General features: G+C 40.5%; 2 protein-coding genes across 2 annotated transcripts; both read left to right on the top strand.

The window, feature by feature from the left end:
* The first annotated feature begins 31949 nt into the window (after positions 1-31949).
* Positions 31950-38231, top strand: LOC114264176 (uncharacterized). The gene is made up of 5 exons (XM_082885418.1): positions 31950-32091; positions 34518-35497; positions 35981-36783; positions 36883-37078; positions 37464-38231. The coding sequence occupies exons 1-5, from the start codon at positions 31950-31952 to the stop codon at positions 38229-38231; spliced, it is 2889 nt and encodes a 962-aa protein (XP_082741544.1).
* Positions 38232-52505: 14274 nt separating this feature from the next.
* On the top strand, positions 52506-54546 carry LOC145797976 (uncharacterized). Its single transcript, XM_082885419.1, has 5 exons — positions 52506-52560; positions 52664-52914; positions 53014-53241; positions 53341-53433; positions 54421-54546. The coding sequence occupies exons 1-5, from the start codon at positions 52506-52508 to the stop codon at positions 54544-54546; spliced, it is 753 nt and encodes a 250-aa protein (XP_082741545.1).
* The last annotated feature ends 17543 nt before the right edge of the window (positions 54547-72089 follow it).

The following is a 72089-nucleotide window of genomic DNA, read 5'->3' on the forward strand; positions in this document are numbered from 1 at the left end:
CAAGAATGAAGCTTAAAAATCACCTACAAACATAATCACAACCCATGTGGACATGAACTAGATCTTTACTTCATAACCCATAAACAAAACTTGATTTTTACATACATAGCTATGTTCATATCTTGTTGTTCAAGTATATCAAGGAGGAATGAAATGTAATTTCCCTTACAAGGTTCAAAATAACACATTAACAACACGAAGAAACACTTATTCAATTCTTTGGGTGCCATACCCACACATACACAACCTTAATTTGTTTGAACATCCAAGAAATTCTTCATTCCTTAATAAGAGAGGAGTTAATGAAAGTAAATCACCCATACCTTGAGCTTCAATTTCTCTCCAAACCCTTCTAATTTTGCCCCAACTCACCTCCTTGTTGCTTTCCCCTTTTCTTCCTTCTTCTCTTATTTTCTTACCCTCTCCAGGAGATAGCCACGAAAATGAATCCCAAATCAAGTGTTTAAAGGCAAATTCATAGATACATATAAAGGTGAATCGGACGAAATCCAATCGTTTAATCATTCCAGAAATAAAATTTCGCAAACATGCTTAATATTACTTAGAAATTATGCTGATCATAGATATATAATCAATTTCAGATAATTAAGCCGTTAAGGCCTCCAATTTCTGATTCAAATGTGTTACTAGTGACAGATAATGTTCTTGTGAAACAGATAGACACCCTAAAACATGGAGTTCGTTTACTTAATCTTAATTTCTCATCAGATTTCACAGCAAGCATTTAAAAGCACAAAATAAGGACGGAAAATATATCAGAAAACATGTGCGAGGGTCCGGTTATTACAAAACCGTTCAGGAATAGCAGATGGCAAACACGGTGTCCTAGACGCACCAATACAAAGAAACACATAAGTGTAACCAAAACAAGATATCATGAGTTCGAGTCAAGTTCTCTAACTCCCCAGCAGAGTCGCCAAAAACTGTAGACGTCCCCGAACGTCCCGGGAGGGAATTCCGTTTTGTTCATTTGGGCTTACTACAGTTCAGGACTCAATGTCACGGTTCTGTATCTAATCTCGCAGAGTGCAATGTAAGGCCGATGAATCATCAAAGAGTCCAAATCCGACAAATCATTTTTGAAAAACTGATTTTTAGAAAGAAGTGCCAAACATGGACTGCTTTTCCAGATACAGAGTCGCCACCTAAATATTTATTTTGGGGGAATTTAGGAAACCCTGACTCGTTGCCTAAGGCCACGTGTCCGTCATCACCAAAGTTGCCTTGGCTCGGGAACTTGGGTACAATTAGGGAAGGTCATGCAATGAGCACCCCCGCTCGCCCGATCAAAGATCGACCACCGCTAAACATGATATCTAGTTTTTGAAAATACATGTGCTCTTATTCTGGTTATTTACCCTAGAATTACTATGTGATGCGCACAACAAAACAAGTATAGACTAGATTGCCTAAGTTGGAACAAAGCATCGCATATCCGTTTGTTTTTAAAAATGGATTGAAGTTTGCTACTCGCAAGTAGGCAAAAACACGGGTTTTGACGAATTATTCCAACTCAAGCAACCTAACCTTCACCCATAAGCATTCAGGCAGTTATATCACGTAAGCACATTGCCTCATGGTAAGCATGCTATCATGGCATTCACTCACACACATGCGAGGATGCTAAAGCATAAATACTTACCGAGTACTCCAAACCAAAACAGAAACTAGTTAGTAATCAATGCATGATCCTAGTTCATGTTAAGATGGCTAATGCAACACATGCAAAATGCAACTAAGATAGGCTCGACTATTCTAAACATGGCATATAAAATGCAACAGATAACATGTATTCAACTTGGAATTGAAATACAATGCAGTTAGCATGATGCGCCGAGCCCGGTGCATGCAATACAGATAAATGATGCAAACATGTGAGCATAAGGATGCTAATTTAAACGTACCCTAAAACTAACCATCATAAGCTGGTAAAATAAAAGGGAGAAAGACGTGGGGTTGGAAGACATTCACACACGCACGCACACTTATTACAACATTGCCCTCCTTGGAGGGTCCGAATAAATAATACAGAATCGAAGTAACTAATTATTACACAATACTAGCTAATTAACAAATTAACTAAACTAGCATGTAAACTAAATGAAAGTGGGCTGCCTCAGCTCTGTTTTGGATGACAATGGATGCATGCATGCTCGAGTCGCCTTGCCGAGAAATCCATCGCAATGCCCCGACTCGCCTTTGTTTGCAATTGAACTCAGAAATTTGCAAAAAGCTCCAGAAGGCTGAAACCCCACCCTGGGAAGCTGTGGGAAGGCTGCCAACCAGCCCTTGGCCTTGGAGACCACCTGCCGACCACCTTTTGTGGTGGAGACCAAAAGAGGTGGTCGGCCTGCCAGAAAAGCTGGTCGGCCTGCCAGAAAAGCTGGTCGGCCGACCAGTTTCTGCCTCATGTTCTTGGTTTTCTGCAACACAAAGCAAGAGAGAGGCATAGCAAGGTATTTTCAACAAATGTGTGCATGACCACTCTCCTCATCATTGCACAAGCTCTAGGGAGTGTAGTCCTCGATCCTCGTGCCATCAATTACGCATCTCGATGCATGATGGCCGAGGAGTCGGATTGCATGACTTGATGTAAAATGAATGCACAAATGAACATAATAAGGCCTAAACTCCATCATGGATAATCCGGAGTGTCGGCGACCGAGAATCGAGGCACATTTCGTCACTTGGAGTATGAAACGTCCCTCGTTTCCCGTGTTTGGACTAAACCCTATTCCAAACACAATGCAATATACATGGAATGGCATGGCATGCGAACACAATGCAACAACTAGCATGCAATCCTAAATGAAATGCAAATAAGACATGCAAACATGCAAGGAAAGACATGCAAAGGTACAACTAGCATACACAATGCTATGAACTACAAATGGCATACTCAATACACATGACGCTATATAGCATACACATCGCACATATGACGATGGACATACATAAAGGCATAATCAAGGCATACACAATGCGACGATCAAGCATGCAACAACATGGACACGGCATACATAATGCAAGATGGACTTAAACTAAAATGAATGGGCCTCAGCCACACCCAAATCAGTGGCCAAACATGATGAAATTAAAGGCAGGAACACTCATGCAAGCATGCCCGATGCAAGGGACCGAACCTAAGGCATCAAATGCCACTCTACCAAATCATGGCAAGGGGTGAAATATGGTGTGAAATCATACATTTTCCAGCTCTGAAATGACATGCAAGATGGCCCCGAATCATGCAAACACTTCATACAATGCATGCTAGATGGCCCGAATACCGAAACTAGTGAAGCGCATTACACTAGAGGTACACAAAACAATGCTCAAATGACCTAACCAGCCCTGAACAGTCCCTATGCAGGTCCTAAACAGTGGGAAAATGGTCTAAAATGATGGCTCAAAATGCAAAGAAATGGGGCTCATGCAATGGTCCAAAAACGAGGCATACAAGCACGACTCTCAAACGCATTTAAAGAGTAGAAAACATGGGAATATGGCATACATGTAAGCTCTGAAATATGATGCACAATGGCCCCAAAACATGGAAATACCTCAACATAAGCATGTCCAGAACTCAAAGCTAGGCAAGGGTATTGAACTACAACCATGCATAGCAAGCATCATTCGACTATGAGGCATAAAAATAGAGCTAAGGTAGTCCAAAACATGCATAAAATCAGTTTAGGGCATGGCCAAAAAGTGCTAGGATCAAAGGCCAAAATAGCATGCAACACAAGCTAGTGAAGAGGGTTTACACTACAAGTATATGAAGAATTCAAGAGGCCACCAAACCAGAAAAAGTCAGAGGTATGACATGCCAAATAAAGCCCCAAAACCCATTGAAACATGGTCTATGCATGCAAGAATGATAGGCTCCTTTGATAGGCTATAAAGAGGGTTGTTCTATACATGCAAGATGGACAGCCAAAATGAAAAAATGGGCTCTAGACAGAGCCTATACAGGTCCTAAAACCCACCAAAAATGGCCTGAAACATGGCTTGGAAGCATGAAAATAAGGGCTCCTTTATTAGGCCAAATATGTTAGTAAACAAGACAAGGGGTGAGAGGGTCACCCCTTTCTGATTTTGGTGCTCAAAATAGCATGCTATCCACTGAAAATCCACTAGATTTTAGTGGCTAAAACGCCAAACAATGGCCAACACAAATGCTCAACGGCATGGCTCAAAATAAGATGAAATGAAGCATGCAAGGGGGTAGATGACCCCCAACAGAAAAATGGTCTCAAACAAACATGTTAAGGACCTCTAAACAAGACTTTTTTTAGTTTATGACAAAGCCCAAATATGCTTGCAAATATAAATAAAAGATGAAGCAAAACAATGCTTAAAAAGAGGGAAAAAAGTATTACCCTTGTAGCCAAGAACTCCAGCAGCTTCTGGACCAAAAAAGTAACTCCTTAGCCTCTGAAAAACAAGCTCCAAGAACCTTAGAGTGATGGTGGAGGGGTTAGGCTAGGAGGTGGTATGTAAAGGTGCAAGAACAAGGGACTTTGGAGCTTGAAATAGAGAGATAGAGAGGGGTGTATATATATGCCTTAACCAAATTTTCTGAACCTTTGCTAATGAGGGAGAGGCCCTCATTTATAGCCAAAAGGGTTCAAAGCTTCTCCAAGAAGCTTAAAACCAAGGTTAAACATCCTCCATACACGTGTATGGAGGATGCAATCTGTGGCTTCCAACTGGCACAGCTGGCACCAACTTAGTGAGACAGAAAAGGAGAAAGCTGGCCGACCAGTTCAGGTGGTCGGCCGACCACACCCCCTGGTCGGCCGACCAGGGTCAAAAGGGTCAGGTGGTCGGTGGCCTCCTAGGGTGGTCTCCACATGAAATGCAAGCAATTGGTATGGTGGGAGACCAGTAATTGTGGCCCAAAAGTGAGGGAGACCACTTACCTGTCAAGAAAATCGGCCGACCGGGGAAAAGTGGTCTCCAAGGAGAAAAGGTGGTCTCCCACCCTAGTACCACCTTCCAAACAATGAAAATAGGGTCCATGCCAAAAATGAACCAAGACGGATGCAAAACGTGGGTTCGGGGGCCAAAACGCGCGGCCGGAGGCCCCGAAAACTGAGTGTTAAGCATCGAAAGTGGCGTGCAACCACGAAGGTGGTCTCCCGGGCCACAGTGTCCCTCTAGAGAGAGGAAACAAGGTGTGTGCCAAAAACTGGAGCAAACGGAGAAAGTTAAGTAGTCCCGAACCGAGGCACACGGCCGACGGCTCCGAAAATCGAAAACTGGTCTCCAAACGGGAACAGTGGTCTACGACCACGAAAAGTAGCCTACGGCCACTGAGAGATGGTCTACGAGACCTCTCCCTCCCTTCGGGAAGAGAAAATAGGGCCTAGTTCGCAAATCGAGGCAAAGCATAAAAGAGTCCCGAAGTCCGGAGGCAAGGCTCTCAGCCGAGTCTCCGTAACCTTAGAACGAGCACAACATGCGCAATCACCGAGCGCTCAATCGATGACGTCTGAGTCTTAAGGTTGGTCAAAAATGGGGTGTCTGTAGATAGGCTCGACTATTCTAAAATGGCATATGAGATGCTACAGATAACATGTATTCAACTTGAAATTGAAATAGAATGCAATTAGTATGATGTGCCAAGCCCGGTGCATGCAAGACAGATAAATGGATGCAAACATGCGAGCATAAGTATGCTAATTGAAACATGCCCTAAACTAACCATCATAAGCTGGTAAATAAAAGGGAGAAAGACGTGGGGTTGGAAGACATGCATCACACACACACACACACACACATACACTTATTACAACATTGCCCTCCTCGGAGGGTCCGAATGAATAGTACAGAATAAACTAGCTAATCTAAGCTAATTAAACTAATTATTACACAACATTAATTAATTAACAAATTAACTAAGTAAATAAGGAAACTAGCATGCAAATTAAACAAAATGGACTGCCTTAGTTTTGTTCCGAATGATAAAGGATGCATGTATGCTCGAGTTGCCTTGTCGGGAAATCCATCGCGATGCCCCAGCTCGCCTTTGTTTGCAATCGAATTCAGAAACTTGCACAAAGCTCCAAGGAGATGAAACTCCACCCAAGGAAGTTGTGGGAAGGCTGCCGACCAAGCTATGGACAGGGAGACCACCTGCTGACCACCCTTGGTGGTGAAGACCAGAAAAGGTGGTCGGCTTGCCAGAAAACTTGGTCGGCCGACCAGTTCATTCTCCTGGGTTCTGTTTTTTCTGCAACAAAGGCAAGAGAGAGAGAATGCAAAGTATTTTCAACATATGTGTACTTGACCACTCTTCCCATCATTGCATAAGCTCTAGGGAGTGTAGTTCTCGATCCTCGGGCCACCAATCAGGCATTATGGCCGAGGAGTCGAATTGCACGACTCAATGGGACATGAATGCACATATAAGCAACTAAAACCAACAACTCCATCATGGGTGATCAAGAGTGTCGGCGACCGGGAATTGAGGCATATTTCATCACTTGGAGTATGAAACGTGCCTTGTTTCCCGTGTTTGGACTAACTCCTATTCCAAACACAATGCAACAAGTAGAATGGCATGGCATGTACCAATGTAACTCTAGTATGCAATCCTAAATGTAATGCGACTAAGTGATGCAAACATACAAAGGATGACATGCAAGCATGCAACTAGCATACACAATGCTATGAACTAATCAATGGCATACCCAATGCACATGGATTATATGGCATACATACACAATGCACTAACATATGCAATGTTATGAACGAGGCATACGCAATGCAATGATCAAACTTGCGATAACATGGACAATATGGCATACACAATGCAAGATGGACTTAAAAAAGGATGGATGAACCTTAGCTACACCCAAATCAGTGGCCAAACATGATGAAAACAAGGCAATGACACACACACAAGCATGCACAATGCGAGGGATCAATGGCTAAGGAACAAAGTGCAACTCTACCAAAGCATGACAAGGATGAAACATGGCATACAATGACATATGTTCCAGCTCTGAAATGACATACAAGATGGTCTCGAATCATGCAAATAACTCACCCGATGCATGTTGGATGGCACAATTACCAAAACTAGTGAGGTGCATTACACTAGAGGTATGCAAAGCGATGCCCAAATGACCAAACCAGCCCCAAAAAGTCCCTATGTAGGCCAAAACAGTAGCAAATATGGACTAAATGATGGCTCGCAAAGCATGGAAATGAAGCTGATGCAATGGTCCAAAAATGAGGTATTCATGCATAACTCTCAAACACAATTAAAGAGTGGAAAATATGGGAATATGACACAAGTATAAGCTCTGAAATAACATGTTCAGTGATGCTAAAACATGAAAATAACTCAAGTTAAGCATGCAATAGGCTTCAAAACTCGAAGCTAGGCAAGGGTATTACACTACAAGCATGTATGGCAAGCATCATTCGACCATGCGACCTCAAAACAGAGCTAAGGCAGTCCAAATCATGAATAAAATCTGTTTAGAACATGGCCAAAATATGCTAGAATCAAGGGCCAAAACAACATGCAATGTGAGCTAGTGAACATGGATTACACTACAAGCATATGAAGCATTTAAGAGGCCACTGAACCAGCAAAAGTCAGAGACATGACATGCCAAATAAAGCCCAAAAACCCACTAAAACATGATCAATGTATACAAGAATGACATGCTCCTTTGATAGGCTATAAGAGGGGTTATTCAACACATGCAAGAGACACACCCAAGGCGACAAAACCAACTCTGGACAGAGCCTAGGCAGGTCTTAAGAGTCACTGAAAAGGGCCTGAAACAAGGCTTGGAGGTGTGCAAATGAAGGCTCCTTTGTAAGGCCAAAAATGCTAGTAAACAAGACAACAAGAGAGAGGGTCGCCCCTCTCTGATTTTGGCCCTCAAAAACACATACCAACCACTAAAAATTGGCTGGATTTTAGTGGCTAAAGGGCCAAGCAAAGGTCAACACAAAGGCCTTAAGGCATGACTCAAAACAAGGAAACATGAAGCATGCAAGGGGGTAGATGACCCCCAAAAACAAAATGACCTCAAACAAACATCAAAAGGAGCTCAAAAAAAGACTTTTTTTAGTTGACAACAAAGCTCAAATATGTATGCAAATAAGGCTAAGAGATGGATCAAAATAAAGCTTAAAGGGGGAAAAATTGTGTTACCCTTGTAGCTCAGCAAAACTAGCAACTTCTCCAGCCCAAAACCAACTCTTTGAGACCTCTCAAGACCCTCCAAGAAGCTTAGAACAATGGTGGAGGTGTGTGGCTATGAGGTGTGGTGTAAAGGTGCAAGAACAAGACCCTTTTGAACCCAAAATATAGAGATATAGATAGAGATATGTCTTGGAACCTTAGACCAATTTCAGAACCTTTACAAATGAAAGAGAGGGCCTCTCTTATAGAGATACAAGGCCTTATCTTCTCAAAGAAGCTAAAAACCAAGGCCAAAGATCCTCCATACACATGTATGGAGGATGTAATCTGTGCCTTCCAGCTGGCACAGCTGGCAACAACTCACAGAGAGAGAACTGGAGGGAGTAGGCCGACCAGTTCAGGTGGTCGGCCAGCTAGTTCAAAAGGGTCAACTCAAAAAAAAGTGGTCAGCAGCCCCATTTGGTGGTCTCCTAACTGAATGCAAGCTAGTGGTGTGGTGGGAGACCAGCAATTGTGGCCCAAAAATGAGGAAGACTAGTTACGTGACAAGAAAACCGGCCGGCGGGGGAAAAGTGGTCTCCAAGGAGAAAAGGTGATCTCCCACCCTTATACCACCTTCCAAACAATGAAAACAAGGTTCATGCCAAAAATGAACCAAGACGGATGCAAAACGAGGGTTCGGGGGTCAAAACGTGCAGCCGGGTGCCCCGAAAATAGGCTGTTAAGCATCGAAAGTGGCGTGCGACCACAAAGGTGGTCTCCCGGGCCATAGTGTCCCTCTAGAGGGAGGAAACAAGGTGTGAGCCAAAAACCGTGCCAAACGGAGAAAGTTAAGCGATCCCGAACCGAGGCGCACGACCGACGGCTCCGAAAACTAGAAACTAGTCTCCAAACGGGAAAAGTGGCCTACGACCACAAAAAGTAGCCTACGGCCACTAAGAAATGGTTTACGTGACCTCTCTGTAGACACCTCATTTTTGACCAACCTTAAGACTCAGACGTCACCATTTGAGCGCTCGGTGATATTGCATATAGTGCTCGTTCAGAGGTTTTAAAGACTCGGCTGCGAGCCTTGCCTCCGGACTTCCGGACTCTTTTGTGCTTTGCCTCGGTTTGTGAACCAGGCTCTGTTTTCTCTATTTTCTCTTCCCAAAGGGAGGGAGAGGTCTCGTAGATCATCTCTCAGTGGCCGTAGGCTACGTTTCGTGGTCGTAGGCCATTTTGCCCGTTTGGAGTTTGGTTTCCGGTTTTTCGGAGCCGTTGGCCGTGTGCCTCGGTTCGGGACCGCTTAACCACCTCCGTTTGCTCCGGTTTTTGGAATACATCTTATTTTCTCCCTTTTGAGGGACATTGTGGCTCGAGGGACCAACTTCGTGGTCAAACACCACTTTCGGTGCCTAACAGTCAGTTTTCGGGGCCTCGGGCTGCGCGTTTCGGCCCCCGAACCTTCATTTTGCATCGGTTTGAGTTCATTTTTGGCAGGGACCTCTGTTTCATTGTTAGGAAGGTTGTAGAAGGGTGGGAGGCCAGCAATTGTTCTGACAACCAGTTTTATTCCTCCATCACCCTCCGCCGCCCGTTTTTCTCACTTGAAAGCCAATGTTGACCACCCTAAGGCCACTTTTTCTTGCCCCAAACCACATATTTGTGTTGTACACACCTGGGAGGCCACCAATATCACATGGCCGGCCAGTAATTGTGTGTGACCCTTTTGAGCCCCTCCTAAAAGTGGGCTTTTCTTTCTCCTGGTTTACTTTTTCCAGTTTTTGACCACATGGTTGTGTTGTGCACACATAGGAGGCCACTAATCTGGGGTGGCCGGCCACTAATACATCTTGATCCTTTTGACCTTTGGCCGACCGGCCATGGGGAAGGCCGACCGGCCACTTGCAACTCCAATAACAGGCCGGCCATGATCCCCTCCTCTGGTACATTACAAATATGTATTTTGTTTCCCCCCAGATTGTGTATCTGGAGGGCTGCACTTTTGGGGGAAAACTTGAATTCATTTCCCCCCTTTTTTCCCCCTCTTTTTCCCACACTTTTGCCTATATATCAGGTCCTCCAGCTGCATTTCAAGGGGTTAGAAAGTTTGGCTTAAGGCTCTTGCATTATATCTCTCTCTTTATCTCTATTCCAAGCTCTAAAAATCCCAAACCCTACACCATTTCTACACCACCACCTAGCACCACACCACCACCATCCTTTCCAACACTTGGAGCTGGTTTTCCAGAGCTTAGGAGCACCTTTCCTCAAGCCAAGAGCTGCTGGAGCTTGGTCTACAAGGGTGAGTTTTCATTCTCCCTCTTTTGTGCTTTATTTTGCTCAATATATTAGCTCCTCTTGCTTGCATATTTGGGCTCCGACCCTAACTGAAAATAGAATTATTTTGAGATCCTTTTCATGTTTGTTTAAGGGCCTCTCCCTATTTGAGGCTTCCTTTTTACACTTGCTTCTTTACCTCTCTTGTACGCCTATTTCTTGCATAGTATTTTAGGCCTATTTTTTAACTGTTTTGAGTTTGGTTATGAACTGAAAAGTGGCTTATTTTGAGCCCTTATTCAACATTGTTGAAGGTCTCTTCCCTGTTTGAGGCTTCCTTTTGTCACTTGCCTCTTTATCCCTCTTTTGGCCTCATTTTTGCATGTTTTGTTAGCCCCTCTTGCTTGTATTTTTAGGCTCTGGTCCAAACTGTAAATAGCCTTATTTTGGCCCCCTCTTCATGTTTGATCAAGGGTCTTTTGCTTTTTGAGGCTCTCTTTTTACACTTTGTGTTTAAACCTTCTTTTAGGCCTATTTCTTGCATAGTATTTTAAGCTTACTTGTGCATTGTTTTTGGCTCCGCCATAAACTGTAAAATACCTTGTTTTGGGCCCCTATTCAACTTTTTTGAAGGGCTCTTGGCCATTTAGGTCCAGCAGCTGCTACTTGCTTAATTACCTCTCTTACAGGGCTATTTTTGCATGCTAGCTTAGTCCTATTTGTGTCCATTGTTTGGCCTTGCTTAAAACTTTAAATATGCTTGTTTTTGGACTGTATTGATTCTTTCTTCACACTTCATGTTCAAATAATGCATGCTTTGCATAGCCATAGGTCATTCCATGTACGTAATTTCATGTTTCGGGTCTCATTCCATGTATCGGGTGCCCTGTTTCCATGTTTCGGGGCTGTTTTGCATCATATTTTGGTACTGAAATTTCCATGTTTGCATATCATGTTTCATACCTTGCCATGCTTTGTTAGAGTGGCATTTGTGCCTTAGGATCGATCCTCGGTTTGCGTGCATGCGTGCACGCATCTCGAGTGTCTCATTTTCATCTAATGGCTACTTATGTGAGTGTGGCTGAGGTCCACTCGTGTTGGTGTAAGTCCATTGTGCATTGTGTATGCCATTTCATTTCATAGCATTGTGTATGCTAGGTTGTATGTTAGCGCATTGTGTATGCCATGTTACCTCGCGCATCGTGTATGCCATTTCATAGCATTGTGCATGCTAGGTTGTATATTAGTTGCATTCATGCATGTCATGCATATTGCATTGTGCTTGGGATAGGGGTTAGCCCGAGCATGGGAGACGAGGGACGTTTCGTATTTCGAGTGACGGAACGTGTCTTAATTCCCAGTCATCAACACTCCGGATTATCCATGATGGAGTTTAGGTTTTGTTGTGTTTATATGTGCATTCATTTCATATTGAGTCGTGCAATTCGACTCCTCGGCCATCATGCATCGATATGCGTGATTGGTGGCACGAGGATCGAGGACTACACTCCCTGAAGGGTAGTCGTGCATACATATGTGAAAATACTTTGCCATGCCCCTTTCTTGCTCTCTGTTACAGCAAATCAAGAGTCAGCAGCCTTTTGGAGCTTGGCACGCATCCCAAGAACAATTGCAAATAGAGGCTAATTGGGGCATCGCAATGAATTTCTGCGCAAGGCAACCCGGACATGCATCATTCATCATCCGAAGCAGCGTCGAGACAGTCCCTAGCTTGCATGCTAGTTTACAGCTTACCTAGTTTAATTTGTTAATTAATTAAGATTTTGTAATTATTTGGACTGTAATATTTATTTGGGACTGTATATTATTTATTCGGACCCTCTGCGCGAAGGCAATGTTGTAATAAGAGTGTGTGTGTGTGATGTATGTCTTCCAACCCCACGTCTTTCTCCCTTTTATTTACCTGCTTATGATGGTTAGATTAGGGCATGTTTCAATTAGCATACAGTATGATAGCATGTTTGCATTCATTCATCTGTTTTGCATGCACCGGGCTCGGCGCATCATACTAACTGCATTGTATTTTCAATTCCAAGTTGAATACATGTTAGCTGTAGCATTTCATATGCCATGTTTAGAATAGTCGAGCCTGCTATAGTTGCATTTTTGCATGTGTTGCATTAGACATTTCTGTATAAATTAGGATCATGCATGGATTTCTAATTAGCTTCTGTTTTGGCTTGGAGTAGTCGGTAAGTTTTATGCTTTAGCATCCTTGCATGCGTGTGAGTGAATGCCATGAATAGCATGCTTACCATGAGGCTATACGCTTATGTGATATAACTGCCTGAATGCCTGTGGGTGAAGGTTGGGTTATTTGAATTGGAACAATTCATCAAATGTGTGTTTTAAGCCCACTAGATAGTGGCAAAATCATGTTTTTCTAAGCCCACCCGAGGGTGGCAAATCCACGTCTTAGCCTACTTGCGGGTAGCACCATCAAACCATTTTCAAACAAACAAACATGAAATGTTTTGTTCCAATTCAGGCGATCCAGTCTATACTTGTATGCTGTGCGCATCACATGGTAAATCTAGGCTAATAACCGGAATAAGAACGCATAATGTTTTCAAAAATAAATATCATGGTTAGTAGAGGCCGATCTTTGATTGGGCGAGCGGGGGTGCTCACGAAGTGACCTTTCCCAATCGTACCCAAGTTCCCGAGCTGAGGCAACTTTGGTGATGACGGACACGTGGCCTTAGGCAACGAGTCAGGGTTTCCTAAATTCTCCCAAAATAAAATATTTAGGTGGCGACTCTGTATCTGGCAAAGCAGTCCATGTTTGGCACTTCTTTCAAAAATCTGTTTTCTCAAAATGATTTGCCGGATTTGGACTCTTTGGTTCAGATTAAGAACCGTGACAATTTGAGAGTCCTGAGCTGTAGTGAGCCCAATACGAACAGAACGGGACTCATCCCTCCCGGGGCGTTCGCGGACCTGTCTACACTCTTCCTCCCTTCAGGAAGAGAAAACAAGACCTAGTTTGCAAACCGAGGCAAAACATAAAATGTCTCGAGGCTCGGAGGCAAGGCTCTCAACCGAAATTCTGAAACCTCAGAACGAGCACAACATGCGCAATCACCGAGCGCTCAATCGATAATGTCTGAGTCTTAAGGTCGGTCAAAAATGGGGTGTCTACAGTTGCCCCTCTTTGACAGAACTCGAAAGTCATATGTGACGGGAGTGAATGTCAAAGCCAGAGACGACCCATTTTGACAAACAGGCGGGATAAGCAAGAGATATGCCCGCAGGCAGGGGCAAAATGCAAAACAATATGCACAAAGCCGAACATAACTTATGATCATGCAAAGCGAGCTGTAATGAAGTAAATATTCACAATAAATGCAACTGTTTTAAGCAAGAATGCCATGCAAATCAAACTACATTTCATGCCATAAGAATCATGCAAAGAAAGCTGTAATGAAGCAAATATTCACAATAAATGCGACAGTTTTAAGCAAGAAGGCAAATCAAACTACAGTTCATGCAGTTATGATGTAGGAGAATTATACAACTCTCGTTACGTCTCATATGGAGAATACAATTCCGTCCGGTTCGTCTGGTCGCACCAGCTTCAAATGAACTGTACATACAATATCGTGCCTGCAAAAGAGAGAAACTCAGCAGGTACAATATTGTTAGAAATATGCATAGCAATGCAAGTGAAAAGTGCGTAATGACGCAAGTCGAGGGATGCATGACAATGCAACCTAAGTGTGACGCATAATAATGCGAAGGGGATGCATAACAACGCAGATAAAGTGTGCATGACAATGCAGGTGGGAGGGGAGAAACATAGGGACATATCCCAGTGTTTCGAGAAGAAGGAGAAACATAGGGACATATCCCAGTGTTTCGGAAAAAGGAGAAACATAGGGACACATCTCAGTGTTTCGGAAAAGAGGAGAAACATAGGGACATATCCCATTGTTTTGGAATAAAGGAGAAACATAGGGACATATCCCAGTGTTTTGGAATAAAGGAGAAACATAGGGACATATCCCAGTGTTTCAGAATGGCTCAAGCATTGGAACTTGTTCCAAATGCTCTTAACCGAAAAAGGAGAAACATAGGGACGTATCCCAGTGTTTCAAAAAGAAGGAGAAACATAGGGACGTATCCCGGTGTTTCGGAATGGCTCAAGCATTGGAACGTATTCCAAATGCTCTTAACTGAAAAGGGAGAAACATAGGGATGTATCCCGGTGTTTCGAAAAGAAGGAAAAACATAGGGACGTATCCCGGTGTTTCAAAAAGAAGGAAAATCATAGGGACGTATCCCGATGTTTCAGAATGGCTCAAGCATTGGAACGTATTCCAGATGCTTTTAACCGAAAAGGGAGAAACATAGGGACGTATCCCGGTGTTTCGAAAAGAAGGAAAAACATAGGGACGTATCCCGGTGTTTCGGAATGGCTCAAGCATTGGAACGTATTCCAGATGCTCTTAACCGAAAAGGGAGAAACATAGGGACGTATCCCAGTGTTTCAAAAAGAAGGAGAAACATAGGGACGTATCCCGGTGTTTCGGAATGGCTCAAGGATTGGAACGTATTCCAAATGCTCTTAACCAAAGAGGGAGAAACATAGGGACGTATCTCGGTGTTTCGGAAAGGAGCGTGCATAACAATGCAAGTTAAGATGAATTCCAAACACGCTGAAATCGTGCAAGGAAAGGAACACTCTAACCATGCTGAAAACGTGAGAAGAAGACCGAAAACAACCGCCCAGGTGCACGCACAACGCAACTTGAGAAAGCCCCGGAGGGCAACGATCCTAAATGCTGCTCAGCGTAAAAGGATAAACGATACAAGATAACACAAGATGTAAATAAATGCAATAAGTGCGATGATACGATGCATGTTACAAGCAATGTAGAGCATGATGTTTAGGGAATGCAATAAACAAACAAAGCGGCACTTTAGAAAGCACCTCACGGAGTGAGTGGCGGTAAACCGCTTTACTCTGACGGGGATCTCCCCTCCATTGTGTTCTTTCGAACACTTACCTTCAACTCGCAGTACAAAGGTCCTGAAATGCTGACAAGGAGCAACATCTGCATGTAGAAACCACAAATACCGTTTTTCGTCCTGATCATATTCATAACTTTCCCTAGGAACTCATTGCAAACACAGCCAAGATGCCTACGGTAGGGAATGGTACTCAGGAAGAGCACATTTGATTGCCATTCTGGCTTTGAAACAATCAACACAGTATTCTGTTCACTCTGAACACACATTTCATACAGCACACTGCTCATTCTGAACACACAGCCCGTAACACGGCACTCGGTTTATTTTGAACATACAGCTCATAACACAGTACTCCGTTTATTCTGAACACACAGCCCGTAACAGCACACTGCTTACTCTGAACACACAGCTCATAACACAGTACTCGGTTTATTCGGTACACAGCTCATTCCGAACATATGGGATGTAGTGATAGAACTTGCAGAAGTTGAAACAAGCTTAGACGCTCCCAAATTTTCCCTCTTTTCTTTTGCTTTGTAGCCCGGAACTTTCATAGCATCAGATAGGTCCTGATTTTTACTGTTCTCATATGACCTGGGTTGAACCCTGTGGTTTTATGAAAAAACAAATTCTGTTTTGCACAGATATGGAGAATGGCATGGCACTCTGAGCACAAAACGATTTTTTTGAAAGTGAGATGAGAAAAGGGTTCTCAATCGGGTATTGAGCCTACAACTGACCACAGCCAAAACAACTCAACAACGGAAAATAAAAGGTAGAACAACCTAAACACAACTTAACAAAGGAAAAACAAGGTAAAACAACCTAAACACAACTCAACAAAGGAAAAACAAGGTAAAACAACCTAAACATATCTATTGACACTCAAACGACTCAAAACAAGAATCGAAACAAACAAAAACACACAAACACAACACTCAACTGTGTTATAAAGGCAAGAGACCTCTCGGTGCACGAGGAGCCAGTTTCTCCGGGTATTGTTTCCCACCCTTTCTCACTTGTGATTCTCACATCACTCGGCCTTCAAGCTCTGTTTTTCTGAAAAAGCCATTTTCCTCACTTTTTCTCTCAGCGCACATCTCTCTATTCTTCAATCTCTCATTTTTTATCCCTCCCCTGGGTGGTTGATGGATAAGCAGGAAGTTGTGGGCTCTTGCCCCTGGTATTCTACCATATTCTTGTTCTTGTTCTTGTTCACAACAGTGAATTTTTCCCACAGAGGGGTTGCGCTACAACTGGGTGTGTAGTAAATCTGTAGCTGACATCGATTGACGATGTTCTGTTGGGAGTTTGGACATGATCAAATGTGTCCAGATGAGGGAGTGGAATATCTTGATCCATTCCAGTTCATGCTTCGTACTTGGCTTGATACCTCGTTGCTTGGAGGATGTTGAGAGCTTTCAGCCCTTTGTTGTTAGCTTCAGTTATGCCTTTTTCTGGCAGGTAGAGTGCCCTTTCTGGCAAGTAGAGTGCCCTTTTCTGGCAAGTATGTTGACAACGGAGAAAAGACAGAACACCTGACTCAACTGTGCCCCTAGTTCATTATTTTGACCATTTTTGTTTTTGCTTTCTACTAAAACAATTTTGACCAATATGAGGGTTAGATTAACACACTTGTTCGATTTTCTGATTTGAAATCATGCAAGTTAGGTTATGAGCACTGAAAATTTTCCTTTTTGGGTCCAAGAAATGGTCCAGTTTTGGAAAAGTGGAATAATTTTCGAGAGAATTAGTCAACCTTAGTAAAAATTCTCAAAACTATTTTTGCAAACGGCCACTGCTCAATGAGCACGGAACCTACTCTCGAAATGCACAATCTCAGATCCGAAGGAGAATTGCCCCTTGTCTGAACGGTACGGCATGGCAACGGAAAGTTGCCCCTTGTTTGAATGGCACTGCAGCGCGCTGTATGGCAACGGAAAGTTACCTCTTGTTTGAATAGTACCACAGCGCGCTGTGTGGCAACGGAAAGTTGCCCCTTGTTTGAATAGCACCGCAGCACACTGTAACCAGTCCTCAAAGTGACGATCACAACTGAATTCTCGAATACAGCAAAGACAAAGATGACCAGAACCATCACATGGACACAATCGAATTGGAAGTGTTTATGGCTGGACTTCAAAATGAAGTTGCCTACGTATCCCAAACATAGGAATCAAGCCTTATGTAGTTCGGGGGAGGTACACTTGGGTATTAACCTCTCCTTTTGCGCTTTAACTTTTGCCAAGGCTGCCCTTTTTTGGTTTTCGACCTTGCGAGCGTTGTTCTTCTTTTCTTTTCAATTTCTTTTCTTTTTTTTCTTTTTCATCTTTTCTTTTCATTTTCTTCATTTTTCTTCTTTTCTTTTTTCATTCTTTGCATTTTTCTTTTTTTTTTTTTTCTTTTTCTTGCTCTAACTTTTGCCTGGGTCGCCCTTCCGGGTTTTCGGCCCAGCGAGCCTCTCAAGGGTAAAAGTGTAGCTTTGTCCATGTCAAATGATTTTAAGATCGTGAAGTCATCTGAATCCAGGAGAATGGCTGCTGTTCGCTGACGATGCAGGAGTCTGTCCAATGGGGGGCTGAATTTGCCCCTAGTGTTATGGATAGGAACTCGGTTATCCTTTAGCAATACTTCCTTCTTTCCACCCTTCTAGGATTTGGCATTCTTGCCGATCTTCATTAGCTTGAGCAATGACCCCATTTTTGACTCTTCGAGCACATCTGACATTTTTTGCCCCTAGTTCGAGGGGTGCTTCTTATTTGGCTTTGCAAGCTTTCTTTTGATTATTTCTGACCTCCTTGGCCCTAGTTCATGGGCTGTTTCAAATATGGCCACACAGGCTTCACATTGTGTTTTGACCGTTGAACATTCTGAGTCCGAGTTCGAGGTTTGAAAGAAAGGGGTTCAGTCCCGAGGTTGAGAGCGATCTTAAGCTGCACAATCTCAAAAGCGATTCTACACAGGTCTTCGCAGGATCGCGCAAAACATTTTTTGAAATTTTTTAAGAAAGCGACAAATCACTCGCGCTAAAGACTGTAGAACCAATTTGGATCAAGCTAGGATCCTTCTCAGTACTCACATTAACAAACATGATCTCATTCATTAAGGGATTAGCATGCCTCTCTTTCTCTCACTTGATCAAATTTTTGCAAATCCCGAAGAATTCCTTCCTCTTTGTTTTCAACACATTGTTCGAAAAGTTTTGAAAAACTTAGGTCAATACAATGACTTAAAGGCACAAAAGAGCAGGTGAAATGCACTGCCATTTTATTCAAACTTCTGGCACAACTGGCGCAAGGCAGAAGCAAACACAAGAGTGTGAAAATCATTGCCGTTTCATTCAGATCTGTTGGCATAACTGGCTCCAAGACAGAAACAGACTCAAAAGAAAGCAAAAAGACAAACACAAAACAAGATAGTGATGTCCGAGGTAACATCCCCGGAATCACCCGACTCCAACGCAACAAGACTGACTCGATACAACAAGACAGATCCGACTGACTCAGTACAAAAAGACTGACTATATACAAAACAACAAAACTGACCCAATACCCAAGTCAGAAAGTACAAAAACTAGTATTTGCATATTTTTCAAAACAGTGCGTGCCATTCCTACGTCTGGAGTAAATCGAGCGCCACCCGCAACTGGTTCATCCCCCGATCACATGGTCACATTATCCCCCAAGTTCACCGATCCAGTGCCGATAGACTTTGCCGAGCTTGGCGCGACAATGACCCCATTGTCAATCAAATCTTGCACTTTGTGGCGAAGACGAAAGCAATTGTCGGTGCCATGATCGGTTTGTTGATGGAAGGCACAGTACTGGGCAGTATCATGTGTAGCCGGAAGAGGATTCGAGAGAGGCCGAGGCTCAATGGGTTTGAGATGGCCTTGTCCAACAAGGGTTTTGAGAGCTTTGGACAAAGGCATATAGAGGGCATGGAAGACCCTCTGACCTCGGGGTTGGTACTTCAAAGTTTCTGGAATTTTGTTGGACGCACCAGCAAAGGGATTGGCAGGTGCTGGCCTGGTTTGCTGATCTCTTCCGAGTGCAAGATTAGAGATCAAAAGATCATTTCTGGTACGACGACCCTTCTCCCGATTTTCCCCTTGCTTCGACCTGCTCTCATTCTGAGTGACGAAAGTATCCTCCACAATCTTTGCAACAACTGCGAGCACTTGCTGTTTGTTAGCCCTTCCGCTTTCAAAGCCTCCACAGCCCCCAATAGGTGTTCATGGGGATTAATGCCTGCCCTTACCTTGTTCTTACCACTGGCCTCCACTTTGCCAAGGGATTGGCCTTCTTCTAATACAACTTGTCCCAAGATTGGTGAGCCTTTTGTCGTGAAACTCCTAGCATGTGATGTGGCCGATGATGGAGCCAATGTCCTGGAGGCTAGATCTGTCACAGTTCTTTGAAGATCTTTAATCATTCTCATCAACTCAGAAGTAGTGGGTTCACGGGTTTGAGATGATTGGAGTTCAGGTGCACCCATCAGGCATAAGTCCATGCTTTCCGGAATGAACACCTCAGGCTTGGGTAGATGGGCTGGGGTGATGTATATACTGGGGTCGAAGGTGGATGGTAGTATATGGATGAGGTTGAGGTAGGGAGGTGACGAGCTAGTACTAACCTGAGGTCCTTTGGGTGGAGCTAGGGTTTCTTCGTCAATAAGATCCTGAATCTTATGACGGAGGTGGATGCAACAGTTCGTATCATGACCGTGTTGTTGACGATAGGCACAGTATTTAGCTGGGTCATATCTTGGTGGAAGAGTATTTGGAAGGGGTTGGGGTTTTAGGAGTTCTAGGTGCCCTTCTTCTCGTAGCTTTTTCAAAGTTTGAGAGAGACTCATGTAAAGAGGATTGAACTTTCGGGCTTGGGGCCGATTTGAAGTGGCGGGTTTTTGGCCATTGAGGGAAGTGGTGATAGAGTCTACTTCTGAGCATTTTGCAGCTGTGCTACCATTAGTAGTAGCATTAGAACTGCGAACGACATTCTTCCGCAAAGGCTCTTCATCTTCCACAAAGATTCCTTGTCTGATGGCATCCTCAATTTGAACCCCCATTTCATGAAGGGCTGGAAAGGTAAACAGAGGTAGGATGACCATCTTTTGCAACAGCTTGCCATGTAGATTCCGAACAATCATCCTGATCTGATCTTTGTCGGAAGGCCTTGTAGTCATCATTGAGGCCCTTGCTCTCCATCTCGCCACGAACTCTGAGAAACTCTCCTTTGGCTCTTGGCAGGTGACTTTGAGATCACAAGTTGTGACCTCGATCTGTGTATTGTAGGAGTATACTTTCGGGCTTGGGGCCGATTTGAAGTGGCGGGTTTTTGGCCATTGAGGGAAGTGGTGATAGAGTCTACTTCTGAGCATTTTGCAGCTGTGCTACCATCAGTAGTAGCATTGGAACTGCGAACAACATTCTTCCGCAAAGGCTCATCATCTTCCACAAAGATTCCTTGTCTGATGGCATCCTTGATTTGAAACCCCATTTCATGAAGGGCTGGAAAGGTAAATAGATGTAGGACAACCATCTTTTGCAACAGCTTGCCATGTAGATTCTAAACAATCATCTTGATCTGATCTTTGTCGGAAGGCCTTGTAGTCATCATTGAGGCCTTTGCTCTCCATCTCGCCACGAACTCTGAGAAACTCTCCTTTGGCTCTTGGCGGGTGACTTCAAGATCACGAGTTGTGACCTCGATCTGTGTATTGTAGGAGTATTAAGCAATAAAGGCCTCAGCTAGCTCTTCCCAGTTCTGTTTCACAGAGTCCTCCAATTTCGCATACCCGATTGCGGCTATCCCAGACATGGTTCGACCGAATAGTGACAGATTTCGGGCTGTGGTCAAACCCATTGGCCTCAGGATATCATAAAATAGGTGGAGGTGCACCATTGGGTCTCCAGAACCATCGAAACGATCGATATGTGGCATCTTGAACCGGTCCGGTAATGTCACCGCCGAATCGGTGTATCCATCCTCTATGTCCAGAATGGACTTCACACCCTGAGATTTCTTGAATAACTTTTCAAGCTTGCTTACTTTTAGTGCCGTGGGGTCCACCTCGAACTCAAAGGGAGAATCCGGCAGGTTGGTCTGTGCTTTGGATAGCTAGGGTAGGATTGGAGGTGGAGCCGGCCTTATTGGAATGTCCGTATCTTCCTGGATACTAGCTGTCTCCCCGAGTATTGGCACTCTTGGTGGGGGGAGAAGCTTGGTGTGAAGCGGATGCTCCGGTTTGCTGTTGTAGCCTGGCAATTAACTCTGCTTGTTGAGCCATGACCTCGGCCTGTTGTTTGGCAAATTCTGCTTGACGAACAGCGTCCTGCTGCATGGTTTTCATATTTTTCTGGAGCTGACGCATCATCTCTTCCATGCTAACTGAAAATTGTTGATCTAACTGAATAAGTGTGTATCCCCTTTCTGAGGTGGAAACAGATATCTCGACCCAACTGCGCACAGGTGAGGTGGATAATGATCACTGATCCGAAGACTGTTGAACTGATGATCTGTGCCTGACTGGCCTTTTTACCCTGCCTCTGGCAAAGGAACACTGATTGCCCTTGAACTGAATCTCTGACCTGACAAAGTCTATCAGCACAAGTCCAATGTACCCGAGGGATATCGAAGCCTTCTGAAGCTATGGTTCCCAAGACTACCTAGCAAAAAAGAAAACAAGCAGCATCTCAGCCCAATTTCACTAGAATAGATATGAGCAAAGCTGAATGACTGTGCTCTCCACTGAATTCTGCCCCAAAATTGAATCTGATACCCGCAGATATAACTGATTCTCAAAACACTGATACCGATGCCCGCAGGCCTGATACCCAGACTTGCAAACTGATATATGCATTCATGTAGAGACACACTCTAAAAGCACATAGCAAACAAGTGAAAGCCAAAAACACCCCTATGGAGGGGTAGGGTTTCCTTGTCCTATTTTGTCAGGAGCTAGGGTTTCACTACGCACATAGCGGTTTCACACAACCTACAATCGGGTAAGCAACCTGTCCTAGTTTAGAATAGTCACTATGGACTCCGAATATGCACCAGGTCGAATGGTCAAAAAGGGTGCCCAGTAAAAAATCGGGGTTTGTGTTCCCATCGTGGTAGAGCCCGTAACTGGTCAGCCTTATGGCCCGATTCTCAAAGTGAGCCTCCGGCAAACCGTTCAAGAATAACAAATGGCAAACACGGTGTCCTAGGCGCACCAATGCAAATGCAATGGAAAGAAACACATAAGTGTAATCAAAACAAGATATCAGGAGTTCGAGTCAAGTTCTCTAAATCCCCAACGGAGTCGCCAGAAACTGTAGACGTCCCCGAACGTCTCGGGAGAAATCCCATTTTGTTCATTGGGCTTACTACAGTTCGGACTCAAATGTCACGGTTCTGAATCTAATCCCGCAAAGTGCAATGCGAGACCGATAAATCACCAAAGAGTCCAAATCCAGAAAATCGTTTTGAAAAATAGATTTTCAGAAAGAAGTGCCAAACATGGACTGCTTTGCCAAATACAGAGTTGCCACTTAAATATTTTATTTTGGGGAAATTTATGAAACCCTGACTCGTGCCTAAGGCCACGTGTCCGTCATCACCAAAGTTGCCTCGGCTCGGGAACTTGGGTATGATCGGCGAAGGTCATTTCATGAGCACCCTCGCTCGCCCGATCGAAGATCGGCCACTACTAAGCATGATATCGAGTTTTTGAAAACGCATGTGCTCTTATTCCGGTTTATTACCCTAGAATTACTATGTGATGCGCACAACATACAAGTATAGACTGGATTGCCTAAGTTGGAACAAAGCATCGCATATTCGTTTATTTTGAAAATGGATTGAAGTTTGCTACTCGCAAGTAGGCTAAAACACGGGTTTCGACGAATTATTCCAAAACCAACCCATCCTTCACCCACAGACATTCAGGCAGTTATATCACATAAGCACATAGCCTCACGGTAAGCATGCTATCATGACAATCACTCACACACATGCAAGGATGCTAAAGCATAAATAATTACTGAGTACTCCAAGACAAAGAAAGAAGCTAATTAGAAATCATGCATGAATCCTAACTATGGTGAAATGTCTAATGCAACACATGCAAAAATGCAACTAAGATAGGCTCGGCTATTGTAAAATGGCATATGAGATGCTACAGATAACATGTATTCAACTTGAAATTGAAATACAATGCAGTTAGTATGATGGGCCGAGCCCGGTGCATGCAAGATAGATAAATGGATGCAAACATGCGAGTATAAGTATGCTAAATGAAGCGTGCCCTAAACTAACCATCATAAGCTGGTAAATAAAAGGGAGAAAGACGTGGGGTTGGAATACATGCATCACACACATACGCACACTTATTACAACATTGCCCTCAGGAGGGTCCAAATGAATAGTACAAAATAAACTAGCTAATCTAAGCTAATTAAACTAATTATTACACAACATTAATTAATTAACGAATTAACTAAGTAAGTAAGGAAACTAGCACGCAAATTAAACAAAATGGACTGCCTTAGCTCTGTTCCGAATGATAAAGGATGCATGCATGCTCGAGTCGCCTTGTCGGGAAATCCATCGCGATGCCCCGGCTCGCCTTTGTTTGGAATTGAATTCAGAAACTTGCACAAAGCTCCAAGGAGATGAAACTCCACCCAAGGAAGTTGTGGGAAGGCTGCCGACCAAGCTATGGACAGGGAGACCACTTGCTGACCACCCTTGGTGGTGAAGACCAGAAAAGGTGGTCGGCCTGCTAGAAAACCTGGTCGGCCGACCAGTTCATTCTCCTGGTTTTCTGCTTTTCCTACAACAAAGGCGAGAGAGAGAAAGAATGCATAGTATTTTCAACATAAGTGTGCCCGACCACTCTCCCCGTCATTGCATAAGCTCTAGGGAGTGCAGTCCTCGATCCTCGGGCCACCAATCACGCATCCCGATGCATGATGGCCGAGGAGTCGAATTGCACGACTCAATGGGACATGAATGCACATATAAGCAACTAAAACCAACAACTCCATCATGGGTGATCAAGAGTGTCGGCGACCGGGAATCGAGGCATGTTTCATCACTTGGAGTATGAAATGTCCCTTGTTTCCCGTGTTTGGACTAATTCCTATTCCAAACACAATGCAACAAGTAGAATGGCATGGCATGTACCAATGCAACTCTAGTATGCAATCCTAAATGTAATGCAACTAAGTGATGCAAACATGCAAAGGATGACATGCAAGCATGCAACTAGCATACACAATGCTATGAACTAATCAATGGCATACTCAATGCACATGGATTATATGGCATGCATACACAATGCACTAACATACGCAATGTTATGAACGAGGCATACACAATGCAATGATCAAACTTGCAATAACATGGACTATATGGCATACACAATACAAGATGGACTTAAACCAAGATGGATGAACCTCAGCTACACCCAAATCAGTGGCCAAACATGATGAAAAAGGCAATGACACACACATAAGCATGCACAATGCGAGGGATCAAAGGCTAAGGAACAAAGTGCAACTCTACCAAAGCATGACAAGGATGAAACATGGCATACAATGACATATGTTCCAGCTCTGAAATGACATACAAGATGGTCCCGAATCATGCAAACAACTCACCCGATGCATGTTGGATGGCACAATTACCGAAACTAATGAGGTGCATTACACTAGAGGTATGCAAAGCGATGGCCAAATGACCAAACACTACAAGAAAAAGCATTTTTGCCGACCACTTTTAGCTACCAAAAATAATTTAGTCGCCAAAAGTCACGGAATTGGCTACCAAAAATAATATTAGTCGGCAAAAGTCAACTTTTTAGCTACTAATTTTTTTTAGTAGGGGAATGTTGATTATTGGCTACTAAAAAAAATTTAGTAGCTAAATATATTACAATTGGCGACTAAAACAAATTCTAGTAGCTAAACATATGACAATTGGCGACTAAATAAAAATTTAGTAGCCGTAGAGGTACCTTTAGCTACTAAATTGTTTGGTAGCTGAATGAAAATTAAAAAATTAATTTTTAATCTTTCCCGACCAAACTTTTGGTCGCCAAATGTCAAGTTTCGGCGACAAAATTTCTTTTAGTCGCTGTATACCTACTTTCGGCTACTAAATTGTTTGGTAGCCGAATGAAAATTAAAAAATTAATTTTTAATCTTTTCCGACCAAACTTTTGGTCGCCAAATGTCACGTTTCGGCGACAAAATTCATTTTAGTCGCTGTATACCTACTTTCAGCTACTAAATTGTTTGGTAGCCGAATGAAAATAAGAAAATTAATTATTTTTATTTTTATTTTTATTAAGAGGTTGTACACCCACCATCCAAAAATATTAATATCTTATTTTTTTTATTATCTCAAAATATTAATTTTTTTAAGAAATTAATTATTAAAATAAAATGAATTTCTTATTTTGTCCTTTTTTTAAATCCATTAATAATACAAAAAGTACAATTATGACAATTGATATGTCTAAAAAAATATACTATCAAAAGGTAATTTTGAAAAATTAATATTTTTAAAATGTAATAATTGTATTATAAAAAGAAATTAAATTCTGAAAATAGATTATTATTTTTAGATGGAAGAAGTAGTCGGCTTTCATTTGATGGTTGAACACATCTTTTAATAATTGGGCCCTCACACGAAAGGTATGCTAAAATGGGCAACTTGTTATTGGCTGTTTGTCGATAGTTTTACATTGCAAAAATTTAAAGGCATAGTTACAGGTTAGTCTGATGAATTTAATTTTTAATAATAAATTTATTATTTTTAAAAAGTACAATTAAACTATTTATACTTTTTACATCATCATATTTCAATAACACTAATAAATTAAGAATAAATCAAAATTCACAAATAAAAGACAAAATATCCCAATTATTTATCATGTTAATAAATTTTTCAATATTATTACCAGTACTAATGAAATAATCATTTTACAGACACAAAAAATATATTTAAAAAGTTTTAAAAAAATTTCATTATCAAAATGAGGGCTAAGTGTGTAAAAATAATTCACTCATGACTTATGAGTAAATAAATCAGATTTGTATGACTTATTTTTAAATTTATACTTTGTAAATATTTCTAAATTTTGTAATTTTTTTTTTCACAAACTGAGTCATAAAACTCCAATAAAGTAAAAAGTATAAACAATAAATAAAATTAAAAAATATTAATTTAACAAGCCTGATCTATTTTTCATTGACTCGAAAAAAATTAGCAGCAAATATTCGCTCTATTTTTCTCTCTTTTTGTCTATCTCTCGCTCATCTTTTGTTTCTCTCTCTTTTTCTATCTCTTCATCTCTCTCTCTCTCTTTCTCTCTCTATCTCTTTTTCTGTCTATCTTTCTCTCCCTGTCTCTCTCTCACTCATCACTCTTCTCTATCTCTCTCTGTCTACTTGTCTATTTGTCTATTTCTCTCTTACTATGTTCGTCTTGCTCACTTTCTTACTCCCATCTTCTCTATTTATCGAGCTCCTTCTTGATTTATCAATCCACTATAAGAAAATACACTTTTAGCAGCCACGTTGTCTATCTCTCTCTCTCACTCATCACTCTATCTCTGTCTCTCTCTCTCTCTATCTCTCTTCTTTATCTGTCTCTCACAAAATTAAAATATTTTAAAAATATTTTAATATTTAAAATATTTAAAAAATTGATTTGAACTAAGTTTTGAAAAGAGTTTTGAATTATCTGTCTTCTTTATTTATTGAGCTCCCTTTCGATTTATCGATCCACTACAAAAAAATGTACTTTTAGCGACCACTTTGTCTCTTTCTTGCTCATCACTCTGTCTCTTTCTCTGTCTCTCTATCTCTTTTCTCTATTCGTCTCTCACTCATCTCTCTCTCTCACCACCTATCTTCTCTACCACATTTACCACTACTGCAAATGCCATTCAACTACCACCAATCTTATTTTTCTCTCTTTCACTCATCACTCTTCTTTCTCTGTCTGTTTGTCTATCTGTCTGTGTGTCTTTCGTTCATCTTTCTTCTCTTTATCTTTTATTTTTTTGTCTATCTGAGAGTACTCATGTGTAATTCATTTATTTTTTTGTCTTCTTAGTGGATTATTTTATGACTTTGGCGTGTGATTTTTTTATCGCAATTATAGGTAATCCAATTATGATTTTTTGATAGTGGATTATAGGTAATCCAATTATGACTTTGGCGTGTGATTTCTTTATATTTCTTCTCTTAGTGGATTATTTTTTTGTCTATCTGAGAGTACTCATGTGTAATTCATTTATTTTTTTTGTCTTCTTAGTGGATTATTTTTTGTGTTGATTTATTATTGATTGTTTGATCAAGATTGGTATTCACTAGTTAAAATTGAAATATGATTACGAATTAATATCTCAGGGGTTATTTTAGAATTTTTGAAATGTCTACCGATATCTGATCAACTTAATTTTTAACGTGGTTAATTCTCTTAAAATGATATTATGAAATTAACGATACTTATCATGGTTAAAAGTTGACTTTTTAAATTTTTTTTGAAAAACATATAAAAAAATAAAGAGAATGATGTGACCGAAAATAGATTAAAAACTGACTTTTTGACTTTTTTAGTCTTCCCAAAAGAGGCCTTAGTAGATGACGATTCACTATCATTCCCAATGTTACCACCATCTATGTCACCACTATCCTATCACCATCACCACATCACATCATCAAACCACCTCATAACTATCATCACATCACCACCACCACAACTACTACTACCGTGGTTGCACCACACCATTTCTACAAATATTTTCAAAGTTGGGAAAATAGTTATATAACAACACTACAAGAAAACACATTTTTGGCGACCAGTTTTGACTACCAAAACAAATTTAGTCTATAGCAAGACTGCATGCCTGATCCACTTTTATAGACTAGAGGCAATCCTGATGATAATATTATGACAGTTAATTGACCTTAATTTTGATGATGACAGTTTGAATTAAAGAAGATAATAAGTCAATTTTCTTTAATCTCAAATATTCTTATATTTGAAGTCACTCCGTCCGTTGCACCACCACATAACTTAGGCACAATGTAGTGTACTGATTACATAAAATATTCAAAATCTGTAAAATTAGTGTCTCCCTTCATCGGTAGAAAGAGTTCATGCAGCATTTCATAAATCCTCTCAGAACAAGGGTGGATTTTATCAGCAACATAACAGTTGTGAGTTTCACTATTAATATATCTCTGCAAATGTGTGTGTATATGTATGAGGAATTTGGGGATCCTGGAGAAGAGAAAAAAGAAGAAAAATGAAAATCACGTGTCTCTGGAAATGTGAATATATATATATATATATGTGTGTATATCAATCGACCTATGTATTGGAAAGAAGTGAATTACAGAGTTGGGAAGACAAAAAGCAGACAAGATCTTGATCACAGTTGACCGTTTCAAATCTGGGACCAATTTGAAGGCTTCCCTGTGTTTGAGTTTGTGTTTGATTTCTTTTATTTTTTTATTAGTCCTGTGGAAGAAAAAAAACTTCTCAATATCATCTCCATTCTAATTCATACCCCCCAAAATTTTTTTTAAAATAAATAAATAAATTTTGACAATAATGCGGTAATATGATTATTATAAATAATTTTTTTTATATTAATTTATTTTAAAATAAGAAATTCACAATAAATTTTTCTATTTGTATAGTATTAGTTTTTTAAAAAAATATTTACAATATTGAATTATAGGGAAAATTTTGAAATTATGTATTTGCAAAAATTTTGAAATTTTGAAATTTTGAAATTATGTATTTTGAAAAAAATATTAGGACAAATATTTAAGATAATTTAATATTTATAATTTATAATTTTATTACTTATATTTTTATTTAAATATAATTTTAATATATTTGTTATGTTACGGTTCGATTTGCTCACCGGTTCGATTTTTAAAACATTAATGTTACAAACTTTGTAACATTTACTTCTATTTTCTTTTAAGATAATCAATTAAAATTTTTAATTTTATTTTTCTATCACATGAACCATTGGGCAACATCTAAAAATACACCTATTTTAAGATAATCTCTTTTTCGAGCCGAATCTAACAAATATATATGTTTTAAAAATTCAAAATAAGCAACAAATATTTACTATTTTTTTTTTGTTATTTTTTATCTTTACTGAATTTTTTTTGAAATTTTAGAACAAAATTATAATTTTTCGATTTGTTTTGTCGAATGAAAACAAAAAAAAAAAAAATGTCACGTTTTTACCTTTCGCGACCAAAATTTTGGTCGCCAAAAGTTTGTTTTAGAATTAATTAGTTTCGGCGATTAATTTGATTTTGGTCGCCAAACGTCCCACGAAATTGTGGAGGGAATATTACTTCTTCTTCTATTTGCATTGCAAAAGGATTCCAGTTCCCTCCCTCTCGCACTCCCGCCTCTATCACTGCTCTGTCTCCATCGCAAGAGTTGCTGTATCATCCCCCGCACTCCCTTCCAGGTATCTCCCTCTCTCTCTCTGTATCTCCCTCTCCATTTCTTAAACATCTCACACGGCCTTTCGGTTTCCCTCTTTCTCTCTCTCTCTCTATTTACACACACACACACGAATCATATATTCACAACATTGATTCCATATATACTCGATTATTTTCCCAAATCATATGTACACTCACGCCTCTGCCCTTTTCTGTACAGGAATAGTCTCCATCGCCCGAACTCCCCCGAACTGGATCATCCCCCGAACTCCCTCCCAGGTATGTTTGAATTTTGCATCTGTCTCTCCCTCTCTCTGTATCTCCCTCTCGATTTGCCTCAGTTTCTATCTGTCTCTGTTTACACACACACACATACATACATATATATATATATATGTGTGTGTGTGTGTCAAAACACACAGAATATGAAGTACGAAATGCCCTCAATTAGGGCATTGTTATTGAAATGTGATTCAAATTAAAAATTAGGGCAATGCTTGGGGTGAATCAACCCATTTGCTACATAAACTAGGGCAAAGTCTTGTAGTAGTAGTACATATAAAAGAGGAATTTTTATGGTTTTGACTAAATATACTAGCTGCTCGTTGCTTTTGGATGCCTTGTAACAATGTTGAGGTACTTAATATAGGTCCAAACCTTGTCCTTGACCTTATTTTTGCTTTTGGAATTTTTATGGTTTTGAGTAAAGATTTTCTTCAGATTAAATGGATTTTATTTCCTATGTACTTGTGACCAGCTACATTCATCCTCTGTCCTTGACCTTATTTTTTTTTTTTGGGGGTTTTAAATCATGGGTCGCATTTCTTAGTTTTCCCTCTGGTGCATTTAAGACTGGGTGCAATTATTGATCTTTTTGCTTATGAGAAATATATCTTCCTTGATGTTCTCTAAAGTCTTTCGGAGATGCATTCATATTTTATTAATCATCTCCTATATTTCCAGTTGCCGCATCTCTTTCGCAATGCTATGGAATTTTTTCCATAAAAATTCATTATGTTCTTGCTGATCAGAATATTTAATTCAGTTTATTGGAAATTTATTTTTGGTAATCTGAATGGGGTGATTTAAATCAGGTTCTGAATGGTTTCTATCAGAACAAGATTTGGTTTGTTTGATAATAAACTTTTTTTCCCTTTCATTTGTGAATGAACTCTTTTCACTTGTTATTATAATTTATATGGACGGTTACATCAAATTGGCATTTTTTAACATATGACCCATCACGTCTTCATTCTAGTATTACCCATTTTTTAACATATGGCACTTTTTAACATATGTTAGCTCAAGTGAAAGAGTACTTTTGGCATATTATGTAATCCATGTGAATTTGTTTAATTAATCAAGTATACAAACATTGATAGAGTAGAATACTGAAAAATGATTTATGTAGTCTATCTCACTTGAATAGGACACAAGCCTTAATTTTAATTTGGTTTGGACTGTGGCAATGCATTTTTCTATTGGTTAAATGGTGGATCATCAATCTTACATGACAATAATGTTTTCTGTTGTAGGCAATGTGAGGTTAGTTTGCTTTTCTAACATAAATTCTTCAACTAACTAAGGCATATTGATTGCTAAAGGAAATTGTTTGCTAGTGAAGATCCAGTCATCCTCTGATCAGCTGCTATTATGTAGCTTGGGTATTTTTTATGTTAACACTAACAGTTAGGGGTGAACCGCTGATATGTACCATGGGTAGTTTTTTATATTAATACCAACAGTTAGGTGTGAAGAATGGAACATTTCATTTTGCATGACAACGTGGTAATTTGAAATATACTTGTATAATCATATTACTGTACAAGGGATGCTTATCTTGGACTTATGAATAGGGATTTTCTGCACCAAACAACTCTTTGGCTCAATTGATTTGTACCCGAAGTTGACATCCTCTTACTTTTGTTTCACATCCAAGTCTTTCCTACAAACCTGTACTGTCCAACAATATGAGGGATTTTAACTTTGTTAATTAAAAATTTCTTTTCTATGGTGTTTGCACTCGCTTTTCTCATTGTCGGTAAATACATCATTGCCAACTACCCAAAACCAAGCTGCTTGCTAGAGCTTGCTGGTCTACTCTGTGGAGTTACCCCTAATGGTAATCCTGTAGCACAGGATTGTCATTCAGGTTGGTTTTTTTTTTTTTAATGGATATTAATTATTAGCTGCTTTAGGTCACATATTATAATATATGTTTGTGGCCACTGTTAGTGCAGGACTAGTAGTACTTAAACTTGCATGGATAGGATTTTGGAGTTTTAACTTCCCATGGTAAGTATGCTATTTGTAAAATGCTCCGTCACCTTTATAGCCTTGTCGTCAACCATTGCAGCCTCCTTCGTCCATCATCTTCTCCAATTGGCCCTCCCTCGCTATTCTGATTTGTGAGCGTCAAAAAGCCTATGGCTTTGACATTCTTCTCTTGTTAAGAAAAAAAATCTGAGTTTAAGTGGTATAAAAGTCATGCTTAACTCTTAACTGTTTCATTGTAATAAAAGTCATGCTTAGGCGTGCTCCTAGTTGCAAAATGCAGCCAAGCACTAGCCCAGCACCTTCCGCGTGGCTAGGCGAGGCAACATAAAGAAGGCCGAGCTTGGTGTGCTTAAGGTTCACGACTACTTAAGGCAAAGTTAGGCGGAAGGTGCTGTGCCTGAAGGGCTTGCATGTTATATTTTGCATTGCTTTATTTTTGTTCAAATATCACCAGTGATTTAAGTTAGTATAAGGTGTAACTACCAGGGATTATAGCTCTCAATTATACAAGGCAATACAATGGGTATTCAGCCCCAAAAACCAGTGTTCTGTTTGGTTGTTTACATTGTGCGGTTAGTTTGGCCCATAGAAACAACAAACTGAGAAGTTTGGTTTGGTGTGAAAATCTGCCAAAATCCTAACCGAATCGAACCATGTTCATGTTAAGTTACTAATTTTCCCAAAAGCCTAAGCTGTTAGAAAATGGGTGAACAAGTAGACTGTACACATGGTCCTTGAAGTCGTGTTGGTCTATATGCTGATTTGTAAGGCACACGTAATCACTTGTGTCTATGACATACAGTAGGTTGGAAAGTATGTACAGAAACTAAAAATAGAAACTAACATATGTAAAAGATGCCTGATGGGGTTGACACAACTCATTTTATTGGTGTGTTTCATTGTCTTTTAGTACAATTTAGTAGATATCTGAGAATTTTGATTTTCTGTCTTCCCATCTTGTTTCGTGTTGGGGTCCCATTAAATTGAAACATTTTGGTTGTTTTGATGGAAAAGAAACGCAATTTTGTTGCTTGGTTGACACTAGAGTCATGCTGTCTTTGCTTGTTCTTTTCCTACTTTCTCATTTTTCTAAAATGTTTTGCATGCTACTAGGTTTGAAGGGTGATCTTCATATTGTTTTGGTGTTAAAAGGGTTGTTTGTTAAGCTTTCAAGTGCATAAACCTCTGAAGTAGTATGAATTTTAGTTCAATAGAGACTTGACATATTAACTGAATGCAAAATATTGCATAATGAAATAGAATAACAGGTACACATTACATGTCCTATTCTTGAAGTTTGTGTTTTCTGCTTTGCATTTGTATGTATGCTTCTTGAACTTGTATTCACTAGTTAATTGTTTCAAATATATACTTCAAATTTGCATAACAGTGCTTTTTGATTATATTGATTTACAATGTGTTAGTTGCATTTAGTTTTCTTATAAATTTGTAGAGCATTTCTTCCATTGTGCACCATCATCTATTTCTAACTGAATTATAACAAATATGAATGCATCTCATTGTGTTTTTGTTCATTTGAATAACATCTCATTTTTCATTTGGTAACCCAAGCTACTTGAATCTCAGTTTGCATGGCTGGATGCTGATATTTGCCGTTAAAGTTATGCAAATATTGTAAAAAATTTGAACTGTTTATTTTGAAGTACTGGATTAGTCTATAAACTAATATAATAGGATTATGCATAGTGGCTCACTAGGCTAACTAACAACATAATCTATATCTAGGTGAGTATGAGATGGATAAATTAACTTACCAACCAACCTCTGATATCTCTCCCTCCCTGTCAAATGAATCTTTAGTTTCATCCCCTAACATGCAATTCTGCTCCAACATGGTATCAATAGCTTTATACCCAAGCACACTTTGTCCTTAAGAAGGTCGAAAACATATGTTCTTTACTTTGCGGACATGCACAGTTGCCATGTAGAGCCAACTGTTGGAAATGTGTTTCTGTCTTTACTTTTTTTTTTAACAAATAACATGTCATGCACACACATTGTGAAGAGCATGACATGGTTTTCATTATTTTGATATATCATTCTATCATTGACCATATAGTTTCACTAGTACTAGTGCTCTACTAGTTATGCTATCTAGTGGTCCAAAATTATGGGTCATTTCTTAAATTAACTTGTTTTAGAACTAATCGTGTCATAAAGTTCCACCCTAAAAGAGATTTATGTGACAAGCCAAACAGTGAATGAAAAACAACCTAATCTATCTCAACTTGAAATGCGTGTTCTCATGGCTTTCTCAGTTAATCTTTGTGTGAGTTGTAGGTGACAAAATGGACAATAGTTGGATGACGATAAATAATCGGTTGACAAGTAAAGAGTATCAACAAGGGGTGAAGTCATTCCTTGATTTTGCTACGACAAATTTAGGCGTAGAGGATGAAATTAGGTGTCCGTGTGTCGATTGCATTAATGGCACAAAATGTAGCAGACAAGTTGTATGGATGCACTTGATCCGAAGAGGCATGGCATCTTCGTATCTAACTTGGGTGCATCACGGGGAACATGTTCCCGTGTCTCGTCCTAGTGTATCAAATGACCAATATGGAGGTAGTGGCGAATGTATGACAGATATCGATGATCCGCCCATGGATGAATTGCCTATTATGTTGGAAGAAATTTATGTGAGTGGTCTTATGGATGATCATACCGACGAGGAACATAATGGTTTGGAGAGGGAGGATTTGCATAAGTTCACTAGGTTATTCGAAGATGCACAACGCAAAGTTCACCCGACATGTGAAAAGTTTTCTGTGTTATCATTCGTCATTAAGATGCTTCATGTGAAGGTGTACAACAAATGGAGCAACAAGTCATTCGATATGGTTATGCAGGTATTCAAGGACATTCTACCAGAATGTGATCCAACAGTTCCATGGACACTCTATGATGCTAAGAAGTTCTTACGTGACTTGGGGTTGGGATATGAAACAATCCATTCGTGCAAGAATGATTGTGCACTATTTTGGAAGGAGAGTGCTAATTTGGAGAAATGCCCTACATGTGACGCGTGTAGATACAAGTTGAACGATGATGGTGGTAAAAAAATTCCACACAAGGTATTGCGGTACTTTCCTTTGACACCGAGGTTGAAAAGACTGTATATGTCCAAAAAAATAGCCGTAGATATGAGATGGCACAATGAGAAGCGTGTGGATGATGACATATTAAGGCACCCGGCTGATGGTGAAGCATGGAAGGACTTTGATAAGCAACATCCGACGTTTTCTAATGACTCTCAAAATGTAAGGCTAGGGCTGGCAACAGATGGTTTCAATCCATTTGGGAATATGAGCACATCATATAGCATGTGGCCCGTAATCTTAATGCCTTACAATCTCCCACCGTGGAAGTGCATGAAAGAGCCATATTGCATGATATCATTGCTTATTCCTGGACGATCGGCACCTGGAAGAGACATTGATGTTTACTTGCAACCACTAATAGAAGAATTGAAGAATTTGTGGGAGCATGGTGTGCAAACATATGATGCATTGAACGGGCAAATTTTTAGAATGCATGCGGCGGTAATGTGGACCATAAATGACTTCCCTGCGTACGGTAACATGTCAGGGTGGAGTACAAAGGGTTACTTGGCTTGCCTTAATTGTAACAATAATGCATCGTCTCAGGGATTACGAAGTAAAATAGGGTATATGGGTGCTCGTCGCCACTTGCCTGAGAACCACACTTGGTGAACAAGTAAGCTCTTCAATGGTCAAACGGAGCATAGGTCCAAACCTTTGGAGTTATCGGGGGACCAAATACTAGAGCAAATTGATTCTGGGACTTACAAGCCGTATGGAAAGCACCCACAAAATCAAAAACGACAAAGGAATGAACATCAAAATTTGAATTGGAGCAAGAGAAGCATTATGTTTGACTTGCCCTATTGGAAGACGTTGAAGCTTCGACACAACCTTGATGTCATGCATATTGAGAAGAACATATGTGACAATGTCGTTGGGACACTTTTGAGCGTAGATGGAAAGAACAAGGACATAGACAAAGCACGCTTAGATTTGGAGGACATGAAAATACGTAAAGAGTTACATTTGAAGAGGCGTTCTAATGGGTCCTTTGAGAAGCCTCCCGCATTGTACACATTGTCGGTGAAAAAGAGAGAAGGCTTTTGTGATTTCTTGAAATCAATAAAGTACCTTGATGGCTATGCAGCAAATATCTCCAATTGCGTAAACGCTCAAGCTGGAAAACTATCTGGACTCAAAAGTCATGACAGTCATGTCCTTATACAACGACTTCTTCCAATTGGGATGCGTGGCTACCTTAATAAGGAAATTGGAACGACACTTTTTGAGTTGGGAAATTTCTTCAAACAATTGTGTTCAAAGACATTGAGGCGTTCAGATTTGCATAAATTGGATGAACAAATCGTACTCATACTTTGTAAGCTTGAGATGCTTTTCCCGTCGGCTTTTTTCGATGTCATGGTCCACTTGGCAATTCACTTGCCTCGAGAGGCTATGCTTGGAGGCCCAGTGCAATATCGATGGATGTACCCAATTGAGAGGTATTAACTCAGCCCTCGTATTACTGTCAAATTTAAGTTAATGCTTTACTGCTGATATAAATATTGCAGTATAACATTGACATCGGCTTGCAAAATTAGGTTGCTTGGCCGTCTAAAAGGGTTTGTGGCCAACAAAGCTCATCCTGAAGGTTCTATTACCGAGGCTTACATTTCCAAAGAATGTACAACATTTTGTTCAATGTATTTGGATGGAGTTGAAACATTGTTTAACCGCCCAGAAAGGAATTATGACATGGGTGACCGTGGCCTAGGGTTGGCGGTATTCACTCAAACTGTACGTCCCTTTGGTCTAATGACAAGGGCATCCGATGTGTCCGTAGCTGAACGCGAGTTGGCTCATTGGTTTGTCCTACACAATAGCACAGAAGTGGATAAACACGTAGAGTATGAATCCTTCAAACGTATTTATAATGTTTTTGTTGTAAATTGATTAGTCTTTATCTTAGTAAATAGTTTTTGAATAGCATTTCTTGTAACTAGGGAGCACAAGAACTTGTAACACCAAAGAGCCGGTGCGTTCGACATCGAAAACAGACATCGGAAAGAATTTCCTAAATGGTTCAAAGATCATGTAAGCTACTATTCTCATATCCTACCATAGATCGTACATTACGTAAATGTTACGCATGCTAGTAACATGACACATGTTCTTCATGTAGATGAATGAATTGCAGAGCCAACATTCCCCCGAAGCAACTGATGATATGTGGTCATTAGCCAATGGTCCTAGTGGCTTAGTGAACACATATTCAAGATGTATTTGTAATGGTGTCCGTAATCATACTATCGACCGTGACAACCGTCGGAAAAGTCAGAATAGTGGATTAGTCGTGGAAGGGGAGCATGAAGGGCAATTGATACACTTCTATGGACACTTGTGCAGAGTGTCGGAACTGAACTATTTGTTCACACGTCGGATTGTATTGTTCCAATGTGAATGGTTTAACAGCGGTAGTAGTAGAACTATGCGTGTAGAGCCACATTTCACAACAGTTGATGTAACAAGTCGATGGTACAAAGATGACTCATTTGTATTACCAAGTCAAGTTGAACAAGTATTCTATGTTAATGACACCAAATTAGGTACCAGTTGGAGAGTCGTTGAAAAGTTTCAACATCGAGGAATTTGGGATGTGCCGGAGATGGATGTCGTACAACCTGATGATGTGTTCCAACAAGAAGAAACCACCGAGGTCGTACCTACTATGGCTATTGATGATGATGTGGCTTTGCGTCGAGATGATATTGAATCTGAAATTATTCCCATGGAAGTTTTGCAATCTGTCAGAGGGGTAGAAGCCAAGGGTGTTACAGATGATGCCTTCATCTGTGATGATGAAGATGGATTAATGAGGGAGGGTGACGACACAGACGAAGAATATGACCTACAAAGTGATTTTGATACAGATGTTGGTGTAGAATCTTGATGTATATCATGCTTTAGTTCATGCCATAATTTGAGCAATGTGAATATTCAATTGGTGCACAAATGCAAAGGAAACTCAAAATAATGAAGGGGGATCTATCTTCATAAATGTCAATAAACTCAGAAATCAATGTGTGTTTAAGGCAGCTAATCCAAACTGAAATGGGTGGAGTTTTGCTGTGGGTGTACCCACTCAGTGCAGAAGTGCAGTCCCTGGACTCATGTTTTTCTTCTCTGCCATTCTATGTTTTTTTCCTTTGGTTTATCTCTGCCCTGGCTTTGCTGATCTGCCCTGGAAGGGTTGCTGTCCAGAATGTAGTGAAAGGCATTTTTGGTGTATCTTTGGTAGTGAAGTTTATGGTGTAGCTTTGGTATCTAACTGCTGCTTACTGTGTCAAGTAGAATGTTTTCTGAGGGGGCCTGGAGTACATTCTCTGGAGCTGCTGTCAAATGGTTGGCCTACTTTAATTGTGGTGTTTTGTTAGGCTGCTGTCAAATGGAAGGGTGCTGGTCTGCATCTTGTTTGGCTGTAGCTATGCTGGTCAGATTGTGAGTTGAGCCCAGTTAAACCTGCATTCATTGAAGATCTGAATGGTTGGTGTATTTAATGGTCAGCATGGCAGTTTGTGCAATGGGTTACTATGGGGTGTGCTGGTGGAATGTAACTGAATCTTGCCTTTTGGTGGAATGCATCTGATATAGGAAGCTCTAAGCTGGTCTGCATTTGTTTGGCTGCAGCTATGCTGGTATGGCTGGTATGGCTGTACAGCTGGTTTTGTCTGGTTGCTGCTCTGTTTTGCAATGGGTTTTTGTTGTGCTGCTACTGTGTGGATGTTGTTGGGTTCAAGTTTGGGGTTGCCTCTGCTCTGTTTATGGTTTGTTGTTGCTATTTTATGGTTTTGTAGATAGAGATTAGAATAAGAGTTAACCATGAATAAATGAAGGAAGGGTTAGTTTGGAAGGGTTAATTTGAATTCAATTGTAATATGTATGTGTACAGATTTTGAACAGATTTTGAACAGTCTGGCTTTGATCACTTTAGGGTCAGCTACTGAATCCTCTTTTGCTAGTCTGATATGCCTGGGATTATAAGTTTGATAAAATCATAGGCCATCATACTTGTCAAAAATAAGAAAGAAAGAAAATTCACAGACTATATCTCATACATGACAACTTGTATTTTTTTGTCAGAATTTACTATTGTTCTTGTCGCATAGTCTAGTTTAACGGACACCTGTCATTTTGTAAAATTTATTTCTTGTCGTTTTTGCATTATTGAAGTCATTGTTGTTGGTTTTCTTGAGTATTGTTTCTTTACCATTTTAGAAGATTTTTTGCTATTGAGAGAACATGGACATTGACTTTAAAGAAGCAAAAGAAGAGCATTTGATAGTTACTTTGTCCTTCAATTTTGTGGGTTTATTTTTTTTTCCTTTGGTGTGTCCAGCAAATATGTTTAACTGAAGAGAGTCAAAAATTTCTCCATTGAACATGAAACTGAAGTACTGTGTTTATACTGGAAACTATGCACCTATGAAACACGGACACCTCTCCGGAGGTTGTGTGTAGGTGTTCGACACGCTGCAAAGAGTTGGACACGTTGCGGACATGTTGGAACACGATGAGGACACGCTAAGAACACGTTGAGTACTATTTTTGAAAATAAAAAATAAAAAATTTTAATTTTTTTTTATTAAAATAGCATATCTAAAGTTGACAAATTTGATAAAATTAATATTTGACATAAAATATATATTAAAAATATACATATAATACAAATATAAATACATATGTTTTGAACATGTCTCTAGCATGTCTCCAGCATGTGGTGTCTTGCAAATATACATATAATAAAAATAAAAATAGCATGTCTCCAGCATGGGTGAGGAAAATAACACCGAAGTTCTATTATTTTATTTCTTTAATGAGACAATGTAGTATCTACAAGCTATAGCATTACAAAGTTTTGTTGGGTTGGTAAGGAGTTGGTAATTACTTCTGTAGTCTTGTTTTTGTTGCATCATCTTGATGCTCCTTCAATAAAATTATTTATTTATAAAAAAAAAAAATATTCTGGATAATTTGCAATTGCTATAGTATGATGGTTTTTACTTTGTAATTATTTGCAGGATACACAATCTATTGGGGCTTTAGCAGGGCTTGCCATTGCAATACTTTTTACATGGAGACTATTGAGATCAACTAGTGCGGCTTAAAGAAGACAGCCTAAACGGCAAGCTTATAGCGATCCCGAGTTTACCCTTGTTGTACCGTGATCCGGACATGTGTCCGTGGATGTTGGTAGTTGTTTATTATCTTGTTTGCATCCTCTTTACTTTGTATATTGAGTTATGGGATGTGTTGGGCAGGTTTGTTTCAGGTTGGTTGTGTTTGGGAGCCTAGTGTTGCTGCCCAGATTTTTGGACCTTCGCTCGAGCGAGGAGTTGGTCGCTCGAGCGAGAGTTGAGTTTGTGTCTGGTGGGTCGAGCCAGAGTGGCTTCGCTCGAGCGAGTGATGGCGTCTGGTTCTGGACCTGAGAGTTGTATTTCTTGGCTCGAGCGATCTGGTTTGTTCTTCGCTCAAGCGAGAGGTCTGTCGCTCGAGCGTGCTTCTGGTTGCAGACCTGAGGGTTTGAGTTGTTGGCTCGAGCGAGCATTCCTTAGCTCGAGCACACTTTTGAGTTTTTGGCTCGAGCGAGAGCTTCTTGGCTCGAGCGAGAGTTTTCTGTGTCTGGTCGCTCGAGCGACAAAGGCTTCGCTCGAGCGAGCGTGTTTTATATCAGCGGACAGTAGCGTTTTTGAACATCACTTTTTCACCTTCTTTTTTTATCAAACCCTAGATCCGAGACCCTCTCTCTCTACACTTACACTCTCTCTAAGAATTGATCTCCCTAGAGTGTGAATCTAGCCGCCTTTGTTAAAAAGATAGAGCGCGTTGAGAGCTTTGTTTTAATCTGAAAAAGTTGGGATTTGGAACACGTTGATCTTCGAGTCTTCATCTCCGTTTTGGCTCAAACTTCGAGGTAGGGATATCCTACTCCTCTCTATGGATTTTGTCTTTAAATTTTAGTATTTTGAGATGTTGGGGTTGGTTTGGTAATTTGGTAAAAGTTTGGGGCTTTTGTGCAATTTTACAAAAGTTAGGGTTTTATTCATAATAAACCTAGATGCATGATTGGAGTAGAGAAATGGAATAAATGTTGAATCATTGATGAAAATGGGACCTAAGGGTTGAAATGGTAATTGTGGATAACAACCTAATTACATTGTTTAATTAATTGGGATAATTAATTGTGAGAAATGAGGAAATGAAATGTTGATTGAATATCCATTGTGCATTTATTTTCTGTTTAGAAATAACTGCTTTGGGCTATCGGTGGAGGATAGTCGTGATTGTTGTAGACAATGCATGATGATTAGGCAAACGGAAACTAATCAATGGAATGTGTCATGGAACTTGACGGTTGATAGAATACATTAACTGTATGTATTGAGTGATTGTATATAGAACCATTGTGTTTGTATACGTTATGTGTAGAGGAGGAGATGGGGGATGTACTCCGCGGTTTAGGGGAAGATAGGGGATGTACCTCTAAACCGGATAGTGTTGGGAGAAGATAGGGGATGAACTCCATAGATACAGCTCATATGCTTGTCTAGTAAAGTGAAGATAGAGCTCATATGCTTATCTGTGGATATTGTTGTTATACATATCTGTTGTAGAATGTGGATATAGCTTATTTGCTTATCTGAGAATGTGGATATTGTTGTTATATATATCTGTTTAGAATGTGGGTGGTGCTTATATGCCTATCCGTTGAAAAAGGGAAAATGAAAGGTAACTTGGACTCGTAAGTCGTATGACATAAATATGTGATTTATGTGAATGTATCAGTGTTGGCCATCTATCAATTGCTAATATTTTAGTCATTGTTAATGGTTGGTTTAGTGTATTTCTACTGGGCTGTGGGTCACCCTATATGGGAATATCATTTTCAGGTACAGGTAGCATGCCACCTCCAAGGACATAGCTTGGGAGGCTAGAGGCGGGCGCACTATTGTCGTTATCTTTTTGAAGTATTACATGTAATTTCAAGCCAAGGGCTTTATGTGTAAACGAGTTAGAACTCTTTGTTGTAACCAAGTGTTAACTTGGAAAGCTGTAAGCCTGTAAGGCATTTTGCTTTTATTGTTAACATGTAATACTTTTGTATGAAACTTTGATGTATAAATGAAGAGTGTGGAGCTTTTACATATTAATGCATGTCTCATTGTTGGGTTTAATGTTTTTATTTTGAGGGCGTTACAACTTGGTATCAGAGCGTACCGGGTTCGAATACTTTGGGTACGTGGGAAGTGATTAGTATCACAATGGGTTTGTCTCGCTTGATAGAGACTTAGATGTAGTATTATATGCTATGTGATTGATTGATAACATGCTTATGTGAATATGTGGGTATGGGATTTAATTTCTAGGATGTTGATGGGATCCTTGGGTTTCTGGGAGTCTTGTTGGAAAAGCACTTGATCAATGCTGTTTCTAACCGGAACTCTAGTAACGCCTTGGGACTATCATTATCCGGAAATGAAATTCGTAAGTGCTTATGTGTTTATGTGCTTACGTGGAGTGAATTACAGTTGTCCATGCATTAGGACGTGAGTGTTTAGTTTCGGCACATTTGTGAATGTGCTAATGTTCTGTGTTACCTTTATTAGGATGTCAGGACGAGGAATAGGTGCTAGGCGTGGTAGACCTGCGAGGCAGGAAGCACCGTTACCGGGTGAGATTCCGGCAGTGCAGGAGGGGGTTGGCCAGGCCAATGTGGCTGAGCCGGTGGGTCAGCAGGCCATGGGTGCCTTAGCCAGAGAGATAGCAGGAGCTTTGGGTATTCTTAGAGCTGGGAATCAGGCATCTGAGGCAGGGCCTTCTTTCTTGAAGAGGGAGTTTTTCCGGTCTAATTCGGATGAGTTTATCGGGGATCCGAAGGAGCCACTGAAGGCTGATGAGTGGCTAGAGCAAATGAGTAAGACGTTCGAGATGCTTGGCATCGAGGACGAAGCACTGAAAGTGACCTTGGCATCCTTCCAACTGAAGGGAGATGCGGGTCAATGGTGGAAGTACGAGAAGGCTCGTGTTGGTGGTACTTGGGAGGCATTTGTGAATGCTTTTCAGGAGAGGTTTTTGTCTGCAGTAGCTAGGGAGAAGCTGAGGGATCAGTTTAGTCGGCTTAATCAGCAGGGCTTGTCAGTGGCCGAGTTTGAGGCTACCTTTACTAGTCTGTCCAGGTTTGCACCTGAACTGGTGGCGTCTGAGGAACGCCGTTGCTATGAGTTTGAGCGGAAGTTGAGGCGGGGCCTCAAGTTGAGAGTTGGTGGGTCTTATATCCGGGAGTACAGACACCTAGTGGACGCTGCAGCTCATATGGAGCTCATGATGCAGGAGGAGGATGAGGGGCAGAGAGGCTCCACGAGGAGCCAAGATGGTCAGAGTGATGGCAGGAGGCAGAGGGGTTTTAACCCTCAACAGTCGCAGGGTGGTGTTACTAGATCGACCTTCCCAGTGCCGAGTGCAGGCTCCGAGAGAGGTGGTCAGGGGGATTTCACCTGTTACAAGTGTGGCCAGTTGGGTCACAAGGTTTCTGTTTGCCCGCTGAAGGGTGGAGGTCAGAGAGCTGCTTCTTCTTCAGCTAGACCGCAGAGTCAGAGTTTGGGCAGGGGGCAGCCCTTGTCTTGTTATCAGTGTGGACAGCCTGGGCACCTGAAGAGGTTTTGCCCACAGTTGAGTGCCACTTCGGGAGCGTCTGGTTCCAGGCAGACGCAGGGTTTTCAGTCAGCTCAGTCTGTGCAGGCCTCAAGGGCCAATCCGGGAGCTTCGTCATCCCAGTCTGTGCAGCAGTCTTTTGCTCCGAGAGGTGAGCAGGTAGACCAGGGGCCTACGGGGTGCGTGTATGCTGTTACCGCGCAGGATTTAGTACCGGCTCCATCGGTAGTGAGAGGTACTTTTCTGTTTTGCAACTCGGTTGCTAATGTGTTGATAGACACGGGTGCATCTCATTCTTTTGTATCTGCTGCATTTGCATCTGTTTTGGAATTGGAGTTAGCACAGTTAGCATCTCCTATTTGTGTGGTATCGCCTTTGGGTGGTGAGTTGATTCTGAAACAGGGTGTTAGAGGATGTGATATAGAGGTCGCCGACTATAGGCTTCCTTTTCCGTTTGTTGTCATGCCCATGAAGGGTTTTGATGTTATTTTGGGTATGGACTGGCTATCGTCATACCGGGCTGTTATCGATTGCTACCGCTAGAGGGTCACGTTATGTACCTTGAGCGGGGAGTGGTTCCATTTCTTGGGAGACCGGGTTGGTAGTGTTTTGCCACCGAGGTATGATTCGCGAGGGCAAAGTGAGCTTAGTAGTCTACTTGCCAGCTTTGAGAGTGGTGAGAGTGGTGAGACCCAGCTTGTGTTGCCGAGGGTGGTTTGTGAGTATTCAGATGTCTTTCCCGAAGATCTTGTTAGTTTGCCACCTCACCGAGAGATAGAGTTCTCTATTGATTTAGTGCCTGGTACGGCGCCGATTTCTATGGCACCTTACCGTTTTGCTCCAGCAGAGTTGGTTGAGTTGAAAGTTCAGCTCCAGGAATTGCTAGATAAGGGTTATGTTCGCCCTAGTGTTTCACCGTGGGGAGCACCGACCCTCTTTGTTAAAAAGAAAGATGGTGCCTTGAGATTGTGTATTGACTACCGGAAGTTGAATCGGGCTACGGTTAAGAATAAGTACCCTATGCCCCGTATAGATGACCTGTTTGACCAGTTGAAGGGTTCCCGTTGTTTCTCTAAGATAGACTTGAGATCGGGTTACCACCAGTTGAGGGTCAGGGAAGAGGATATTCTGAAGACGGCATTCCGTACGCGGTATGGCCATTACGAGTTTCTGGTGATGCCATTTGGGCTTACCAATGCACTGGCAGTCTTTATGGACTTGATGAACCGGATTTTCCGGGAGTTCTTAGACCGATTTGTGGTCGTCTTCGTGGACGACATTCTTATCTATTCGCCTTCTGAGGAGGAGCACGAGGAACACTTGAGAGTGGTGCTTGAGTTGCTTAGAGCCCATAGGCTGTATGCCAAGTTTGGGAAGTGTGAGTTCTGGTTGAGGGAAGTCAAATTCTTAGGCCACGTGGTATCCGGGGAAGGGGTGTCTGTTGATACATCCAAGGTTGAGGCAGTGCAAGATTGGGCACAGCCTAAGAGTGTGTTTGAGATCCGCAGTTTTCTGGGATTGGCTGGGTATTACCGTCGGTTTGTGAAAGATTTCTCCAGGCTAGCGTTACCGTTGACTAGACTGACTCGGAAGGGAGTCAAGTTTGTGTGGAGTGAGACTTGTGAAAAGTCGTTCCAAGAGCTGAAAGTTAGATTGACCACCGCTCCGGTGTTGATTATTCCGGAGAGAGGGTTGGGTTATGCGGTTTATTGTGATGCCTCACGAGAGGGTTTGGGTTGTGTGTTGATGCAAGAAGGGAAAGTGGTAGCTTATGGCTCACGTCAGTTGAAAATACACGAGAAGAATTACCCCACACACGACCTAGAGTTAGCGGCTGTGATCTTTGCCTTGAAAATCTGGAGGCACTACCTTTATGGTGAGAGGTTCGAGGTGTTCTCGGACCACAAGAGTTTGAAGTATCTGTTTACCCAGAGAGACTTGAATTTGAGGCAGAGAAGATGGATGGAGTTCATCGAGGATTATGATTTTGAGTTGCACTATCATCTGGGAAAGGCCAATGTTGTGGCCGATGCCCTTAGTAGGAAGACCATTGGTGATGTAGCTAGTATAGCCATCCGGGAATGGGAGATGTTGGGAGCACTTGGCGAGTTTGATTTGCTACTGGGCGAATCTGTTGAGGCTGCGGCCTTGTTTTCTGTTATTGCGCAGCCTACACTTGTGATTAGAGTGTTAGAGGCACAGAGAGGTGACCTTGAGGTAGAATCCCTCCGAGAGAAGATCTGCAGTGGGAAAGTTGAGAAGGGTTTGACGGTGTATCCCGACCTGAGTGTGAGATACCAAGACTGTTTGTTTGTACCGGAGTCTTGCCGAGAGGGGGTACTCCGAGAGTTTCATCATTCGCGCCTTGCGGTGCATCCGGGAGGTACTAAGATGTATCAGGATTTGGGTCGCCAGTTTTGGTGGCGGGGTATGAAGAGAGATGTGGCGGTTTTCGTATCGAAGTGCCTTACTTGCCAGCAAGTGAAGGCCGAACATCAGAGGCCAGCGAGTTTGTTGCAACCCTTGCCTATTGCCGAGTGGAAGTGGGAGCATGTCACTATGGACTTCGTTGTAGGTCTTCCGAGGACTCAACGGGGTAGTGATGCTATTTGGGTGGTTGTAGACCGGTTGACTAAGTTGGCGCACTTCATTCCTATGCGCGTGAGAGATTCGGTGGATCATCTTGCCGACTTGTATATTCGGGACATAGTGAGATTGCACGGGGTCCCAGTGACGATCGTCTCAGATAGAGATCCTCGTTTTACTGCTAGGTTGTGGCAGAGTTTGCAGAGTGCCTTGGGCACTAAGTTGACCTTTAGTACGGCTTATCATCCTCAGACTGACGGGCAGTCCGAGCGTACTATTCAGATCCTCGAGGATATGCTTCGGGGTTGTGTCCTGGACTTCAGTGGGACATGGGAGAGGCACTTGCCATTGGTAGAGTTTGCCTATAACAACAGTTTTCAGTCTAGCATCGGTATGGCACCGTTTGAGGCCTTGTATGGCCGACCGTGTAGGTCTCTAGTTTGTTGGGCCGAGGTGGGTGATGCACCTTTGTTGGGTCCGGAGTTGGTTAGGGAGACGACGGAGAAAGTTGAGCTTATCCGTAGGAGGCTTGTCACAACCCAGAGTCGACAAAAGAGTTATGCCGACCGTAGGAGGAGGCCTTTGGCATTTGAGGTAGGTGATCATGTCTTTCTGAAGATATCACCTAGACGAGGCCTGATGAGGTTTGGGAAGAGTGGAAAGCTATCCCCTCGATTTATTGGTCCTTTTGAGATCCTTGAGAGGATTGGCGAGGTTGCTTACCGGTTAGCCTTACCGCCGCAGTTGTCCGGAGTGCATGACGTGTTTCATGTGAGTATGCTTCGGAAGTATGAACCAGATCCATCACATGTGCTGGATTGGACCGATTTAGAGGTAGATGAGGATGCCTCGTATGAGGAGAGACCGATTCGGGTCTTGGATAGGCGGGATCAGGTCCTGCGTGGCAAGACCATTCCTTTGGTAAAAGTCTTGTGGAAACATCACGGAGTGGAGGAAGCCACTTGGGAACGTGAGTTGGAAGTCCGAGAGAAATATCCGGACTTGTTTGTTGATATGTAATCTTATAGTTAAATTTTGTTGAACTTAAGAGCTTTTATATATGTCTTAAGTTGTGAAACATTGAAAATGCTTTGGTTTATTGGAGGTATGTTTTGGAACTTGCCTCATATGGAAGTTGAATGTAACATTATATATGTTGATTATATTGTTGAAATTGGAAAGATAATGCATAATGTTGATGCATGTTGAAAGTACATATGTTGTTTACATAATGTGAAATGCCTCTTGTTAAAGAGATGGGATGACCGGTAATGGGTCGAATTGTTGAATGTTAAAATGTAACATTGTTTAAAATGGAGGAAAACTTGTTTTGAAAACTTGTGCTTAATTTCGGGGACGAAATTCTTTAAGGGGGGGAGGTTATAGCGATCCCGGGTTTACCCTTGTTGTACGGTGATCCGGACATGTGTCCGTGGATGTTGGTAGTTGTTTATTATCTTGTTTGCATCATCTTTACTTTGTATATTGAGTTATGGGATGTGTTGGGCAGGTTTGTTTCAGGTTGGTTGTGTTTGGGAGCCTAGTGTTGCTGCCCAGATTTTTGGACCTTCGCTCGAGCGAGGAGTTGGTCGCTCGAGCGAGAGTTGAGTTTGTGTCTGGTGGGTCAAGCCAGAGTGGCTTCGCTCGAGCGAGTGATGGCGTCTGGTTCTGGACCTGAGAGTTGTATTTCTTGGCTCGAGCGGTCTGGTTTGTTCTTCGCTCGAGCGAGAGGTCTGTCGCTCGAGCGTGCTTCTGGTTGCAGACCTGAGGGTTTGAGTTGTTGGCTCGAGCGAGCATTCCTTAGCTCAAGCACACTTTTGAGTTTTTGGCTCGAGCGAGAGTTTTCTGTGTCTGGTCGCTCGAGCGACAAAGGCTTCGCTCGAGCGAGCGTGTTTTATATCAGCGGACAGTAGCGTTTTTGAACATCACTTTTTCACCTTCTTTTTTTATCAAACCCTAGATCCGAGACCCTCTCTCTCTACACTTACACTCTCTCTAAGAATTGATCTCCCTAGAGTGTGAATCTAGCCGCCTTTGTTAAAAAGATAGAGCGCGTTGAGAGCTTTGTTTTAATCTGAAAAAGTTGGGATTTGGAACACATTGATCTTCGAGTCTTCATCTCCGTTTTGGCTCAAACTTCGAGGTAGGGATATCCTACTCCTCTCTATGGATTTTGTCTTTAAATTTTAGTATTTTGAGATGTTGGGGTTGGTTTGGTAATTTGGTAAAAGTTTGGGGCTTTTGTGCAATTTTACAAAAGTTGGGGTTTTATTCATAATAAACCTAGATGCATGATTGGAGTAGAGAAATGGAATAAATGTTGAATCATTGATGAAAATGGGACCTAAGGGTTGAAATGGTAATTGTGGATAACAACCTAATTACATTGTTTAATTAATTGGGATAATTAATTGTGAGAAATGAGGAAATGAAATGTTGATTGAATATCCATTGTGCATTTATTTTCTGTTTAGAAATAACTGCTTTGGGCTATCGGTGGAGGATAGTCGTGATTGTTGTAGACAATGCATGATGATTAGGCAAACGGAAACTAATCAATGGAATGTGTCATGGAACTTGACGGTTGATAGAATACATTAACTGTATGTATTGAGTGATTGTATATAGAACCATTGTGTTTGTATACGTTATGTGTAGAGGAGGAGATGGGGGATGTACTCCACGGTTTAGGGGAAGATAGGGGATCTACCTCTAAACCGGATAGTGTTGGGAGAAGATAGGGGATGGACTCCGTAGATACAGCTCATATGCTTGTCTAGTAAAGTGAAGATAGAGCTCATATGCTTATCTGTGGATATTGTTGTTATACATATCTGTTTAGAATGCGGGTGGTGCTTATATGCCTATCCGTTGAAAAAGGGAAAATGAAAGGTAACTTGGACTCGTAAGTCGTATGACATAAATATGTGATTTATGTGAATGTATCAGTGTTGGCCATCTATCAATTGCTAATATTTTAGTCATTGTTAATGGTTGGTTTAGTGTATTTCTACTGGGCTGTGGCTCACCCTATATGGGAATATCATTTTCAGGTACAGGTAGCATGCCACCTCCAAGGACATAGCTTGGGAGGCTAGAGGCGGGCGCACTATTGTCGTTATCTTTTTGAAGTATTACATGTAATTTCAAGCCAAGGGCTTTATGTGTAAACGAGTTAGAACTCTTTGTTGTAACCAAGTGTTAACTTGGAAAGCTGTAAGCCTGTAAGGCATTTTGCTTTTATTGTTAACATGTAATACTTTTGTATGAAACTTTGATGTATAAATGAAGAGTGTGGAGCTTTTACATATTAATGCATGTCTCATTGTTGGGTTTAATTTTTTTATTTTGAGGGTGTTAGAAAGCTACTACTCCTAGTAGTTCTGGTGTCGTCAATACTCATTCAAATGCAAATTTGACATTTTCCGGAGACTTGTCTTCAGAAGATTCAAGAGCACGAAATGTTATTGATGAGTTCTTCCAGCCCATAAAGGCAACTACATATTTTTCTATTTGTTTTTGGATTATACATTGGTTCATACTAATTTGATTTATAATTAATTTTTTTGTTGCTGCCTGCAACCAACTTTAGGACAAATAGTTAGACAGAAGCTGAGTGAAGGAAGGAAGGTAATTTGTTTAGTATTTCTTGTATTTTTCTTATTTAATAGAGGTCGCTCGTTTATAGATGATGATGCTTTATACTTCTATTGCCTGCAATTTTTTGATAGAACTGGTTCCTGTTGTGAGTGGAAGTTTTATCCTTTTATCATCAATTAGAGCATGTTTCTTTTTTAAGAAATTAGATGATTTTAATTTTCTTGGCTGGTGCATGGTCCCGACAGATTTTGCAAGTCAAACTTTTAATCATAGAACTCAATTATTCTAAATTGATTATTTTCCAATAATATTAGAATTTTGCTGGACATTTTTGGTTCACCAATGGGGTCTTTGAAATGATCTTTCTTGCCAGGTAGAATTTGGGAAGCTCAGCAGAATGAAGAATAGGTCTTCTGATACCACATGGGAATCGTTTTAATCTTTTCCATGATTTGTTCTTTGGCATTCTTTATTTTACTTTAATCTTTGGTTCTATCTTTTTTAATCTTTGATTTTTCTGATGATTTCCTTTTTGATATACTTGACCCTCTCTTGACTTATGCTTTCCATTACTTTGCATCTTTAACTAGACACGTTAATTTTTCTGTAGAAAATATTAAGTACACCCTTTTTCCTTGTCCACTAATACCTCACTATGAGATTGTCGTAGTTTTTGTAATTTAATTTACCCCCTTGGCTTGGATCTTTTAAAGTTTTATGGATAATTTTGTTGTCATCCTCACGTCTTGAAGTTATTTGATTTGTGTTTGGCTATTTTATTTTACGAGTAGTGTACCCAGTAAGAAATTTAATGCATTTTCAACCTCCTTGAGGACAACAATAATAGAGCCTCTGCCACCGCCACCAAGAATAATAATAACAACAAAATCAATACTACTGGTCATGTCATTATTGAAGATACACTTATAATGTACAACCTATGCATGGATTTGGTTGCATTTATCTGAGTTGCATTTAGGAACTTCGAAGATAGAATATCCTATTACGGTGTTTCTTGTAGGCACTTTGTGCTTTAACCTAAGTTCAGTTTATATAGTTGCTAGTGTAGCTTGAATGGTTATATTAATTTATTAATCGTTTAATTTCTTGTTCGTGGAATATGTGCCTTTCTTTAGACCTGCTATATCCTAATTTCTTGTCTACTGTTGATTTGTAGGACAATATCCTATTTGAAGTGCTTTTGCAACTGTTTCACGTGTCCTTTGGTGCCAAACAACAGTAAGCAACACATGCTAGAATAGTTTTAGTGGTTATTAAGAGTATTGGTTGTAGCAGTCTTTAATGAGTTTTTTTGTTTGTATGTAAGGTCTGCCAAGACAGATGTGATGATATGCTTTTTCATGTTTCAAACCTTTTCAACCCCATACACCTATTCCATCTTTTTCTTGCAGAGGCAAGTTCAATATTTATAGATAATGGGAACAACTAAGACTTCTTATCCCAATGTATATACTTTTATTTCGTTGATACAAAGAAAATGCCTCTATGTTCTATTCTTCACTTACCAGGCGAAGTTATTAAATAAAGTAATACATGCACTCCTAACTTGTTTGCAGTTACACTATGATCATCAAGTGCTTCTTGATTACCTAATTTCAAAAGATACAGGACCCAAAGCTGCTGAATATCTGTTGAGGTAGTTTAGTTACTTGAATTGTACTTTGATCTTTCCTCTGAAGTTGTGAATACTAGATTTTCATGAATCATATGCCTAAGAAAAACTGTTGCCTGCTTTAGATATGTTGAGAAGTGCAGGTTTTTTTAGAGCTTAGTTTAGGTAGGCAATGCATTTTCTTTTTCAGTTTTTATTGGTTGGCGTAGTTGATGCAAACAAATGCAATGCATTGCAAGATAGTACCAGAGGATGGAACTTTGCCTGAGCTCTAGCTCATCCTTGTATCTGTATGAATTTGGGGGTGCTTTTAATGAACTTCTCAGTTTCTAATTAGTTGAGTTAGTTCATGCCTTCTAAATTATTTTTGTCTAATTTATTTTAAAGCAGGCATATCATGGCATATTGGAAAATGGAAAATGGTGTTACTTGTGTTATTGTATAGTTCATGTATTATTTTTGTCTGCAATAATCAAGCATTATTTTTGTCTAGTTCATGTATACAGTGTTACTTGTGTTATTGCAGATTGGAAAATGGTTCCTGGCTTAAAGACTGGTCGGCTTCGGAAGAAGACACTCACGCAGCCAGAAACAGACTTGCCAGCTGCTATTCCTTTAGGATCACCCGTTGCTCCATCTCCTGTTCTACCCGTCCGATCAAATGTGGGACCATCTTATCATGTAACTAGCTAACCAATGGTTGATTCTGATGAGACACAAGCCCCATCCGAAATGCAGCCGAGTGGCGTAGGTAAGATTAAAGTGTATAAAATTTGTCAATTAGCACATGCCATTGCCATTGTTTTTTTGTAGCCAAATTTTAGGCAATTTTCATGATGTTATGTTGTTAACAGGCACTTCGAAGCCCCTACGTGTACGCGGACCGACACTTGGCAAGGGCATACAAAAAATAATTAGAGCCAAAAAAGGGGAAAAATGTTATGTTCACATCGATCGTGGGTTGAATGCAATGACTGGCAAGTATGCCACTCCAGCAACTAACGAGTTAGGAATTCAAATTAGAACCTTGTGCCCTTTGAAAGATGTGAAGTCATGGCTGGATCTTGATGAGACTACAAAAGCTGCCGTCATCCAAGGAGTTCTTGTAACTAATATTACTTGTCCACAATATGTAATTGTATTATGTGAGTAATAAGAAAGACTAATATGTAATGATTACTATTTCAATTTGTTTTGCATGTAGGACAAGTTTCAAATTGGAGACGATTTCCACAATGACTTACAAGCACAAGAGATTGTGAATAAGAAGGCCTATGGGTTGTACAAAGATTGGAGGTACACCTTGAAGCAAGAGTTCGAATTGTTAGAAGGACTTCCACGTGATGAGATCTATGGTCATCCGACCGTAGGGGTGAGTTTAGATAATTGGAAGCATTTGATCGATGTGGCATGGCAAGATGCATCTCACCAGGTAAAATAATAGACTAGATAGAGTACATACATCTATGTGAAAATGTGATATGCCTTAATATTGACCAAAAAATTGTTTATCTGCTTGACTTATTTTTAGAAACGGTCAAAAGCTGGCAAGAGTAATAGGAGTCAATTGCCGTACAATCATACCAATGGGTCTCGCTCATTTCCTATCGCAATGGCTGCTATGGTGAGTTCGATTTTTTTTTTTAAAATTGAATCCATTATATGTTGTTTGGATATGAAAAATGTTATGTTCTGCTACACACACACACATATATATATATATATATATATATATGTTAAACTCTGTTAGTAAACATCTACTGTCTGCAAAAAATCTGTCTGGAAAAAATATCTTAATGATACCCTTGCCACATGTTTGCATTCTAAATCTGTCTACACTATACTCTGTCTTTCATTCGAAATCTGTCTCGCAAAATCTAAACTATACTCTGTTTACACTATAATACACTATAATACACAATCTGTTTACACTATAATACAGTATATATAAATCTGTCTACACTATAATACACAATCTGAACTATATATACTGCACTATACTACAAAATCTAAACTATACTCTAAAAATCTGTCTAAACTATAATACAGATTGTGTATAGTTTAGATTTATAAATCTGTCTACACTATACTACACTATAATACAGTATACACAATCTGAACTAAATCTGTCTACACTATAATACACAATCTGAACTATATATATTGCCCAAAATCTAAACTATACTCTGTTTTTCACTTAAGATCATTAGTCTTGTAGCTCTTTTTGTTTTAGATTTAAGTTAATACATTCACAAAAAACAGATATTCCTGTACATACACATGTTATAATACACATAATCTGAAGTGATTATAAGTGGCTATGTGCGAAAATGTGTTGGACATAATCTGTTTGAGAAATTCTGAACAAATGTGTTGGCAAAAATCTGTTGGAAAATATAAATCTGTTAATGATAATCTCTTTGAATTCGAACTAGAATAGTGCTGCCTCTATTTCCAAATCTGGCTGCAAATCTGTCTGAAAATCTGGCAGCAAATCTGTCTAAAAATCTGTCTCCTAATCTGTCCAGCACTTTGTTTAAAAATCTGTTCATGGAAATTTGTCTATTTGGTGCATAAAGTGTCATTGATTTATACATTGATGTGTTAACAGGTAGCAAAAGATGGAGAGTTGGATTTCCCAAAGTTCTATGAGGACAGCCACACTTCAAAGAAAACGAATAACTGGATCCATCCGAAATGCCGTGAGCTGCATGTAAGTATATTTTCTTGTACTTAGTTATTTATTTGAAATGACAGCAAGAGATGGTCAATGTACAAGCGGCTGCCATCGAGTCAGGGATGCCATTGACACAAGAGGAGATTTCAAGGCAAGTGCTTGGACAGAAGAAAAGGTACTTGTTTGGATTGGGAGTGGCCCACAACCGTCTACCATATTTGCAACACGAGCACACGATAAGGACATGGAGGCAATGCGAGCTGAGGTGGAGGCACTTCGTGAGGAGTGGCAAAAGGATCATGACGAGTTAATGAAAGAGCGAGAGGAGCGCGAGAGATGTTACAATGAGCTGTTGAAAGAACGAGAGGAGCGCATTCAATTATCCAATGAGATGTTGAAAGAGCGGGAGGAGGGACAAAAGGCAAGGGACGAGACAAATACAAAGGTCGAGCATCTCAATAACGTAGTCGCCAAACTGTCACAACTCTTGGGAATCTAAGTTGGGCATCCGACGTTTGTTTTTTGGTAAGAACAATTTCATTAATGTCACACTTACTTTGTTTAAATATGTTCGCTTGAAGAGTTGAAAATGTCATCAATTTTTGAGTTATTTGGGGTTAATGATTTCTTGTGTAGTTACTAGAGTTTGGTATTGAGTTTTCTTAACAATGAACTTGTATTTAAAATATGTACTTGATTAAGATTAACTATAGTAGAAACATGTTAAAAAAACATAGCGAATTTCAATCTTCGTTTAGAGTAACATGTAAACTTCAACAGTGGTATTTTGAATAGTAACTCGAATATGTGTTTAAAAGTAATGGTAACCTTCCCGGTGACAAATGTGACACGTTGGGACAGACGGTACGTAAATAGGACACATACGTTGGGAGTTAGAGTTGAAAAAGTCATAAACTTAGACGAAAAAAGGGGTTCGGGGGGCGAAAATGCGAAATAGCCCCCAAAACACTATTTTCTCATAACGGGAAGCTTCCCGGTGATAAATGTGACATGTAGGGACAGACGGTACGTAAATAGCACGCCTACGTTGGGAATTAGAGTTGAAAATGTCATAAACTTAGTCGAAAAAAGGGGTTCGGGGGGCGAAAATGCAAAGCATCCCCCGAAACACTGTTTTCTCATAACGGGAAGCTTCCCGGTGATAAATGTGACATGTAGGGCCAGACGGTACGTAAATAGCACGCCTACGTTGGGAATTAGAGTTGAAAATGTCATAAACTTAGTCGAAAAAAGGGGTTCGGGGGGCGAAAATGCAAAACATCCCCCGAAACATTGTTTTCTCATAACGGGAACCTTCCCAGTGATAAATGTGACATGTAGGGACAGACGGTACGTAAATAGCACGCCTACGTTGGGAATTAGAGTTGAAAATGTCATAAACTTAGTCGAAAAAAGGGGTTCGGGGGGCGAAAATGCAAAGCATCCCCCGAAACACTATTTTCTCATAACGGGAAGCTTCCCGGTGATAAATGTGACATGTAGGGCCAGACGGTACGTAAATAGCACGCCTACGTTGGGAATTAGAGTTGAAAATGTCATAAACTTAGTCGAAAAAAGGGGTTCGGGGGGCGAAAATGCAAAACATCCCCCGAAACATTGTTTTCTCATAACGGGAAGCTTCCCGATGATAAATGTGACATGTAGGGACAGACGGTACGTAAATAGCATGCCTACGTTGGGAATTAGAGTTGAAAATGTCATAAACTTAGTCGAAAAAAGGGGTTCGGGGGGCGAAAATGCAAAGCATCCCCCGAAACACTATTTTCTCATAACGGGAAGCTTCCCGGTGATAAATGTGACATGTAGGGACAGACGGTACATAAATAGCACGCCTACGTTGGGAATTAGAGTTGAAAATGTCATAAACTTTGTCGAAAAAAGGGGTTCGGGGGGCGAAAATGCAAAACAGCCCCCGAGCCACTGTTTTTCCGTAATAGGAAGCTTCCCGGTGATAAATGTGACATGTAGGTGTCCACAATACGTAAGTAGGACAAGAACTAAATGTGACGAATGATATATCCTGTTGACCTAGTCCTTTGGAAATTGGAACAATGGATTTGTAAAGTTCAGGTAAGGTTTACGCGCAATTGTGTATTTGATAAGTTTAACTATCACCACTACAAAATGTGCAACAGTTGAACAATAGATAGTTCATATTTATAACATGGCCTCAAGATTTGGCTGATGGGAGGATAATTCCTCAGCAACAGAATAGGGAACTTAAGACTAAAGAAGCTAAGTATTGAAGGTACGTATCAAAATTAGATGGTGTAATGGAAGAATAGTTAAGCATAATCTTATATAGCTCGTCCCCATAAGCCTATAAAGAACCCAAGGCATTACTCATTCACAAACAGAAGCATATCTACATCTATAAACCCACTAATTAGTTTCTTCTTTAAGGAAAGTGTTTCCAAAATTTCAATGAGTATATCGAGAAAATTAGAATCTTTTATGAAGAAAAAGACCATATTAATTTCCATCCGTGGAGGTCAGAAAAACACTGAACTAACGTAACTGGAAGCTTTGTGGAGGTCACAAAAGCATAAGCATAGTGAGTTTTATGGATACTAGACAAACTCTAATGATGGCTTTTCTTACATTTTTATAACAAATAATTTTTGGATGAAATGGTAAGTACACCAAAAATTTTGGTAATTTCATAATACCTACACAATTTACTTTCACATTTAAGTACTAAAATTTACTTCGATAGATTTAGAGATAAAAAAGCTAAAACAAGAACTCATGATGGGTTCATGTTTGGATGTCTTGCATTAGTTAATAGATATCACTCTCCTTGTCTTTTAATGTTTGAAATTATTACGATATATATATGTCGTCCAGAAGTGCCATTACACGCACTGAACTAATGATTTTTTCCCCCTTTTTTGCAGATGTTTTTGGACATACAAATGTGGATATGTTTTTGTTGACAAGTATGGGAGGGCATTTTTTTTATATCTCTATCTGTATATATAGTGGTTTGTAAAAAAATTTTTCTTGGTAGCAATTAACGTAGCACGTGGTACATAATAGTTTTGTGGCAGTACATAATATAATTTTTGTTGTGGTACAAAAGTTGTAGGTGCACAATGAATTTGGTTATTCCAGTATTATGTATTGAATTAAATTATTGACGTGGGCTTAGACTTGGTTCTTATGAAATTTGTAATATATATATATATATAAGTGGATGTTCAATATTAATTTTTTGGATGGTTGGAGGTGCACATTAATGTGTGTAATTGTTGTTGAATGCTTCATAACATATTTACCGTTGATGGATACAGGTTGTATTAATAATGGATACAGGTGCACCAAATATTTTATTTAAAAGAAAAACGTTAACGTATTTGGCCACCAAATATTTTGGTAGCTAAATATGTAATCAAATGTTTTGGTGACTAAGAATTTAGAAGCAAAAACATAACCCATTAATTTTTTGCGACCAAATAATTAGTAGCTAAAACAATTGAGAAAGAGATAGAGAAAGTATTGGCTACTAAATTTTTTAGCCACGGAAAAAATATGGTATCATTTGGCGACTAAAATGTTTGGTGGCAAAAAATGAAGAAGTGAATGTGAGCAGGCTTTTGGCTACGAAACTTTTAGCGGGCAAAAGTAACAATGACAAAAATTACTTAGTCACTAAAAATATGTATTCTATTGGTGACAAAAATGTTTGGTCTATAATAGTTATTTTTAAATTATGGTAGCACTTTTAGTGACTAATACTTTAGTGGCAGAAACATACCTTTTGCCGACTAAACTCAAAGTAGTAGCCAAATGTGCACTTTCGGCGAACAATTATTTAGTAGCTAAAAGTGATACCTTCCCCGACTACAACAGGTTGGTAGCCAAAAATCCTAATTCCGCGACCAATTATTTAGTGGCAGAAACATATCTTTTGCCGACTAAACTCAAAGTAGTAGCCAAATGTTTACTTTCGGCGACCAATTATTTAGTAGGGGAAACATACCTTTTGCCGACTAAAGCCAATTTAGTAGCCAAATGTGTACACTTTCGGCAACCAAACAGATTTTAGTCGCCAATACTATCGCCGACAAGGCAAAGGCGACGAGCTTAGCGACGAAAAATTTTGGTCGCTAAATCATTTTGGCGACTAAATAAGTGACTTTTGGCGACCAATATTTTGGTAGCCAAAAGTGACATTTCTTGTAGTGAAACCAGCCCCAAAAAGTCCCTATGTAGGCCAAAACAGTAGCAAATATGGACTAAAATGATGGCTCGCAAAGCATGGAAATGAACCTCATGCAATGGTCCAAAAATGAGGTATTCATGCATAACTCTCAAACACAATTAAAGAGTGGAAAACATGGGAATATGGCATAAGTATAAGCTCTGAAATAACATGTTCAATGATGCTAAAACATGAAAACAACTCAAGTTAAGCATGCAAGAGGCTTCAAAACTCGAAGCTAGGCAAGGGTATTACACTACAAGCATACATGGCAAGCATTATTCGACCATGGGACCTCAAAATAGAGCTAAGGCAGCCCAAATCATGAATAAAATCAGTTTAGAACATGGCCAAAATATGCTAGAATCAAGGGCCAAAACAACATGCAATGTGAGCTAGTGAACATGGATTACACTACAAGCATATGAAGCATTCAAGAGGCCACTAAACCAGCAAAATTAAGAGACATGACATGCCAAATAAGGCCTAAAAACTCACTAAAACATGATCAATGCATGCAAGAATGACATGCTCCTTTGATAGGTTATAAGAGGGGTTATTCTACACATGCAAGAGACACACCCAAGGTGATAAAACCAACTCTGGATAGAGCCTAGGCAGGCCCTAAGAGTCACTGAAAAGGGCTTGAAACAAGGCTTGGAGGTGTGCAAATGAAGGCTCCTTTGTAAGGCCAAAAATGCTAGTAAATAAGACAACAAGAAAGAGGGTCACCCCTCTCTGATTTTGGCCCTCAAAAACACATACCAACCACTAAAAATCCACTAGATTTCAGTGGCTAAAGGGCCAAGCAAAGGTCAACACAAAGGCCCTAAGGCATGGCTCAAAACAAGGAAAAATGAAGCATGCAAGGGGGTAGATGACCCCCAACAACAAAATGACCTGAAACAAACATCAAAAGGAGCTCAAAACAAGACTTTTTTTAGTTGACAACAAAGCTCAAATATGTATGCAAATAAGGCTAAGAGATGGATCAAAATAAAGCTTAAAGAGGGAAAAAGTGTGTTACCCTTGTAGCTCAGCAAAACCAGCAACTTCTCCAGCCCAAAACCAACTCTTTGAGACCTCTCAAGACCCTCCAAGAACCTTAGAACAATGGTGGAGGTGTGTGGCAATGAGGTGTGGTGTAAAGGTGCAAGAACAAGACCCTTTTGAACCCAAAATATAGAGATATAGATAGAGATATGTCTTGGACCCTTAGACCAATTTCAGAACCTTTACAAATGAAAGAGAGGGCCTCACTTATAGAGATACAAGGCCTTAGCTTCTCAAAGAAGCTAAAAACCAAGGCCAAAGATCCTCCATACATGTGTATGGAGGATGTAATCTGTGCCTTCCAGCTGGCACAGCTGGCAACAACTCACAAAGATAGAACTGGAAGGAGTAGGCCGACCAGTTTAGGTGGTTGACTAGCTACTTTAGGTGGTCGGCCACCCAGTTCAAAAGGGTCAACTCAACAAAAAGTGGTCGGGAGCCCCATTTGGTGGTCTCCCAACTGAATGCAAGCTAGTGGTGTGGTGGGAGACAAGCAATTGTGGCCCAAAAATGAGGGAGACTAGTTACCTGACAAGAAAATTGGCCGGCGGGGGAAAAGTGGTTTCCAAGGAGAAAAGGTGGTCTCCCACCCTTGTACCACCTTCCAAACAATGAAAACATGGTTCATGCCAAAAATGAACCAAGACGGATGCAAAACGAGGGTTCGGGGGTCAAAACGCGCAGCCGGGTGCCCTAAAAACAGGCTGTTAAGCATTGAAAGTAGCGTGCAACCACAAAGGTGGTCTCCCGGGCCACAGTGTCCCTCTAGAGGAAGGAAACAAGGTGTGAGCCAAAAACCGTGCCAAACGGAGAAAGTTAATCGGTCCCGAACCGAGGCGCACAGCCGACGGCTCTGAAAACTGGAAACTGGTCTCCAAACGGGAAAAGTGGCCTACGACCACGAAAAGTAGCCTACGGCCACTGAGAAATGATTTATGAGATCTCTCCCTTCCTTCAGGAAGAGAAAACAAGACCTGATTCGCAAACCGAGGCAAAGCACAAAAAGTCTCGAGGCTCGGAGGCAAGGCTCTCAGCCGAAACTCCGAAACCTTAGAATGAGCACAACATGCGCAATCATCGAGCGCTCAATCGATGACGTCTGAGTCTTAAGGTTGGTCAAAAATGCAGTGTCTACAACGGGTACCCCCCGGGCATGTTACAGTTTCTGGCGACTCTATTGGGGATTTTATGAAACCTTGACTCAAAGTGCATTATATGACTTTTATTTTCAGTTATATGTTTATTACATTGCATGCATTGGTGCACTTAAAGTTCTTGTGTTGCCTAGATATTGGTGGGAGCACAACCATACTTTTTGTGACACTACACCTCTCTTTACATTACTTTGGAGGCCTTGTGTTATAACCTTTTGAGATCTGAGGGTTCTCAGACTTTGAAGAGAGGCTATGTTGACTCTTCTGAGTTCCTAAAGATCTTCATTGGTTATGACCCAAAGGGCTTTTTGGTAATGTCACATTGACTTTAACCCCTAAAGTAAAGCCAACCTTGTACATATAGTGAGCTATAGTACCTTTCAAAATTAGGACGGGATGCTCTCCTATTTCTAGGATGTATGATACCGTTTTTTTGAATAGTGAACCCTAGATCATTTCAAAAGCTAGGACAGGATAACCCTACTCTCCATAGGGGTGTTTGTTCTCTTTCTTACTATATGTTATGTGCAATGCATTGGATCTATACAGGGGTTCTCAAATTTAAATAAGTGGTTCAGGCATTTCAGTTTGTGAGATTGAGTTTAGTTTTTTGGTGATGTATACAGTGGTCAGTTGTGCAAATTGGGCTAAAGTGCTGCCATAGTTCTAATTGGAAGTTTCGTTTTGTTTCTGTAATTGGGGAGTGACCACCTGTTAATTGCACGGGCTTTATTTTGAATATTGTGGATGGCCCACACTTTGACTGGCAATTTGAGAACGGTTTTATTCTGAGTTCTGAATTAAGTATTGAGTCTAAGTTTGATTCCACCAAGTTTGTAGAGTTGGGAGTAGGCTCGAGTCATTCTAGTGAGTCAGAGTCTGTTGATTCAGGAGTGCTAACCTAGACATTTCTGTCCTGTCTAGGTCTTCTTTGTCATTTTCTTTTGAGTTTGTTGTCATTGTTGAGTCGTTGTTTCTTTTTCAATAAAAGTGCCATAGAGTTTGCCTATTTCTCTGTGCCTTTAATTCATTGTATTGACCAAAAATTTCAAAACTTGTGTTTTAAGACTCTGATAAAAACGAAGAGGAAGGAATTCCTCGGGATTTGTAAATTTTGATCAACTGAGAGGAAGAGAGGTGTGTTAAGCCTTTGATGAATAAAAATATTTTTGTTAATGTGGGTACTGAGAAGGATCCTGGCTTGGTCCAAATTGGTTCTATCTTGTCTTCGTAAGAGTACGAGTGATTAGTCACTTTGTGAAAAGATTTCAAAAACTTTTTTTTGCGTGGTCCTACGAAGACATGCCTGGAATTGATTATACAACATAGGATCCCTTTTGACTTGACTTGAGATCTGACCTCCTTAGCTTTCAAACCGTGATTCAAAATATTCAATGATTAACCAAAGTGTGAAGCTTGCATAGCTGAAATGGAGGCAGCCCTTGAACTAGGGGCAATGATATGATTCAGATTGGAAACAACCCTTGAACTAGGGATAACAAGGTTGGATATGATTCAGTTATTCAGATTGGTAACAACCCTTGAACTAGAGGCAATAAGGTACCACCATTGAGAGGATCGCTGGACTGAAAACCTAGAAAGGCGACCCAGGCAAAAGTTAGAGCAGAAAAATAAAAAAATAAAAAAATGAAAATGAAAAAAAAATAATAAAAATGAAAAAGATGAAAAAATAGAAAAATAAAAAAATGAAACAAATGAAAAGCTTGCCAGGTTGAAAACCCGAAAAAGTGACTTTGGCAAAAGTTAGAGCACAAAAGGAGAGTGTCGATACCCGAGGGAACCCTAGCCGGAACTACATAGGGCCTGTGATTCAGATTGGAAACAACCCTTGAACTAGGGAGGAAAAAGGTCAGATGTGAGTCAAATTGGAAGCAACCCTTGAACTAGGGGCAATGGGTTGGATGTGATCAAAGATTTAAAACTGGATCATTTCCCAATGAAGACCGCCCATAAATTTAAAACCCAGAATTTGAGAGAAGAAGCACACTTGAGTTCCTATCCACTACACTAGGGGCAAATTCATGCCCAATTTGCCTAAGTCCCTACATCATCATATCTACTGGTCAAGTGTAGCAATCATTCTTCTAGATTTTGATGGCCTACAGATCTCACACCCAATTAACATGGACAAGCCAAAATAAAAGTATTACCGTTGAGAGGCTCGCTGGGCTGAAAACCCGGAAGGGCGACCCAGGCAAAAGTTAGCAGAAAAAAAATAGAAAATTAAAAAAAATGAAAAAAATAGAAAAATGAAAAATGAAAAGCCCGCAAGGTTGAAAACCAGAAAGGGCGACTTTGGCAAAAGTTAGAGCACAAAAGGAGAGTGTCAATACCCGAGTGAACCTTAGCCAGAATTACGATGGCCTGATTCCTATCTTGAGGATATGTGGGTAGCTTTATCTTGAAGTTTGGCCATAATAATTTTTGTTAACTCATTCATTTCGTCCATGTTTGATTAGTGTATCTTTAGTCGACTTGGTTGTCCTATTCGTGTTTGATTGGTGTATCTTCGTTCTGCTCAGTTCAGTTGGTTCGATTCAACTTGGTTCAGTTCGGTTCGGTTCAGCGGTTCGGTTCGGTCCAGTTCTGCTCGGCTTCATTCGGTTCAGATCGGCTTGGTTCAGTTATCACCATTGATTATTTGGTTCGGGGCTATGCATCCCAATGGTTGATTCCATGTTGGTTGGGTAGTAGCCATTTTCAAAAATAGGTTTTGATTATTTTGAATGAAGTTGACTGATTTTCTCGAAAATTATTCCATTTTTGCAAAACCAGACCATTCTTTGGACTTAAAAAATGGAAAATTTTCAGTGCTCACAGCTTAGCTTACATGATTTCAAAACAAAAAATGGAATAAGTATGCTAATCTAACTCTCATGTTGATCAAAACATTTTTACAAACAAATCAAGAGAAAAAAAAAATCAAGGCAATGAACTAGGGGCATAGTCGAGTCAGAGATTCTGTCTTCTCTACCGTTAAAGTCAACTATTCACCGTCGGAAGTGGCTAGCTCATCAGTTCGTCGGCCAACTCTTTGGTTGGCTTACCAGTGTCAATTTCAACCTATCAGGACAAACTGCAAAGTTTCTTAGGCTCAATGGTCGTGTTTTAGAGTCATGTGTATATAAGTGTATACAGAGTCATGGTTGTGTTTGTGTTTTTAATGTCCTTTCATACTAGTCAGTGTATATAAGTGTGTTTGGATTGTTTTGTTTCGTTTTTCTTTCGTTAAGTTATTCTTTGAGTCAGGTCAGTATGGAGTCAATGTCCAATTCAGGGTTCAAAATTCAATCATTCTCAAATTCAATCGAACAAAATTGTTTTCAAACTCAAAGTGATATGCCAGTCACGTCATTGATGAGTAAAAAAAAAAAAACTGATTTTATTGAAGTCAATGGAGGACATCCCCAATTACAGAGACTCAAAAAAAAAAAAAAAAAAAAACCAAACCAAACCTAGCATATATATATAAAAAAAAACAACAAGCACCCCCTCTCTAAAAAAAAAAAAAAAAAAGCCCAGGAAAAACAAAAACAAAAAGAGAAAAAAGAAATAAAAAGGATCTTCTTGTTTTTTCGATGATGGCCACACGTTGACTTCACTTACTCGGCTCTTCCGCCAAGCTCTTCATCTTTTTGTTGTCAACCCTTGAAGGCCCTGCCTCAGTGCTTACAGGACCACTTAGAGGGTTGATTCCCTGCTGGTCATCAAAAACAAAGTACGAAAGTGCTCCAAATTGGGCCATGACGGTGGCCTTTCATTTCAACTCTTTGTTCTCCGCCTTTAACACGCAAATCTCCACTCGCGCATCTTTATACATGCGTTGGAGTAGAGAGAGTTGAGAGTTCAACTACTGTACCTCACTTGTCCTATTTTGTAGTCGGTGAGACAACTTGGAGACCACAGTCATTGTCTCCATACAGGACTTCAGCATATAATGGTTGGCCTCAATGTCAAATTGAGCTGTCATTATTTGCTCGATTGATAGCATAGGAAAGTTAAGAGGAGTAAAAGTAGGAGCAGGGGTACTCGGTCCAACAGAACTTATGGGATCATTTAGGTCCGGAAACAGAGTAAGGGAACGAGATGAGGAGGCCATATGTTAGAGGTGAGAGATGTAAAGGAACGAAAAAGAGTCACAGAGAAATAACAGAGAACAGACTAGCTTTGGCAGCCTTTCTACTCTACTCAGTCTCTCTATTCTGTCTCTCTATGAGGAAGAAGAAGGAGAAGAGAGTGATGAAGAAGAAGAAGATGGAAGAGAATGAGGAAGAAGAAGGAGAAGTGAGTGATTAAGTAGAAGATGGAAGATACTAATTAAGAAGAAGGCAAAAGAGAATAAGACAAGGAGGGAGAGAGAGCCGAGGCAATCGGTAATCGAGGAGGTCTGCTTTTGTCGGCCAGCCGACGCAAAAACAAGGCCGTGTGTCAAATGCGATTTTCGAAGGAAGAGAGAGACACAGGAGAGTTGTATGTGTATGCATATATGTATGTATATTGTATATCTATGTATTATATATATATTTTTGAACATTTGGTCACAAGAGTGGCTTGGGTTCAGTGGTTTGGCTCAACAGTTGAAGACTGAAGGCTGAGCCCGAGATCAGGGGTTCGAACCCCACAACAAATGTTTCTTTTTTTTTTTTTTTGTTTTGGTTTTATGTATATATGTCTCATATCTGTGTATATATATTTGTTTGCATATATTCTCACAAGAGTGGCTTGGTTCAGTGGCGTGGCTCAGTGGTTGAGGACTCGGAGGCTTGAGGTAAGAGGTTCAAACCCCGTGTCCATGCATTTTGTGTTTTTTCCTTTCTTTTTTGCGTGTTTTGCGTACGTGTGTTGACGTCAGCAAACGGAATATGCCTTTTCAGTAATGGCATCTTGCTACTGACAGTCGCAAGCGGAATATTCCCCACTTGTATATATACCGTATATGTCCGTATATAGCTATGCATATATCCGTACATGTCTGTGTATATGTTCGTATCTGTATGAATTTTGTCTGTACATGAACCTGTGTATATACCGTATATATCTGTATGTATTTTGTCAGTATATGCACCCGTATATGTCTGTATATTGTTTGTATATGAATATATGTATACCGCATATAAATATCTGTGTATTTTGTTTATATACGCGATCACACCTGCCTTGTGCATCTATCACATGTCGCACCCGCCTCGTGCATCTATCGCACAGTCGCACCCACCTCGTGCATCTATCGCACGTTGCACCCGCCTCGTGCATCTATTACACGATTGCACCCGCCTCGTGCATCTATCATACGTCGCACCCGCCTCGTGCATCTATCGCACGTCGCTCCCGCCTAGTACATCTATCGCATAGTCGCACCCACCTTGTGCATCTATCGCACGATTGCACCCGCCTTGTGCATCTATCGCATGTTGCACCCGCCTCGTGCATCTATCGTACGATCGCACCCACCTCGTGCATCTATCGTACATTGCACCCGCCTTGTGCATCTATCGCACGTCGCACCTTCCTCGTGCATTTATCGCATGATTGCACCCCATTCTGTGCATCTATCGTACAATAATCTCATTCTGTGCATTGATCGCTCAATAATCCCATTCTATGCATCTATCGCACAATAATCTCATTCTGCGCATCTATCGCACAATAATCTCATTCTGTGCATCTATTGCACGGTAATCTCATTTTGTTCATTTATCGCACAATAATCTCACTTCGAATATCTACCATACAAAACACAAATTCAAATTCAATCGCACTGTCTTGCGCATCAAATTCAATCGCGCTATCTTGCGCAACGCACTGTCTTGTGCAATTTTAAATTCAATTGCGCTATCTTGCGCATCGCACTGTCTTGTGCAATTTCAAATTCAATTGCGCTATCTTGCGCATCAATTTCAAATTCAATCGTGCTATCTTGCGCATCGCACTGTTTTATGCAATTTCAAAGTCAATCGCGCTATCTTGCGTATCGCACTATCTTGTGCATCTTAAATCAATCGCGCTATTTTGCGCATCGCACTGTCTTGTGCATTCCAATTCAATCGCACTATCTTGTGCATCCCTACATCGCACTATCTTGTGCACCCCCCCACTCGCACTGTCTTGTGCACCTACATTGTGCTATCCTACATATTCACCCATATCACACTGTCTTGTGCACTCATACAACACTATTTTGTGCATTCACCTTGCATCGTACTATTTTGTACACCTTGCATGTCATTGTTTTGTGCATTCATTCCCCTACATCGCACTATTTTTTGCACCTCACTCGCACTATCTTGTGCACTTCCTGGTCTAGGAGACCTTAAATCCTCTAGAGGTGTAATTTCTTTGGTGTTTGTCGGGCCCGAACGACTTTAGGCAGTCTGGTATAACCACTTGCCTGTGTTTGCAATGAGTTCCTAGGAGACTAACTGCGACGGTGAAAACTAGAGTTCGAATGGCAATGCCTAGAACACAAAAGGTTTGAAATTTTCGAGACTAAAGCCTGGTTTAAATACCCAGGAGTGTATCCCCGGCTTGAAATTTGTATGGCAGTCCCATAGGTTGAGGTAGCGTGTATGCGCCTCAATTTTAGATATTGAACCAACCTAGTCTGTCACCCCGTTGGAGAATAGGGAAAGTTGTGAATATGATCAGGAAGAAAAGTGGCATCTGTGGCTTTTACAAATAGAGATTACCCCTTCTCAGCAAGAAATCATTCTACAATTTTTCCACTCGCGTGAGACGCGTTTGGACTTCGAATTTACCTCTACTCCTTTCACGTGAGACGTGTTAGGATTCAATGTTTACCCGGTTAAAACCTTCTCCCTCTCCGTATGAGATACGATTAGGTATGCCTGTTGGTTACACCACCTTTGCTCCTTTCACGTGAAACGTGTCAGGATGTGACGTTCACCTAGTTAAAACCTTCCCTCTGTCCATATGAAATACATTGAGATAGGCCCGTTGGTTACACCATTGTTTTTCTCCTCGGTTAAAACCTTTCCTCTCTCCGTATGAAATACATTGAGATATGCCTGTTGGTTACACCATTGTTTTTCTCCTCGGTTAAAACATTTCCTCTCTCCGTATGAAATACGTTAAGATACGTCTGTTGGTTACACCATTGCTTTTCTCCTTGGTTAAAACCTTCCCTCTATTTGTATGAAATACGTTGAGATACGCCTGTTGGTTGCACTATTGTTATTCACCCAGTTAAAACCTTCCCTCTCTCTGTATGAAATCCGTTGAGATACGTCTGTTGGTTGCACTATTGTTATTCACCCGGTTAAAACCTTCCCTCTCTCCGTATGAAATACGTTGAGATACGTCTGTTGGTTACGCCACTATTCCTCCACTCATGTGAAACATGTTTGGATCTCAAGTTCATATTCCTCCACTAGCGTGAGACGCGTTTGGATCTCAAGTTCACTATTCCTCCACGCGCGTGACACGCGTTTGGATATCAAGTTTACTATTTCTCCACTCGCGTGAAACATGTTTGGATCTCAAGTTCACTATTCATCCACTCACGTGAAACGCGTTTGGATCTCAAGTTTACTTTCCTCCTTTCGTGTGAGACCTGCTTGGATCTCGAGTTCACCCCCTTCTCTCATTTGTGCGGTATGCACATTTGAATGCGATGCACCTCATTTTGCATTTGTGCAGTATGCACATTTGTATGCGATGCACCCCCTCTTTCATTTGTGCGGTATGCACGTTTGTATGCGATGTAACCCCTTCTTTCATTTATGCGGTATGCACATTTGTATGCGATACAGCCCCCTCTTTCCTTTGTGTGGTATGCACATTTGTATGCGATGCAATCCCTTATTTCATTTGTGCGGTATACACATTTGTACGCGATGCACTATTCCTTCTCTCGCGTATGACACGTTAGGATTGTAAATTGGTTAAAAACAGCAGGTGAGCCTATTTGTTTACACCACCCCTCCTCCTCTCGCGTGTGACGCATTAGGATTGCAAACTGGTTAAAAATAGCAGGTGAGCCTGTTTGTTTACACGACCTTTCCTCCTCTCGCCTGTGACGCGTTAGGATTATAAATCAGTCAAAAACAGCTAGTGAGCCTGTCCGTTTACACCACCCATCCTCCTCTCGCGTGCGACGCGTTAGGATTGTAAATTGGTTAAAAACAGCAGGTGAGCCAGTCTGTTTACACCACCCCTCTTCCTCTCGTGTGTGACGCGTTAGGATTGTCAATCGGTTAAAAACAGTAGGTGAGCCTGTCTATTTAATCCACCCCTCCTCCTTTCACATGCGACGCGTTAGGATTGTAAATCAGTTAAAAATAGCAAGTGAGCTTGTCTGTTTAGACCACCCCTCCTCCTTTCGCGTGTGACGTGTTAGGATTGTAAATCGGTTAAAAACAACAGGTGAGCTTGTCTGTTTACACCACCCCTCCTACTTTCGTGTTAGACACGTTAGGTTGTTGATTTCTCTTGGTTGAGTTTCACACCATCTTTCCTCATTTCGCATGAGATGCGTTAGGTTGTTGATTTCCTCGGTTAAAAAAAATCAGGTGTGCCTGTTGTTCACACACCATCTTTTCTTCTTTCACGTGAGACGCATTAGGTTGTTGATTTACTTGGGTTCACGTAGCGTATAAGTCCAGTTCTCAAAACCTTCCTGCATATCATTAGCATCTTGCCCCTGAACTACGCTAGTTTGATTCTTTACAAAGGGATACATAGGCAACCTTCTGGTTCAACCACTTGCATTGCATCTTGTTTGTTTGCCTAAGTCTTACGGCCTTGTCAAAAGGGTCATCTTCGGACTTTGACATTCACTCACGTCATGAAATGACTTCGAGGTCTGTCAAAGAAAGGCAACTGTAGACACCCCATTTTGACCGATCCTAGGACTTGGCACTTTTTTTTGAATACTCGTTGCACCCGCTGATGAAAACTGGAATGTGTTATTTTATGAATTTCTCAGCAGACAAATCAGAGTGAAGCTTTAATCCCAAACCTCACCCATTTTGGCCAAATTAAAATATTATTATTATTATTTTATAAATTTGTAGTATTGTATAATTTTATATAATTTTGTGTGTTCGTACATAATTTTAGATGTTTGGTATAAATAATACATTTTTGATATTTGATAAAAAGAAAATGATAAAAAAAATAGAAAAGAAAAGATTCAAAAAAAAGAAAATGTCTACATGATGATGGTTTTGGGATGGGATATGATAATTATTATTTTTGATGTTTGAGAATAATTTGGTGAAATGGGTTTCAAAGGTGGTGGGGTGATATGTTTTAAAGAAAAAAACATAATGTTAAAAAAAGAAGGGGCTCTCTCTGTCTGGGGTTTGAGAGGGCAGCACATGAAAAAAAGAAATGGTGGGGTGGGCAAGAAAAAAGGAAAAAGAAAGAGCAAAAGGGAGGATAAGGCCATAGCAAATAAAGTTGCAAATTTGGTGGGGGGAGTGTTGAGGGATGGTGGAGAAAAAAGAAAAGAAAAGAGGACACATACACAAGCATCTTATCTCACTCTGCTGGGGGCTTCTCTTTCTCCTCTTCACGCGTCCATTCCAAAAACCCGAGTTTTCCCAAAATCAAACTCGCAATCTCACCATCATATATCTGCGAACTCCATGGTTGATTTGGAGCATCCTTCTGGTTGAAATGTTTGGCTCTTTTGGGAGCACTTACAATGTATACAAGCCTAAACAAAGGGCCAACATTTTTGGTATAAAAGCCTCTGGTTCGTAGGAGGCAAAAGGGTGGCAAAAAGGTGAAGAACAAGCTGTATATTCTGCATGGCCAACACAAGTAACTCAAGTTCAAGTGCTCAACAACCATAATCTCTCTCTACCATGAAGCTCAAGACCATGAAGTTAAAAACGCAACAGCAGCGGCTCTTTTCATGCTGTCTCTCCGTCATCAACCTGATCTCTCTCTCTCTCTTGGCAGGGTGTAGAGTGAAAAAAGAAAAAAGACACATGCAACTAAAACTCTCTCTCTCTCTCTTCATCCAACCCACCGACTTAGCCACTTCCCTCACCACCACCTGTCCAACCCAGTTGCCGACCGCCTCCCATTCTGTGCTCACCGCTGCTACGCCGGCGACAAACACTCACACCACCACATGTACTCATCTTCCCCCTCCCAGCACAAGGCCATGTAAACTCCATGCTCAAGCTCGCCGAGCTCCTCTGCTCTCTTTCTGCAGCTCGTTCTCTCTCTCGGCAGTTTGATTGAAAAGAAAAACAGACACACACAAAAAAACCCTCTCTCTCTCTCTCCAAACATGTAGCTTCGGGAGCTTTCTCTGCAAATGGCATGGCGATGCGCTGGTTCGAATACACGATCGCTGAAATGTATATATCTCTCTCTCATCAGACAAATGGCTGCAATACCCACTTCAGATGGAAGTGTTGGAACAATCTTCTGTGTAAATAAAATAACTAGAAATAAATTCAAACAAAATAAATAAATAACATACCGGATTTATTTTGTCGAACCAAATAAAATTACAAGACCAAGTCGAGTGTGTGACACTCTGTCCTTAAGACAGATTCGCCCCGCTATGGTACTTACGGTTGAGTGGCGTCTATCTCCCAGGATACAATGATCTTCACAAATTTATAGAAGCACTTCAAATAAATTTGTTCGGCGAACCAAACCTGTGATCTATACTCTCTGAATATTTTTTTCCTAAAACTAAATATGAGGAATAATGCACTAAAAGAAATGGACAGCAAAGAGAAAAATTTTAGACTAAAAATCTCGGATGGAAATTGGATTACCAAGAGTCAATTTCCAGATTATTTTGACTGATTTTTTCCCGACCCAAAACGCTGGAAATAAGACAGTATATATAGGCAAAATCCTAAGCCCCGAACAGGTTTCTCAAAAAAGTGAACAGTCGCACCAAATATTCAAATGTTTTTGAAAAGTTTCCGTTTGACAAAACCGGAGCACTTTTAAAACATTATGAAAAAGTGACCTGTTAGAAGCACTTATCACCTGTTGGAACTTAATTTAAATAAACTATTTGAATATATATATATATATATTAAACTATTGAATAGTTTAATAAATAAAGTAAGAGGTATAAATTTTAAGAAACCACTTAAGAACTCAAAATTTAAATTTAGAATTAAATTAAATTCCCACAATAATTTATTGAAAAA

The sequence above is a fragment of the Camellia sinensis genome, chromosome 8 (genome assembly GCF_055761805.1).
Source record: "Camellia sinensis isolate YWXY chromosome 8, ASM5576180v1, whole genome shotgun sequence".
NCBI lineage: Eukaryota > Viridiplantae > Streptophyta > Magnoliopsida > Ericales > Theaceae > Camellia > Camellia sinensis.

Excerpts from the sequence above, each read along its gene's own strand:
- LOC114264176 (XM_082885418.1), top strand. The coding sequence starts at position 31,950 with ATGGTGTTTGCACTCGCTTTTCTCATTGTCGGTAAATACATCATTGCC. Across the intron at positions 32,092-34,517 it reads AGCACAGGATTGTCATTCAG|GTGACAAAATGGACAATAGT; the intron begins GTTGGTTTTTTT and ends TGTGAGTTGTAG. Across the intron at positions 36,784-36,882 it reads TGGATGTACCCAATTGAGAG|GTTGCTTGGCCGTCTAAAAG; the intron begins GTATTAACTCAG and ends TTGCAAAATTAG.
- LOC145797976 (XM_082885419.1), top strand. The coding sequence starts at position 52,506 with ATGGTTGATTCTGATGAGACACAAGCCCCATCCGAAATGCAGCCGAGT. Across the intron at positions 52,561-52,663 it reads AATGCAGCCGAGTGGCGTAG|GCACTTCGAAGCCCCTACGT; the intron begins GTAAGATTAAAG and ends TGTTGTTAACAG. Across the intron at positions 52,915-53,013 it reads CCGTCATCCAAGGAGTTCTT|GACAAGTTTCAAATTGGAGA; the intron begins GTAACTAATATT and ends TTTTGCATGTAG.